The sequence below is a fragment of the Protopterus annectens genome, chromosome 9.part0, assembly GCF_019279795.1.
Source record: "Protopterus annectens isolate FY-2018-M chromosome 9.part0, PAN1.0, whole genome shotgun sequence".
Taxonomy (NCBI): Eukaryota; Metazoa; Chordata; order Ceratodontiformes; family Protopteridae; genus Protopterus; species Protopterus annectens.
This window is the reverse complement of record NC_056743.1, coordinates 664,154,329-664,226,417: the sequence shown is the minus strand read 5'-3', so window position 1 is coordinate 664,226,417 and position 72,089 is coordinate 664,154,329. Positions and strand designations below refer to the sequence as shown.

General features: G+C 39.2%; 1 protein-coding gene across 1 annotated transcript; it reads right to left on the bottom strand.

Moving 5' to 3' along the window:
- Nucleotides 1-43,689: 43,689 nt before the first annotated feature.
- Nucleotides 43,690-69,142, bottom strand: LOC122810895. Its single transcript, XM_044082436.1, has 4 exons — nucleotides 68,894-69,142; nucleotides 66,008-66,352; nucleotides 57,206-57,559; nucleotides 43,690-43,887 (listed from the first exon to the last, which is right to left on the bottom strand). The coding sequence occupies exons 1-4, from the start codon at nucleotides 68,952-68,954 to the stop codon at nucleotides 43,763-43,765; spliced, it is 885 nt and encodes a 294-aa protein (XP_043938371.1). The 5' UTR covers nucleotides 68,955-69,142; the 3' UTR covers nucleotides 43,690-43,762.
- Between the last annotated feature and the right edge of the window lie 2,947 nt (nucleotides 69,143-72,089).

Sequence of the window (72,089 nt, the reverse complement as noted above, 5' to 3'; positions counted from 1 at the left end):
ATAATTTTAAAACTGTATAGCTCATCAGATGAGGAACTCAAAGTTTTAACAACCTGTAGCTGTGCTTATTCAGATGATATTGGAATAATATCATTCAGCCTTGATAAATGTGCAAAAGCAACCTTTAAAAAAGGAAAACTGCAGCACCAGGAGAATATCAGTTTGGGACAAGAATGTGATATATAAGAGCTTGAGCAAGACGGAGTGTATAAATACTTGGGAACTGATGAAGGATCAGCAATAAAACATGAACAAATGTGAATAAAACTTAGTAAGGAATACTTTAGAAGACTTAAATTGATCCTGAAAAAGCCATAAATCAATTTGCTCTTCCTGTCCTAACTTATAGTTTTGGAGTGGCTGATTGGCCCCAAAAAGTGTTGGATAGATTGGATATTAAAACAAGAAGGATGCTTCATGCTCACTAAATGATTTATAAAAATCAGTGTATACCAAGATTATATATTCCCTGTTCTGAAGGAGGTGTGGGCCTCCTTGAAACTGATTATATGTATAGATCTGCAGTTGTGAGACTTCACACATATTTACTGACCTCACAAGATCCAAATGTAGTGAAAGTTTTGAAACATGAGGAGAGTAAATCTAAGATGACATCTCTGCTTAATTTAGCAGAAGCAGATTGACATCAATCCGGAATGGAAATCAAACCAGAAGCGGGTAAAAATCAGGCAGCAACTGAATGTGCTAAAAAACAAAAGAAAGAATATAAGGTGAAGGACCAGATAGAAGGCAAGAAATGTGGAAAAACATAAATATAGTTGCAAGTATAGAAAACTTCTGGAAGAGCCTCATGCTGATCAAGAATGAACGCAGGAATGGTTAAGGAGAAGTAAATTCACACCAAGAAATGAAAGGTTACTATTGGCAGCCCAAGACAGTGGGTGACGTACACACTGGTTTACAAAGTCCATTGAACATGTGGGAGAAACAGATATATGTAGGCTTTGCAAAACCAAATTGAAAACAGTCACACACCTTGTTGCTGGTTGGGACGCACTAAACTAATGGCAGAGGGACTGTATACTGAAAGGCATAATAATGTGGCAAGACTGTTACACTGGAGATTGTGCAAACATTATAGTATCAAAGTGGCTGAAAAACACTGGAAACATGAGCCACAAAGAATCATAGAAAATGATGAAGTTTATATCACATGGGATCACCCAATACCAACAGTTCAAAAGATAGATGCTAGAAAACCAGATATAGTGGTCCAAGAAATGAAGACAAAAGTAGCACTGATCATTGAAATCTCCACACCCAGTGACTACAGTGTCTTACGTACAGAGAGACACAAAGTCATAAAATATGTTGATCTGCAGGCAGAAATGAGAGCCATGTGGAAGAAAGATACCCAGACAGTTCCAGTAGTAGTAGGAGCAACTGGGCTTATAAAAAAGAATTTACAATTGTATTTAGATATGTTACCAATTCCTGTAACACCATACAAATTGCAGAAGGAGTCATTACTGGGCACATTGCTGGTGCTGCAAAGAACACTTTTGTCTAACATCAAAGAGTGAAACAATACTAATTTCATGAACTTTAATTGTACTTTGACTTAGGAATGGGGACCATTCCCGTCATGGTATTAGAAACCCAAAAGACTTGGAGAAATTAAAAACAAGTACAATGCCCCTTTTTGGATGTAACTCACCAGATACCTGCAGCAGCTGGAGAGACCTCAGAGGTTTCTCACCAAGAAAATTCAGGGCCTTCAACACATGACTTACATGGGCGGACTGATGGCCCTGTCACTGTACTCTGTATCTTATAGGCTGCTGAGAGGCGACTTGTGCCTACCCTACAGAGCAGTCTTGGTCCCTGCTCTAATGGAAATGCTGCACATCCACAAGTCAGATGGGACAAGATTCACTCACTCTAGGGATCTAAACCTAGCCTGCAACATTAACAGGACATGCTGGAGAGAAAGATAAGTCTCCCAGAGATTGCCAGTCCTCTGGAACAAACTCCTAATTTACGTAAAACAGAGCTCCTCAATGGCCCTACTTAAGCATAGCTTAGACAAATAGGTGACACCCTCAGGGTAAATTTATGGTTTCCCATCTATGTCCCTCTTGGATAAGGGCAGTCAGTGCTGATCAAAGACTCACGCTGTAAATATAGACCATACAACTTGGTCAATAAGGGAACAAGGGTATAACATAGCTAGGCTTATAAAAGCCCTAGGGCCAATAGCCTAGTAACCTCCTATGAACCTATAAGTGTCAAGCTATAGGCAAATAAGCATACCTCTTCAACTGTCCATACTTTTTTCTCATATCTTTGGTATTCTCCTCAACAAAGTTTGAGCCTGCAAATATGTAGGTGACTTTTAAACTGAGTCAGACAGTCAGAATCTTAAGGATGTCAATGGTTTAAATTTATATTTAAATAGAATCCATTTATGGACAACCAGAAAAGGTCTCAAGTCTAAAAATAAAAACGGCAAGGCTTTGCAGTATAGACACCACAAAGAATTCAGGTTAGATACTGGTGGTCAAAAACTTTAAGTGGTAACACAGATTAGGGATCTTGAGACAATCATTGGTAATAATCTATCATTCAAGTTACATACACAAAACATTAATCCAGTCTTTCCCATGGTTCTATCGTTAATATTTGGTACAATGCATTTGAGGAACCCAAAGGTCTTAAAGGCATTATTTATAACATAAATAAGATTGATTAATGAGTAGAACTTAATCTTCTGCAATTTATCTATGACAGATATGGTAACTATCAAACTGATACAAATAAGATGTACTAAAATAACTAAATATATGAATCATTTAAAGTATGAAGAAAGATTAAAACATCTCAATCTTTACAGCATAATTTAAAGGTTAGTAGGAGATAAATTTTACCTAACATTCAGGGTGTCTAGAGAAAAAGTATTAAGGGAAGATTTAGGTCTTTCATTAAAAGATCAACCCATAGGAATGAGAAAAAGGGGAGTTTTGAACCCAACAAAAATTAACAAAACTCAAAAAGGCATACCCTGGGATTCAATAAACTCCATGAAGGCTCCACGCGAAGCCTACACAGAGTTTATACTTTTGCATGGCAGTGTGCAGCGAGAGGAAGCATGCAATGCATATTAACATGGTGGGGCACTCCTAAACCAGTGTTGCTGGCCAAGAAACCATGTAAGCAAACATGGATATGAATTATGTTTCAAGTAGAGCACCTACAGTCCATGGATTTGCTTGAAATGCCACAGTGATCACCAGGGCTTCACAGACAGCTTTCAATCTGGTAATGCAACACATCTGCACAAAGGTAAACATTTAGCCAGAAATAGGAACATATTTGACATAGATGTCACATAGAAATGTGTTAGAATGAAACACAGACATACCACTAAACCTGTTAGCGAAAGAAATCTGGACAAAGTCATAAATAATGGGGGGACAAAGGCACAAAAATAGAGACAGATTTTTGATATTGCTCTTTCAAACCTAGAAAGTTGATGGAATAATAGGTTGTACAGTAGCCTACACATTCTGAAGAGCATGAAGTTTGAAACTCAAATGTCTGTTATCAGTTTCTGACTTTAGTCTGCAATAACATGCCAATAATTTGTCGGGAAACCAAAATTCTATAAGGAAAAGATCAAAAATATGAGACAAAAACTGGACATTTTGCACAAATCAGGACATTTAGGTTCATGGGATCATAGGTGTGTACTAGGCTAATGGCCCTGGAGCCTTTACAAGCCTAGCCCATAGGATTACCCTGGCATCGTGCCACCCAACCTTAGTTCCCAGTGCCTCTGTCGAGCAGAGCCACTAGAGTGATCCCCAGGATTAATTTTCTATTTCCCATCCACTCATCAAGATTTCTCTTGAAGAGGGCCAGAGATGTTCTCTGTTTGATATGTATGGGAAGTCTATTCCATAGCATGGGCAGTCTCTGGGTTATGCACCTGTCCCTCCAGCTTGTTCTGTCGATTGTGGTAATGAGGTTAAGGTCTCTGCAGCGTGTGTTATGAAGGGATTGGGATTTCTTTAGATGTAACATTTCTAACAGATCTGGGTCAGACATGGCTTTGTAAGTCAAGCAGAGATCGCCTCTAAGTAGGTGATATGAAACAGAGAATAGTTGGAGATTTTTGAGTCTGTCCATATAGGACAAGTGTTTAAGGCCTAGGATCCTCTTTTAAGGTACTTTTGCGGCCTCTCCAGTTGTTGCAGATGTCTAGTGAGGTACATGCCAAATGGGACATTGTACTCAATGATTGGCCTAATGAGGGAAGAGTAGAGGGGGACAATGACCTCTTTCTTCCTGGATGTAAAACCCTTAGTAATGAGATGTGCCACATAGAAGGACTTTCTGACCACAGTGGCAATGTGGTGATCAAAAGAGAGGCTGCTGTCAACCTGTGTTACTAGATCTCTTATAACGCCTTCTGTGTTCAGTGGACTACCATCAATGTGGTAATTCATGGGAATCAAGTTTTTCCCAAAGGGGATGAGGACACATTTTTTGGCATTGAGCTTAAGGCCATGGTTCAGATACCAGTCACTGGTCTCAGTGAGGCCTTTCTGTAGGATGTCAACATCACTTGTGGAGTTAATAATAGCTCCCAACTTGCTATCGTCTGTGAACTTTGTCAGACAGAGTCCCTTTGTGTTGGCCTGGACTTCAGAGAAGTAGATACCAAACAGGAGATGACCCTGGACTAAACCCTGTGGGACTCCACTCGTGATTAGTCAACAGTCTGACTTGGAGTCAGCTACTTTCACTCTGTGGATTCTATCTGTGAGCCAGTTTACAACCCACCTAGTAATATAGGGGTCGATGCTTAGCTTCGTGAGTTTTTCTATGATTCCTGAGTGGGAATGGTATCAAAGGCCTTGACACATCAAGGTAGGCTGTATGAACCACCTTGCCTTCATCCACAGCTCTGGTGACTGACTCAGAGAAGTCAACCAGGTTGAGCAAGCATGATCTACCCTTCACAAAATTAAATTGTGTGGGATCCAGTGTTTGGAGATTCCGTACATACTTGTTTATTAGGACCATGGTGATGCGTTCCATAGCTTTGCATATCAGACTTGTCAGGCTAATGGGGTGATAGTTTCCAGGATCTGTAGTCGCTATTATGCCTGTGGCAGCAGCGTTTGGTATGTGCTGCTACTGTCTGTATTATACTAATATCACAGTTGGAGTCAATGTTTACATACATTCTGTAGTTCTTCAGTTAGCTTTGTGGATAAGGCATGTGTATGGTATCTGTGACGTTCATCATGTAACTAATGGACAGAAAAGGTCCTAGCAGATGGACTTGATGTATGGACCTGATCACTGGACCTGAGATATAGATGATGTCATACATGTCAATATAGTGAGATGCCACGCATGTGATACAGTGGTCTACCCATTTGGTGATATAGCTGTTTATGGCCACATATGAGTGTTGAGAGAATACCTCAGTATGGATTTGTTTCAAATGCCTTGACCTGATCAAGTATCACAAGATGATACTGTTGTCATCATGCATGCTCTGAATGACCTCTTTGAGAACATCTATCAGATGTGACAGACATGATGTACCATTAATAACTCACACAAGTTGCACACAGCTAGAATATAACTAGTTTACATGTAGAAGAGGTCCCATGATCACATGTTGGTCTACCTCACAGGTGAGGTGAGTCAGGATATCGCTAAACATGCATGCATCAAGGGCATTCCCTTCTACTCATATGGATGCAGGTTGATGTACAGTTGTACACCCTTGTATGGGAATATAGCTTGGTGGAAGATGTGTTGAAGTGTGTATTCAACTGTATCAGGAAGGTGTATATGCTGAGTCATGCTGTAGATAATCTATGATGTTGTCACAGGCCATTGCTTCCATGTGATAGGCTTGGATGAAGGTAAGACAGTGCATGCTGCCTATCATAATCTGGCCTAGGGTTTTGACACAATCCTCCATGCAGGTATCATTGAGAAACCCTCCCAGATGGGGAGTAACCCTTACATCAGTAGATGGGTAACCAATTGGCTCACTGACAGAACACATACCGTGAAAATTGGTGAATCAACCTGTACCAGAAGAGCTGTCACAATTGTCAAAACCCAGGGGTCTGTTCTTGGCCCTTCACTGTTTGGACTCTATTTCTCTCTCAGGCTAATGTATATGGCCTTTGGCTTGCCAAGTTTTCTGATTCTTGCATATTGTGTGCAATCATCAAGTCCACCAATGGTAATAGCTTAGTACAGAGGAGCTAACACAGACAAATGAATGAGGCAAAGGCATACAATCTGCAACTAAATGCAGAAATGTGTCTTTTTTATGTTGTCTGAAAAGTGGAATTCCATGTTAATTACAGCATTGATAACAATCCTGCTATGCTGACACCCAGTGATGCCAGCACTAGGAGCATGTGTAGATAGCATTCTGAACTTCGATCTCCAAGTGTCCATACTGGTATTGAAAGCCTATATTGTGCACATCATACATCATGCCATCATATTCAGATCTTAGGATTGTATGACAGCACTGTAGTCAAACCTCATCAATTCAGTAATAGAGTATAATGTTCTCTTCTGCATGTACCTCACCAGACACATGCAGCAGCTGGAGAGACCACAAGGCTTTCTCAGCAAGATAGCACAGGACCTACAGACCATGCCATGATGTATGTGGATAGAGTTAAAGTCATATAATTGTAATCTGTCTGGTATAGCATGAGGTGATATCTACCTACCCTCCAGGCCAGTGTCTGTACCTGCCCTAGTGAGAGTACTGCATATCCAAAAATCTGATATAGCTGATGACATCAAAAATGTCTGTTGAGGAGAATAAGGTAATAACAACATCATACTTGTTGTAAAAGCCTCTCTGTAATGCCAAGCAAGAGCTCATATACACACATCACCCCCCCCGACACACACACACACACCATTTACTGCAGTGAGAATAGAACCCTTAGCTATCAAACTATATAGACTATAGACCTCTGTATTTAAGGCAAGCACCACATCTAAAGTCTGACTTGAAGTGTTTCACAAAACACTTTATAGCTGATGATATCAGCATTGTCTGTTGAGGAGAATATAGCAGTGTCCCACATACTGATGTAAAATGCACTCTGTAATGTCAAGCAAGACCTCACACACACACATACACACACACACACACACACACACACACACACACACACACACACACACACACACACACACACACACACACACACACACACACACACACACACACACACAGTTGACTGCAATGAGAACAAAACTCCTACCTAAGTACACAGACTGCAGAACAAAGTATTTTACAGAAGAGTCACAGCACAAGTCTGACTTTTACAACAGTGCATGTGAAGTTATAATAGATGACATCAGCACACCATGTGGAAGACAAGATATTGGGTAGGCTGTTTGAAATGGATGTGTAGGCATGTTCAAATATCAAAATATTGTAAATCCATGGCATTGAAGCAGTAACTATAGGATTCAGACTTCTGTCTTCTTAATAGACACACACACACACACACACACACACACACACACACACACACACACACACACACACACACCAAGTTGACTGCAGTGAGAACACCCCTACCCATCTAAGTACACAGACTACACAGACTAAGTACACAAGCGCAGCGCAAGCACCACAGCACATGTCTGACTTTTATAAGAGTGCAGGTGAACTTATAGTAGATGAGATCAGCAGGCCATGTTGGAGACAATATGTTGGGAGGCCTGCATAGCCTCATAGCTTCATATGCTTATAGGAGGCTAATAGCCCAATGACCCTAAGCTGTTCAGAAGCCTAGCTGTTTAAAAGCACAAGTACCCTTATTGAGCACAGTTGGATGGTCATTGTTAGCAGAGCAAATTTCTGAGCAGCACCAACTGGCCCTGTCCATGGGAACATATGTGCCACCCCAGAGGTGACATTACAATCATCCAACCAGTCAGTAGTCAAGGTTGAGCTTAAACGTGGTCACTGAGGAACACTGCTTCACACTCAGTGTGAACCTATTACAGAGGAATGTGAATTGTTGGGCGATATATCTGTCTCTCCAGCATATTCTGTTTATGTCACAGCCTAGGTTTAGAAACCTGGGGCAAGTTATTCTCGTCCCATTTGATTTTCAAATTTCCAGCACTTCCATTAGGGCAAGGTCTGAGACGGCACTGTAGAGCAGGCATAGGTAACCTCTCAGCAACCTGCATGATACTGAGTACAATGACAGGTCTTTCAGTCTTTCCATGTATGTCATGTTTGGAGGCCCTGGAGCATCCCAGGCACAAACCTGTGTTTTCTCCAATTGCTGCAGGTGTCTGGTGAGGTACAGACAGAAGGGAGCATTGTACTCAAGTAGTGGTCTAATAAGGGTAGAGTACAACAGAGGTATGACCACCCTAGTCTTTCATGTGATGTCCATATGTATGATGTGTGCAATGCAGAATGTGTGTGTCACTACTATGGACACATAGTGATGAAAGTGTAGATTGCTATTAACATGTGTTCCCAAGTTTCACAACAATGTGTGTGAGCTTATATAGGTGTAAGGTATATCATAATTAGTAGGGATACTTCATTGCCAAAGGGGGCAATGAGCCATTGTATGCTTTAAGGCTCAGTCCATCAGTTTGGCACCAATCATTTGTGTGGGCATCCCCTTCTGTAATATGTTACTATCATTGGGAGACTCTATATTAGTGTATCCAGTTACCAGTCATCTGCAACCTTGGTAAATCACAGACCATCTACTGTTGTTGCACTTCAGGGAAGTAGTTTGCAAACAGTTGAGGGCCCAGCACAGATCCTTGTGCTATTCTAATAGTAAGTGGCTAGTGATGGTGGTGCAGTCCCCAACTTTTACAATGTGTGTTCTGTTGGTGACTCAGTTGCCTATTACTATATGGCTTAATCCCACATGGGAGATCTTCACTATTAGACATAAATAGGAGATAGTGTCAAAGGCCTTGAATAACTCAACATAGGCAGTATGTCCTCTTATCCCTCATCCTGGCCTTTGAGGTCAGTATCCAAGAAGTCCACAAGGTTCAATAAGCAAGATCTACCCTTGACAAAAACGAAATGGGTTGGGTCAAGTATGTTGAAGGTCACTTATCTCCCTGTGGAAACGGTCCATGCTGACTCCTTCCCTAGCCTTGCACATTAGGCTTTTTAGGCATATTGGTCAATAGTTGTAGTTCTGCATTTTGCCAGATTGATGTACATTCCAAATGCACAACATTTGATATTACATTTAGTAGTATGGCTGATATATGTGTTGAAAAAGTACTGAGCCATCAGGGTTGCAGTGCTTCAGGGTGGCAACACATAGATGTATTGTAAATATGTGACATATTGTTAGATGGGGCCCTCAATTTGTACTGTTTCCACATGTAATTTCATGTTATACAGAGAAAATGGACAGTAAACAGGAGTAATACAGCATAATATGTACATTTCCATAGTGAGGCGAGCAGCAGGTTTTTGCGACGGTTAGCAAAGTGCATATGCATGTGAGATACACGTGTTTGCATGTAGCTAAGCAGTGTGCAAATGAAAGCCACATTGCTAAATTCTGATGGTTAGTATTGAGTCTACAAAATATGGTTGCTGCGTAACTGACTCTGTGGCAGCACATATTAATGGATTGATACATTCCTTTTTGTGGCCAGATAGTACTGGGTTCGAATACAGGTGTATATAATACTTTAAAATATTTTTTATTATATACTGATAATGCAATAACATGAATTGCTTATACGAGATGTGTTGCTGTATGTTGACATAGCACAGCGGTGTTAAGAGGCATTGCACAGGGGTAACCACATCTGACTGCTGCTGCTCACTTTTGCTACATGTTGGTGCACAACGCGCACCTTGAACAAACATGTAACCTGAAATTTGAAGGAATCCATTGCTTATCCAGGAACTTACGTGTGTTGTGTGTGATTCCATTTTTTGACTAATTTTGATTAAAGTGGTGAAATTGGGGTAGATAGGAAAGTGGTGAAATGGGGACCAAGCAGGGGAAGAACAATGGGAAAGTAGGACAGCAATGTGCAGGAGGTAGATAGGAAAGAACCAGAGCTATCCATTTCTGTAACAGTATAAATTGAACATATGTGCAAAATATTAGCTGAATTTGGACTGGCACCTCCAGAAAGAGGGGTGATCACAACATGATCATATTGTATAGCCAATTGGACTGAATCAAGTGTGTCAAGAAAACACTTGTGCAAAATTTATGTGTGGGCTGATTTTTTTCTTTTTTTTTTGTGAGACAGATACCCATTTTAATTTTTATTTCAGAGAGAGAGAGAGAGAGAGGAAAGTTGGGGAAGGGACGTAGGTATGTCTAGGTTAGATAAGTTTGGTAGGTGAGGAGGCAATTGCAGAATGACAAGACAAACAAGACAAGAGACAGGGATGGTGATGGACACAAAAAGTTGGGAAACAACATGATTGGGGTGGGAGTGGGAACATCCAGAGCCCATAGTCATCAAGTTGGGTGACAGCGAGAATTGAGACCTCATCTACTGGACTGTCATCACTGTCATCTCACTCAGCTGGTAGCTGGAGTACCTGACATCTCCTCTTCTTCCTAATACTTCATGAAATGAGGGGGAGCAGCTTCTCCAGCTAGCGTAGGCATTCACCAACAGAGCAGCGCACAACTCTACGCAGCATTCCTAGCAACTCAGTGCTGGTGATGAAATCACCACCTCTGCCACTGCTCCCAGAAGACACCAATAGGCCAACCTCTGGAGCAGGACTACCTGAGGGTGCAGGTAGTTCAGGGCAGTAGAGGCAGTGCTGCCAGGTTGGCTTCCAGATGTGCTGGGCATCGGTGCTATAGCCAGTGGAGGTAGGGGGAAGGTGGATCCAGTGTGGCTGGCCTACTCCCACTGTGCTGTTGATCATTTAGTGATGTGGGACACATGGATGACATGGACACATTTTGATGACACATAATAAAATTAAAAAAAATAAAATAAAATAAAACGTAATTTTATACAAAAAATAAAATAAAAATAAAATACAAAAATCATAAAATAAAATAAAAACTGACAAAGAATTGTTTATAAATAATATGAAATAAAATAAAAAATAAAATAAAAAGGAGAGAAGAGCTGGGGTGAAAGAAAGAAAAAGATAAAATTAATACCTTTATGTGCGACATACAATGCATTAATACAATTATTTGACAGTATTATCTTAACTTTTACATTTAAGACTACAATCGCCTAACAGATGCACACTATACTACAGATTGCAGCAAGTAATCCTTGAAATGTGCATATATTACACATATGCATGTTCCACTTATGCAGATTACAGTTTACAGCAGGATATTTGTGCCACTGGTATAGAGTTTTTAATTTAATATAAATATTATTGAAGAAATAACCGTATTTTATAGTTGTGAAGGTTGCTATTTGAACCCACAACCTCTGACAAAAGTCTAAGAATGTACTCTTGGTTTGTGCTACAGACCAATGCATGCTTACTTGCTTTTACAGTTGGGATATGCATGCTCAATTTAATACAACTGTATGAAATACCAGAAAAGCTATCTTTAACTTTAATGCTACAATAACACTACTCTTCTGCTGCATACATACCACACGCTTCTCTCATTCTCCCCAATCTAGCCCCGTGAGTTCAGACATTGCACTATGATCAGTGGCAGCTGTGGAAAAAAACAGAACAGAAGACCATTATGAATACCAGTCTTGCCTATATTCAGCTTTCTAAGTCTTACAAGGACTCTCTGTAGATCATACTTACACAGGTGTGGGATGTCCTCAGTCCTAAATTCCTTAACCCAGTGGTCAAGTGTATCCCCCTTCTTCCTCTGTTGGTCATTATAATGATGTCTGCATTGCTCTCCATTGCACGGGATAAAGGCGGCACTGGATGCAGCCTGGGCTAAACTATCCCAAACCTCAGACGTACTGGGAGCTTGAATAGTCTGCCTGCAGAAGCCTTTGGCTGTGGTTGTTAACTAGGAGCCCAGTGAATATCCTGGACTCCTGGATACCCCACCTCTGTGGCCTAAACCTGGCACATTTCCCACAAATGCCTGCCATGTCTGCCATGGATCTAGAGCAATGGAGACTAATGCTTTTCCACCAATTCCAGTTACCGCATTTACTGGAGCATGCAGACTGTTTGGCGCTGCTGTGCTCTGCTTACCATTGAGCAAGTGTGTTGCTTGGGAGTGTGCACTCCTGAGCAACCCATTTGCTCGATGGTAAGTGGACAGCAGCAGTGTCAAGCAATGAGGCATTACATAATTGCAACTACAATTACAAGGTTATTGGATATACAGGCAGTTGTGTATGTCTTAGGCAAATGTGAAGGCCAGTCCACATAGCAGAATTATACTTACAGGAATACAGAACACATTATACCCACAGTCATAAATCTGATACTAAATGTGGTAATACATAGATAAATACATAACTGACACAATACTAGTGTTTCATCCCTCATACATATAATTAATATCAGCTCCACTATCTCAAGTGCTATAAGTGAGAGTGACTATAATGGGAAGTGGAACAACAATAAAAGTATATGGAATATCCTGTGTTAGAACCCAGGACCATGTCTATGGCAGTCTTACACTTACACCTGTTGCCACAAGAAGGTCTATCTTTCAGTTCACTGCTATAAACTGCAAAGTCACAACAGTGAAAAATAAAAGTTGTACACCCTGTACTAGAACACAGGAGCATTTGTACTCAAGCCCTACACTTAACACTTGCTGCCACAGGACTAGTTGCATGACATTCTTTATTTTACTAATCATTCTCAAGGTCTTGCTGTTAACCGCCACACAATGCCACTTAGCAGGGTTTGTGCAATGCCCAGTAGCATTAATTGAATATATCTGGTTTCTATTTTTGGCTGTCTGGGTCCTGTTTGCTTCCTGGATGGTCCAGTTGAGTTTGCACACTGACATGCTTCCCGCAAACGAGATAAGTGCAGCCGAACCTACCATTCATTTCCTCCATTCCTGTGATTGCACTATGTGCTGTATTGCACAAATGCTGTCCCCCACCAAAGACAGAAAATGAAAACAAGAAAAAAAAAGAGGCAAGTAGTTGAAATGAGGAAAATACATACACACAAGAAAATTATGGCTCACATGACATATTTCTACACAGATCTTGATTTGAACTTTCACTCCAATGCCCATTAAAACACAGGGTGAGTACCGTATCCATCTTTGCCACACAACAGCTTTGCAGCTATGAATTGAACTCATTCTGCACACAACCAACTGCAACAGCATCTACAGTTCTATCCAACCATACCAACTGTTATTTGTGCACGTATTAGTTTTGGATGTAGTGCACTTAGGGATCACATAACTTCTTATGATTATTTCTCATAAATATAGTTCTGCCTTACCTTTCTGTGTTTTTTGGTCATTCTTCAGTCATTTGTCCATCACTCTGAGACATGTAGTGTGTAAGCCATTCTATATCATTGTCTTTAAAATGTGTGAGGATATTAAATGGAAATAATATCATATGCAATTGCCAACAAATGAAGGGCAGGTTGGATGTTAAGGAACACAACCTGTGAATTGTGTGCTACTTACTTACATATCCAATCTTACATCTAACACTTTGTAGCTCTAACCTGACACACCCAGTGGAAGTAAGGCAGCCTGCAGTGCTGTTGTGTTTTCCTTCTCTCAATAAGTAATCATTCACAGTTGCAATCCATTAACAACAAACACTGAAGGAGTGCCTGCACTATGTTTACATCTCCTACATGGATATAAATATTTGGGGTTCGGCAGTTCTAATGAGCTCACACCTCATTTGCATTTTCCCTTTGCTAACAGCTCTGAGTCTACACCATATAAGAAGGCAATCATGTAGCTAATCAAACTGATGGTGAGGACACTTGTTTATGTTGGAAAGACTGTACATAAGCCATTTCTTCTGCACATATCCATACAGAGGATTAGGTATGTCTGCATTTTTTCAGCTATATACTGCATATGCTGGAATGTATTTAAGAAAAATCTGAAGCAAACGCTTTTACACTTTTATCTGTATGTATTAGGTACAAGTGTACTGATGACACTGGCATGTTTGTTAAGTCATTTTGCAGGTATACATAATTGCCAATAACTGAAAATGGAATGTTCTGTTATAAATATGTACAAATGTTTTAAGGACAGTTCTTTTGACAGCACTTTTTGCATTTCAAACATGGTTTGTTAGCAAAATGTGTCATTTGCCTGTTCTTTTGAGAGGGAGCAAAGCTGAGTTACTATTTTGGCACAAATACAGATAGACTGTCATTGCACAAAGAAGGGTAGACTGTCCTTTTGGGAGGGCAAAGGTGAGTTACTGTTGTGGCACAAACAAGGATATGTTGCTATTGTTAATCTCCTTGCCTTGCATACTGCCTGTTGTTTGTACTTCACATCTCTAGAATGTTTTATGTTTCTCTCGTGGGTAATACTAAGTGGCGAACTTTTCTGTTTTATCTGGAAACAGTTATTTTGTAGTTATGTGATATTTATGTGTATTATCCTTCTGTTTTCTTTTAGGACACCTAGGAGTATGCCAGCCAGGTGTGTCAATATTCAGAGACACCCCCTTAACCAATGTTGAGAACCAGGTGATTGTGGATGGCTTTAGACAACATGGTGCTTTTCTGCTGGAAAGGGGACAGGGAGATATGGCATGTAGGATGCAAATTTGGCAACAGATGACTGATGATGTGAATGCCGTGGGTATCCACAGTTGGAGATACGAGCAGGTGCACCACAGGGCCACTGAAATTATCACATCTGCATGGAGGAAAGGGCTAGAAAACCTCCACTGACACCCAGTGAAGAGTTCCTAGCCAATATCAGAGATCTAGACAGCTCACAAGAAAGTGCAGTACAAATGTCCTGGATGTATAAACAACAGTTTCAGAGACAGCAAGCACATATCAGGAGGAGCTTCCAAGTAGGTTTTGATATCTTGATAGTTGAATACTGTTATACAGTAAAACAATCATATTCAATATAATACTTTCGTGTCACATTAATTTTTTTTGGGGGGGGGGTTGAAGATTGCTACAGTTATTAACTTCAGTTGGAGTTGTCAGTCAAGTTCTTGTTGAAAGTATAGTTAATGGACATATAAAGGGGTAAAAGCATTACCCCCTGTGTTACTGATAAATGTGACGATGTTGCCCTTACCGTTTGCTTAAGTTCTTCCAGGACCATCTGGCTTGCAGAGAGGAATATCACCTGCAGATAGTAAGCCAAATATTTTTATGTCAGTGCTGCTGCACAATTTAAAGATATATGTTATTGTGTGATGTAGGTGTCAGGCATCTTGTGTGTATTGTTACACTGTCTGTAATAGTGGCAGAACTGTATGTTTGTTAGCATATATTGGACTATAATAGTGTAGGTATTAATTTCTTTCTCATGTTTGTCGCTTTTCATCACAGGTGATCATGACAGTGGAAGTGTGGGCCATCTGCCACCTGATGTCAGTGCATCAGTAGACTCTGATGATGATGATGGCCAAACAGAGGCACAGTTGGAGGGTGCAAGGGTTGAATCTGATACCGAGGTTGACATACAGACATCCCCTGCAATTCCACTGGACGCAGCCAGTAAGCCTGCACCTACCCATTCCAGTGAGCCTTCAGATAATGAACAGGTGAAGGGCAAGGTCATTGATCAGGAAAGTGTGGTCACTGTGGCTTCAATGCCTGCTGACTCTGGCCATAGCCAAAGTGTGGGCAAGGTACCATGCAGGAGGGTTGACAGGGGTGCTAGGAGGGGGCCTGCTGTCCCTCCTACACCTGATGCAGGTGTCTCTTCCCGTGCCACTCAATGTATGTTTAGGGCCATCATGGAGACACAGGCATGTTCCCATAGGTGCCCCAGACAATTCCCCAGGGTTGTAGATGTCTCATAGGCTAAAATGCATGACTACCTCTACCTTGTTGTGATTCAATGGATCGGATGAATAACATGTTGGAATGAGGGGTGTATGTCATGTAATAAGCATTGTCTGTGATGGAACATCTGCTGGGTGGGAAATGGCATCCTCATGGGTGTAGGTCAGCCACATCATCTGCTATTAGCTAACATGGCCATGCCAAATCAGGCTCCCATAGTGGCAGTACTTCCACTACACCATCAGTGAATGTGCTGTCCACACTCAGACATGGCAGACCATGAGGTCATGGTCCTTGGCATCCCCATGAAGGGAGCTCGTCCAGCAGACATCAGTCACATTCAGGTCACAGCAGTGCATCTGGCCATGGGTGTGGACATGCCAGTGCAACCCCTGGTAGAGCCAATTCTCATGGTCAGGGAAACAACAATGAACTGCCACCTCTACCATGCATGGCTCACACCTGTCTGACATACCACAACAAAGAGCCAGCACAGAGCTCACCTGTGTTCATGCAGACACTCACACACCAATTCCACCTGGAAGACCCCTACAGACACACACAAACACAACAGTTAAATGGTTCAGCCATGCAGCTTAAAACTCATTTTGTCTCACTGGCCATTTGTTGGTTTATCCAGATGTCTGCCTGCTTCTCTTTCTTACTCGCACACACTCACTGACCCCATGTCAGCCTAGGCCTTCTGCCCTCCCCCACACAACACCCTGTGTAAGTGATGATAACTGTGTCATATCCTTGTTTTCTATCTTTTGGATGCAGGGATACATAAGCTTTGTGTTTGATGCTCAGGGTGCACAGCTGATTTAAAGTGCTTAGTGTAAATGCATCTGTGGTGTAAAACGGGTAATTTTACCTTTGACTTATATTGGCCTTGGAAAGTTCCACAACTGATAGCATTAAAATTTCCCAATTTTATAGTGAATGATCTTGTGGGGTTGTGAAGTCGGAAACTGCAATTTGTATCATTACTGTCCAGCTTCTCTCGTTAATGATTTTCCAGTACAAATGCATGGTTCTAAACTGAGGCCATGCAGTGACCATCACTATTTCTAGCTTCTCTCGTTAATGATTTTCCAGTATAAATGCATGGTTCTAAACTGAGGCCATGCAGTGACCATCACTATTTTTGAAGGGTATTGACTGTGTGGATCTTTGATGCCTGATACCTACTACTTAATAATGGACACATATAAGTCACACAAACCTCTGCTGTCACATGTTAAGATCATTTCTGTAACAATCTCCCACATTTTACTTGGTTACAGTAGCAATTAGTGAAATACAATGATATGCCATTCATTCATATTATTACACAGTATACTCCAGTTTTAAGACTTACCTTGTAAATGCAGCAGCTGACATAGTTGTAGTTCAGAACTTATTCTGTTTGATACAAGCAGTACACAGCCAATACATGGGGAGGTAAAGGTTGTGTGGGTTGCCTGGCATCGAGGGTTTTATGTGTGTGTGTGTGTGTGTGTGTGTGTGTGTGTGTGTGAGGAAGGTTTTAAGCTTCTAGGTGGTAAGTAAGTGTGCTATGCATTGTCTCTTAGCCAATTCAAGGGTATACTGAACATGTCTACATCTGTCTACACCCACAGCAGCTGGTGGTTCCCCCTCTGACTCCTCATCTGCCTGTGACTGTAGTGACCTTGGCATTGGTGGTGGATATGTGCCCCTTCCCATTGCTGATCCTGCTGAAGCTGTTTCCTCAGGATGATGCTGTGTGGCATTGCACATACTGTAAATATTTCTGTACATGTCCATGGATTGTACTGCAGGGCTCCCCCATATGTATATAGACACCAGAATCATGACTGCTGCAGCCCAAACACATGCTTTATGATATTTCTGGTTTGAGCATGTGCCTCATTATGGCGTTCTTGTGTGTGTGTGTGTGTGTGTGTGTGTGTGTGTGTGTGTTTGTGTGCATTTCTGATGGGTGTCATCAGCCATGGTTCCAGTGCATAGCCTGCATCCCCCAGTAGATGACCCTGTGGGATATTCCCTCTAGCAAACATCTGGCACATTTGGGAGGTGTGCCAGATATGTCAGTCATGGTAACTGCCAGGGTTGCCAGTACACACATTCAAGATGATTCCTTTGCATTACATATGACTTGGCAGTTGATAGAGTGGTAGACCTTTCTGTTTATGTAGAACCTACCCTGTTCCCTGGATGGTGCCTTAAATTCTATGTGTGCAATCTATGGCACCCAGTACTTCAGGGGAGTATGCTACAAGGTAGAACTCTTGCAAATTTCTGGCCCTCTCCTCAAAACTATGGAGAAAATATATGTGGTCACTGGTATGTGAGAGCACAGTATTGAGGAGTTGGTGGAGGATCCTGGATGTTGATGACTGTGACACCCCCCAGCATGTCCCCTGTTGGTCACTGAAAGGTACCTGTAGCTAAGATTCTAAGTGCTACACATACCTTTGTCTCCACTGGGATCGGTTCCCCTTGGTTGGCTCTGGATCTGAGTTGAGGATGGCAGAGGTGGCAGAGTTCCTGTAGTGTGGCCCTATCTACCGTATAGTGCTCTACAATTTCCATGTCATGTAAGTTGTAAAAAGTTAAACAGAGCCTGCAAACTCTTCTCCTTCTTGGCCTAGGCCTATTAGCAGCAGCAGCATTGGCTTCAGCCTGTAGCACATACAAATGAATTAAGGCAGCCGCAACCCCTAACATTCTGTGCATGTAGACTCCTTTCTCTGGCTGTATTCCAAAAGTTTGTGAATTTACAGGAAAAAACAGCATGCACAGTTGATTTAAGGCTTGTTGAATAGCTCCACCGTGTGATGTGCACACAGTGGAAAATGACTGTGTAGGGTTTATTGAATCCCCCCCCCCAAGGTTTTATTTCCCAAAGTAAATATTTGGAAAATGTTTTGAGAGATGCTTATTACTGCATTTAATTAGAGAAAATAAATATCACACAGAAACCTTGAAAAATTGTAAAAGTCAATTAGATAATTATATTGGAGAGTACAAGTGTGTGTGTGTGTGTGTGTGTGTGTGTGTGTATATATATATATATATATATATATATATATATAAAACACACAGAGGAATGTCAGATTAATTAAAGGTCTAGCTGACTGATGACGGCAAAGGATTTACTATGTAATTATGCTGTAAGCGACTGAGCAAGATGAGGTGTAATTCAGAGACACACTCTGCAAAAGTGGAGTAGGCTGATCAGATGACATAATGAGATAGTAATGAGCAATGCTCTAAAAGGAGGGGCTCTTGTATGCAAATTAGGGAAAACAAGATGGTAGAGAGCTTAAGAAACACGTGCAGTGTCGTGGACAAACAGTAGTGGTAATGGTATCAGTCAAATCCTCTTGTACACCCAGAGAAACTGTGCAAATATAATAAGGGTGCCCACAGCATTAGTGAATGCACATATGTATGTATTTTTGCAACAGACTATTATTGCCACTACTAGCCATAGTGGTACATGTCATCACCCTTGGAGGTGCTATGTCATCAAACATTTCATAGTCTTCACAACACTGACATTGTGGACTGTTATTTTGTAGGTAAGGACAGCATACAGGACATGATTCACTTGTGTTAGCCTCATTTGCTGGCCCATAGTAATCATGGGTTGCATATGCTGGAGGATATAAAGTTATGTGTAGCTTTACATAAACTACCTTTCAGCAACTAACAGAAGATGAAATGGATGGATTTCTAACATCTGCCTCATGAATACTCCATCAGTTCCTCAACACCATGCTGCAGCATGTGGGGGAGCATATCTGGCTTCCATGTACCAAAGAGGAGAGAGTGAACACCCTACGAAATTTCTATGATATAGCCCATTTTCATGTGTGCTGGGGTCTATAAATTGCAGCTGCATTAAAATAAAGGTCCCACAGAGTGACCTGGAAAGAAAGTATGTGACACATAAATTATATCACTCCATCAACTGTCAGTTGGTCTGTAATATATAAGTATCATCTCCACTGGGTATGCAGACCACCCAGGCAATTACCATTACACCAAAATATGGCACACAGGTGACCTTTATCGGTGATTCAATGGTTAATGATGCTTTTGCTGCTTGGATGAATGTGGTGGTGCCCTACAATAAGACCCTGGCACATATGCTGTAATATTTTCTGTGTATGCAATATTACACAATATAATACATAAGAATCAGTTACAGCAGGAAGGTCAACTGCAGGATGAACATCTCCCAGTACACAAGGCAGTGTAGGTTGTTCCAGATGAAAAGGCACTGGAGGACCAAGCAGCAGAGGATTAACATATTAAATGGAGGTGGATGATGTATGCTATGGCACTGGCAAAGAGGCAGCAGCTGGCACACAGCTTTGGACCATGGTTAAGCATGTATATTTGCAGTAAGAGTGATGCATATCAGACCAATGTCAGGCTGTACTTACCCATGCATAAGCTGGCTATACCCTGTATCACACATAGCCCAAGTAACAAAGTAAAAAGGGCAGGGCATAGTTATCACCACTTGCACAAGTGGAGAGGGAGTGCATCTGTGCAATGTCTTTATTAGGGAAAGGTGTGAGTGCTGCAGAAACTGAAAAAAAACAATATGACTGCATTGTGTGAGGGAGGTGGGATTGGAATGGATTACTCTGAAATGCTTTGTCATGGACCAGTGCCAGTGGCTGTCTGAATGTATGGGTCACTGGGGTGTGTGTGTGCGTGTGTGCGTGTGTGCATGTGTGTGTGTGTGTGTGTGTGTGTGTGTGTGTGTGTGTGTGTGTGTGAGGATACAGCCTCTGCAGTTATTGGAGCACTGTGGCTTGATTTAACAGACATGTCCAGGGCATGCATGGAAGATGAGCAGGTATCCCATGCATGACCCCTGCCCATGAGAGCTGCTTCTACCTGGAGTCTCAGGGGTAGTACCATAGTCCTGGATAGAAGCAAGGAAGTATGCTGTGTAACTGTGAATGACCTCACTTACCAGATGATTACTGTTATGACTGCCATGATCTCGGAGACACCCTCTCCTGCTCACAGGCACTTCTCCACACCAGATACTGCCATGGAAATGTCAGTGTTGCCTGACCATACTTGTTGCTATTCACATCCATGATGTCTACCAATCATGGTGGATGGACTGTGTGTATACACCTGCCATGTGGCATGTAAGCTTGAGAGGACCTGCCTTATGCCAGTATGTGATCAAGTCTGTCAAAAATGTCACACAAGTAGCCTATATGCTCTCAGAGTTCATTCAGCATACCTTGCAGTATCTGTATTATCTCTTCAAGGGCCGTGGTGATGCTAGCCTGTGCATTTTTAATGGCCCTGTACATATGTTGGGTCATACCTTTTGACATAGCAAGGATGGGGGGAGTGCAGTACCCATGCCTTCATAGAGTCACAGATTGTTACTAGGCTAATGATCCCGGGAATCCTTATAAGCCTAGCCAAGTTTGTCCACAAGAATAATGACATTGTGTATTCAAATAGGACATTTAGGGCCATTCATTTAAAAGCTACCTCTGTCCATAAGCAACATGGGTGTCAGAGATGGTGTAAATTTCCCATTCCCCATCCACTGTTCTAGGTTGCACTTAAACTTGGTCATAGACAAGCTCATCTTCACATGGATGAAGAGCCTGTTCCACAGGAGGGCAGTCTCCCGGACAGATATATGTCCCTCCAGCATATTCTTTTTAAGTCACAGACAAAATTCAGGTCCCTACACTTTGTATTTCTGGTACTGTTTGACTTATGAATATGCAGGAGATCCATAAATGTGGGGTTTGTGGATGCCTTGTAAACCAGGCATAGATCATCCATCAGCAATCTATAAGAGACTGCTTAGAAACAAACGGCTTTAAGGTGCTCTGCATAAGGCATGTTTGTTATACCTTGTATCCTTAAAGTAAGGAACATCTGAGGTCACACTAGATGCTGCATATGCCTGGTCAGGTACATACCAAAGGAGCATTGTACTCTAAGATTGGTAAGGGCAGAGTGCAGTGGGGTAATGACCTGTTCAGACCAAGATGTCATGCCCTTACTTATAAGTTATGCAACATAAAAGGATTTCCTCACCACTGTGGCCACGTGGTGGTTGAAGATAAGGCTACTGTCTATGTGCGTACCCAGATCCCTAACCACTTGTTCAGCTCTTAGGGGTGTATTATCAACATGGTAAATTGTCAGGATGGCTGACTTATCAAAGGGTACAATTATGCATTTCTTTGCATTGAGTTTAAGGCCACGGCATTGACAGCATTTGTAAGTCAGACATAGGCCTTCCTGAGGAATGCTTGTGTCTGCAAGAGAGTCGATGAAACCCCCAGCTTGCAATCATCTGCAAACTTAGTCAGCCATAAACCTTCTGCTTTTGATTTCACTTCAAAAAAATATATGTTAAAAAAGAGTTGGCCCAGTACCTAGACCTGGAGGACTTTGCTAGTAATGGCCTCTTGGTGGAGGTGGTCTCACCTATTTTGACCTCCTGGGTCCTATCACTGAGGCATTTAGCTATCAAGCAGGTGATAGAAAGGTTTACACATAATTTAGTGAGCTTGTCTATAGTACTTGACTGGGATTTCATATCAAAAGCCATGGCCAGGTCAAGGTAAGCTGTGGGTACATTCTTGCCCTTATCTATTGCTTTGGTGACCCTCTTAAAGAAGTCCACCAGATTTAAAAGGCATGACCTTCCTTTAACAATGCTGAACTGTGATGGATCCAGTGTTTGCAGGTTATCTATATCCTCATTTATCATGTCCATGATAATTCTTTCCGTGGCCTTGCATATGAAACTGGTCAGATGTATGGGCCTGCAGTTACTCGGATCAGTGTTTGAACCCTTTGTGTAGTAGGGGAATAACTGTAGCCATCTTTCATTCCTTGGACAAAAAAAAATGACAGTAAGCTCCAATTGAAAAATGGTTCAAGGGACCCAGAGAAGTCATATTGTATGCTATTTAATAAGCATCATGGGATGTGAATGGGTCCCATCAATGCAGTGTTTTTGGTCTTGGAAAGTGCATAAAAGGCCTTTTTCCTATGGTTGGAGGACTTGTGATATGTGGTATTTTCTTTGGACTATCAGGGGGAGTGGGAGGCAAAATTTGAGCTGAGCTTGTCAGCCAAAAGGTTGGCAATGGCCACTGATTCACTGTGAGTGATGTCATTTACAAAAGTTTTGCACATTGTTGTATATTTCCCTTGAGGTTACAGACATAGCTGTAGAAAGCTTTGTGGTTGTCGTTTTCTTGAGACGCTATTTTTCCCACATATTTAGCCTTTGAAGTATATAATGACCCTTTTTGCTGCCTGTTTAGATTGGTCAGGGCGTTTTTAGTATGTTGGGCATTGTTCCTCCTAAGCTTAGCCAAGAGTTTTTTCTTTTGTTGTATAACTGACTGATATTAAGATTCCACCAAGGTGGCTTGTCTTTTAAGTTTGTCTTATTCTTAGTATGAGTATGCAGAGATCACTCTTTACAGCTATCAATATGGCTATACAGGGATTTTGTAAATAGCTCAGCATATGCTATGGTGCTTACTGGGTTTGGGGGTGCTTGGAATTTAGCCAAGGTGTTGCTTTGTAGAGAGAGGTTAGCTTTGGAACAGTTCCTAAAGATTTTTGATTTCACTGGGTCCCTGGGTTTAATTTTTATTTCAAGCAATATGCCTTATGGTTAGATTTAATGAGCGAGGACATTACACTGGGTGAGGAACATCGCTCCCCCATGTTTGTATGGACAAGGATGTTTGTACCCCCCTGGTAGGAGAATGGACCAACTGTTCCAGGATGGTGATATTAATGAAGTTTAGAAATCACTGAGCTCATGCATTAGAAGTGGTATAGGATAGCCATTCTATAGTGGGGTAGTTGCGATCTCCCATGAAGATAACATTGGGTTAAATGGTGAGGGGACTCTAGTACATTCAATGGTCACCAGTACACATGTGCATGTGGTAACTTCTCTACTCGATGGGGTTTGTGGCAGACACTGATGTCTGAGCTACAGGTGATGAATACCTGCCTGCTGTGACTGGGAGCCTTTACACTGATCTGTCTCTGGGTGATGCATATTTATTGGGTGTCCACAGGCAAAGATGCTGTGATCAAGACATTGGTTGTGGATCCTGTCTGTATATTTCCTGTGTCTAACTGTGCACACAGAGACTGTATTCCCTGATCATGTCATCTGTTCATCATCATCATAATCATCAACAGAGTTAGACGTTTCTCCATTATTAGGCAAAGGAAAGTCCATGATGGTGGTGGTGCTGGATAAAAACTCATCTGTGAACACAGCAAAGAACAAAGCCCAATATAAGTATAACCCATCACCTCTACCTTACTCCTCAGTGCATATTTAATACTATAGTGTTTACAACAATACTAGATAATATACCAATCTCAGCTTGTGCAGGAACCCATGGAAGTTGCATTCACGATGTTTGTAAAGTACCCCAAGCACGCAATGTTAATGAAATGTGCAGTAATAAAAAGAGAAACCACAAATAATCATGGTGTAAGGTCTATATTATGTGATCAAAGAGTCTACTCTTTGGACAAATGATAATCGACAAATACACAGTGAACGCTGTAAATTGTAAATGACTACGTCAGTGAATTTTTTCCTCGGGGAAAATATTTACGTGGCCGTAAAAAAAACAAACAAAAAAAAAACATTAAAACACTAATCAAGTGAGGGGCTTAACCCCCCACAACCCCCCTAACTATATATACCAACTCCGAGATAGCTCTACATTGAAGAAAAGGACAATTCCCAATAACGGCCAACTGAAATTTTCCCCTAGGAAAAAATTTGCAGACGTGGCCATTTGCGGTTTTCAGCATTCGCTGTGTATTTGTTGATGATTTTGTGTTCAAAGACTAGATTCTTCGATCACATAATATAGACCCACGGTATAATACAGGTCAGTGGCCTTGTATATGAACTGTTCATAGTTGCATTGGCCACTGACTGCACTGATGCCAAGTACATTTATGACTGGGTCGATCAATCATCTCCTGTCTAACGAGCTGTCAGCCATGGAGAAGAAGGGTCTGCAAAAACACCTTGCCAGGCATATTGTTGCATAGATGAAGATAGACCATGTGAGTATGTCACTACAGACTGCTTATCCACTTACTCTATGTACAATACAGTGCCCATACTGTACACCCAGTGGGAGTGTTAAAGTAGACATATGGGCATAATTTATAATCTGCAAACACTAACAAGCACACAACCAACAGTTCAAACAATTTCACCCCCAACACACAGAGAATCATAAGACATGCAGATAACTGGTCTGACAGTGCCCTCCCCCATCACTTCACACTTCTTTCTTGTGTACAGACTGACATATACCCTTAGATAAGGTCATCACATGGTAATATCTGCCGTGGTCAACTTTAAGACACTCTGCCATCCACATAAGGTGCTACTGTAGTGGTATAATGTGAGTGTGGCACTACCATGTTAGCTGTACCTGTGAAATATTTGGGACACGCTAAGGCTACTACAGGTTCAATTGGCATTATATTCCAGAAAACCCAGTTTGTATTTAGTATTGAGAAAAAGCTCAGCATTTTGCTTTCCTGACAACTTCATCAACTGTAAAAGACAGCATTGCCCATTCCTTAATCACTTTATTCTATTTCTATTTATTCAAATATACAAATTAGTACAAAATGTAGGTGCTATCTTTTTAACAACAGTGGCAATTCTATTGACCCAATCTGTTTTCTCTTCCTGTTTTTTAATAATACAATGCTATTTCTTCAGTTTATTTATTTTAGCAATTGTTAACTGGGATAATGCAGTGGTCCTAAGGCACTTTCCAGGCACAAAGTGGCCTGGACCACATGGGCAAAATGTTAAAAACAAACAAAAATACAAGATAAAGCCACAACTGCCAGTGAAGGAACAATAAGATGTAAACACAAAACACCATACAATAATTTCTGCACTACTTTAGTTTTTTTTTTTTTTTGAGCTACTGACACTTTCCTGGGAACACTTATTACTAGCAAAGTGTAGGTTTGCATTTATACATAATGGTTTTCTTGTAATTCTGTGAATAAATTGCCAGTCTTTTGGAATGAAATTGCAAGGCTCTGCACACTATATTAAATGTTTCTGTGACAGTATAATTAATTATGAACAGATGAAATCCTTGCATTTTTACTATGAATCGACTTTGCTGTTCTTATCTTTCACAAACCTTATGATACACAAAATAAAATTAATGTATTTTTAAACTGCTTGAAATAAATAATTTCTTAGTTTTGTACTTGTGTCAGTAGTTTCTGCTCTAATGTTTCTGTACAGCTGCTAGAATAGGTAGCCAATGTGCACGCAGCTTTCTCTTGTAAATGTCTAACCTCAGATGTTTAAACACATTTTCTGACATGGTATTTAACTCTGTAATTGTGTCTAGTTTTCATTCCAACTTTTGTCCATTAATTCCAGTATTTCTTTCCAGTCATCTGCCCTGCGTCTTACTGTCTCCAGTGTATTTTCAGACTTTACAATATCAAGTCTTTTTACTTCAATAACAACTTAGAGATGTTTCTTGGTGTTTTTCATACCCGTGTTAAAAAACATGCAAATTCCTTATATCATAGTGGTTTTTATTATTTATATATTTAGAGAAATTACCTTTTTAGCAAAGATTTTCCAAGCTTGATTAAATGCAGCACAACTCTTCTTCTGAAACTTATAGCACACTTGAAGTTCAGTTGCATGAGTAGCTTTTTATACTGGACTCAATCTTTATTGCAATCATTGTCACGTGGCTTTCATTTTCATATCCATTAGTTCTGCATCACATCCTATCTTAATTTTTCATGTTTGGCTATTATTTGACTTATATTTTGTTTTAGAAATATTAATTTTCTTAGTTATTTTTTGTAATTGTGTACCAGAATTTTACTTGTACTTTTACTTGTACTTTGTCTCTTTATAAAGCAACATACCTCTCAGTCTCTTAGTGCAAAAAGTCTAGACAAAGACTGACAAAATGGGGGACAAAGGCCCAAAAATAGGAACAGATTTTAAATATCGCTGCTAGAAACTTAGAAAGTTGCTAGAGTAACAGGATTTGTGTTGATATACATTTTCTGAAGGATTTGAAGTCTGAAACTCAAATATACGTCATTATTTAGTGACTTCAGTCCTCAGATCATTATTGTGACTTGTCAGAAAATCACAAATTTTATGAGGAATAGATCTAAAATATGAGACAAAAATCTGGACATTCTGTGAAAATCTGGATAGTTGAGAGGTATGAGCCACAGCTGAACAGGTTAGTTTAATTTTTCCTAAAAAGCCTACCCTGTGATTCATTTTTTTTCTTAAATTGCAGATTGAATTTGGTGAGCACTGTAATTCAAGACAGAACAAAGTCTTTCTGTTCTTTAGCACAGTAAAATAAGCATTCATAGTCTTGTGCTCTTGTAAAAAAAAAATTACCCAATAAATTACGTTTTTTTCTTGGCCAAGAATAATTAATGATGTTTTTGCTAAGTGTTGCTATTTTGTTTTTAATTTCTCCAAGAAATCTAAAAGCGTTAAATACCATTATACCTTCTTCACAGTTACCATTTAAAATGCTGGGACTAGCATGAGGGAGTCCTGAAATAATCAGGTCTGTATATAACAAGTCAGAGATGGACATTTCTCAGGATATGCCCTTTTATGTAAGAGACTGCAATCTTGGAGTTTGTATATACAAGTTCAAGCTGTGGGGGCTCATCTCCACATCAGGGGTGGGGGGATTCCCACCCCTCAAAAAAGAAGTTTAAAGGAAAAGATTTGTTCAAAACTCCCTCTTCTCCTGAAGTGTCGGCCTTTTTTTTTTTTTTTTTACAGTCAGTCAGCACCCAGTGTTAGTAGTGCTGACATTTCAATAGGGAGCCTTTCTTCCCTGTTCAGGAGTACCACATACTGAAATTATTCATTTCCAGATTATCTCCTTACAATGGGAATAAATCAAGGTTCGGGACCAAAAGCTTCCAATTTACCAAAATTTCATTACAGCAAAGTAATTTCAGGGGGCTGTAGTTGAGCCATTTTCCTTTGACAATTATAGTTCTGTGTCTCAAACAGAAATTCTTGACATCAAGTATATTTATTCACTTTTTTTGCAGTTTTACTTCATTATTCCATATTTTTTCTACTCTGTGACACCATGTCATGTCAGGAGGCTTGATAATTAACACACAGACAAGGTTCACTGGTTTATATTCTAAATGATTTCTCTAAAAGCATGGGTGCATCACAAGACCATTTTAATGTAGTGCCATAATTAGCATTTTATTTATTTATTCATTTAGTTCGTTACTGACTTTTTTTTTTACAGGGAAAGTCCAATGTGATAATTTTATTCATTTTTATCAGTGGACCAGGAAGAAAAGTTCTACAAATAAAAGAAAAGAAAATACTTATACAGAGGTGAAACTGACATAATGATACAATATATTGTAAATCCATAGATTAATACTCTCCTCTTACCTGCCAACACTCAGTCTTGCAAGAGATGCACTTAGATAATATAGCCAGATTGGAAGGCATGCACTCTCCAGCCAAGACCAAAATAGCTGGTCAAGAGGAGAATGTCAACACTTGCACCACACCACATGGAACACATAGCCCTCCATAACACGCACCATCAGTGCCTTCACATAAAAACACAAACCACACACTCACCTTCGCAGAGGCTCTCAATACAAATATACCCAAACAGCAGAGACTTCCAAGGTAGAAACGCACTCGACCACCACAACACAACACTAACTATAAGATACACAGCTCTCCTAAACAGTGTGGCACTCAGCCAAAGCCCCTAAGACAAAACGGCAAGCCCAACACACTAGTCATAGGCGACTTGATAGTAAGGCACACCGATGTCCCACTCACTAGGTTGAATAAGGAGAAAGTAACAGTCAGCTGCCTGTCAGGTGCCAGGATCCACCACATAATGCATGCACTCAAGTCCCTCAACAACAGGTACAAATATGACTCTGTCATTGTACATGTGGGTGCGAATGACCTGAGATGTACCTCCCTGGACTACATGAAAAGAGATATGGAGGAGCTCTCGGATTATGTAGCCCAAGTCAGTATGACCCTAGCCCTGAGAAGCATCCTACTATCACCCAGAATGATACCACAGTACAAGCAGAAAATGATTGATTTCAACAACTGGCTAAGTTTGTGGTGTCATTCTAAGGGTATCCAGTATTTGTCTGCCTGGGATGACATGATTGACAGACCTTGATGCTTTGCCAGGGATGGCCTGTATCTGTCACCCCTGGGATTTCGGATACTGGCCAAGGCTCTTGCCACCCATATAGTGCCTTTTTAGGTGGTGTTCCAAAGACCAAATTACCACTGTAACAGTTATAAACAAATGCAATCTAAGGGTCATGCTGCTCAATGCTAGAAGTCTAAATCTAAAAATGCACTTGCTTGAAGCACTCCTTAAAATGAAGAACATTGACATTTGTGCTGTGGTGTTTCCATATTCATAAAGGATGCTCACACTTCCAGACTGGTAGCCCAACATAACGCATGAGAGATACTTCAGGGACAGCTAACATTGGGTAAGTTGGCGATTCAGGTCGTAGCCTGCTATAGTTCCCCAACCATGTCCCAGGACTCGCAACCCATGTTCCTAGGCACCCTGGAGAATATTAGGGTCCAACATAACACTCTCATACTGGGCAACTTCAACTACCCCTCCCTTAACTGGGAAAACTACTCATGTACCAATACACTTGCCCAACGTTTCCTGGAATTCATTAATTCCAATGCTCTGGACCAGCTCGTTTCTACCCCCACTAGAGGTAGCAATATCCTTGACCTGGTCATTACTAACATGGGTGACCATTGCTCTACACCAATAGTCAACTCCTCCCTGGTTAGATCGGACCACAAACTAATCACCTTGGAAATCCCCCCCCCCCCCCCCCAAAAGTAACCACCATGAGAAACTTCTCCAAAGCTAGCTTTAGGCTCTTAAAAATAAGAGGTGGCTAACTTCACTGCACCCATGCAAATGGAGAATAGTTGCATGACCGCCAAATCATACACTAATGCACTGTACGAACACGTACACAAATACATGGATTTCGCCATATCCAATAGAACCAAGATGCTCTCCTCCAAAAAAAGGAAGCCAATCAAGTGATCCCGTGCCATAAACAAACTCTACAACAGAAGGAGGAAACTGAAGCAAAATAAGGTGAAGTCCAAACACTGGAAAAACTCCCTTATCAGCCTCAACAAAAAGTTGAGATCCCTCATCAAATCCTCTAAAGCTAGGTATGAAAACAGAATTGCAGCAGATAGTAAAGACAACCACAAGGTCTTCCATAGTTATGTAAAGAATCTCCACAGCAATACCCAGATTTGCTCTGAGCTACGGCACAATGGTACCTCCTATACTGAGCCAACAGATACTGCCAATATACTGGCTGACAGATTCAGTGCCAACTTTACCCCTTTCTCTCCCTCACCAAAGGACCAATCACAATACCAGTAGATTGCCAGGCATGCAGTATTACTGCTGTGCAGGTTAAAACAGTACTGTCCAAGGCCAAGAATACAGCTTCTATGGGACCTGACAATATCCCTGGTCATGTTATACATGAACTAGAGAGTGAACTGGCACCTCACCTGTGTGCCCTGTTCAATCACAGCCTCACCTTAGGCGTTGTCCCTACTGAATGGTGCAATTCTACAGTCATGCCTCTCCACAAAGGAAGAGCAACTACAGACCCTGGGAACTATCACCCCATTAGCCTGACAAGTCTGATATGCAAAGCTATGGAATGCATCATCATGGGCCTAATAAACAAGGATATAGGGAATCTCCAAACTCTGGATCTCACACAGTTTGGTTTTGTGAAGGTTAGATCATGCCTGCTCAACCTGGTCAACTTCTTTGAGGCAGTCACCAGAGCAGTGGATGAAGGCAAGGTGGTTTATACAGCCTGCCTTGATTTGGCCAAAGCCTTTGATACCATTCCCCACTCAGGAATCATAGAAAAACTCACGAAGCTATGCATCGACCCCTATATCACTAGGTAGGTTGCAAACTGGCTCACAGACAGAACCTACATTGTGAAAGTAGCTGACTCCAAGTCAGACTGCTGACCAGTCACAAGTGGAGTCCCACAGGGTTTGGTCCTGGGTCTCTCCTGTTTGCTATCTACTTCTCTGAAGTCCAGGCCAACACAAAGGGATTCTGGCTGACAAAGTTCACAGAAGATTTCAAGTTGGGAGCTATTATTAACTCCCCAAGTGATGTTGACATCCTACAGAAAGGCCCCACTGAGACCAACAACTGGTGTCAGAACCATAGCCTTAAGCTCAATGCCAAAAAATGTGTCATCGTCCCCTTTCGGAAAAACCCAGTTCCCATAAATTACCACATCAATGGTAGTCCACTGAACACAGAAGGTGTTATAAGAGATCTGAGAACACAGGTTGACAGCAACCTCTCTTTTAACCATCACATTGCCACTGTGGTCAGAAAGTCCTTCTATGTGGCACATCTCATTACTAAGAGTTTTGCGTCCAGGAAGAAAGAGGTCATTGTCTCCCTCTACTCTTCCCTCATTAGGCCAATCATTGAGTACAATGCCCCATTTGTCTTGTACCTCACTGGACACCTGCAACAACTGGAGAGGCCACAAAAGTACCTCACAAAGGGGATCCCAGGCCTTAAAAACTTGTCCTATATGGACAGACTCACAAAACTCCATATATTCTGTCTTATATCACCTTCTTAGAGGCAATCTCTGCTTGACTTGCAAAGCCATGAATGACCCAGCTCTGTTAGAAATACTACATCTAAAGAAATCCCAATCCCTCCGCACCACATGCTCCAGAGACCTTAACCTCATTACCACAATCAACAAAACAAGCTGGAGGGACAGGTTCATAACTCACAGACTGGTCATGCTATGGAATAGACTTCCCATACATGTCAAGCAGAGTACCTCACTGGCCCTCTTCAAGAAAAAGCTTGATGAGTGGATGGGAAATAGAAAATTCACCCCGGGATCACTCCAGTGGCTCTACTCGACAGAGGCACTGGGAACTAAGGTTGGGTGGCACGATTCCAGGGTAATCCTATGGGCTAGGCTTGTAAAGGCTCCAGGGCCATTTGCCTAGTACACACCTATGAACCTAATACAAATATTAATACTCACATAACATGTAGAATAATACACATATACCATCATCTAAACAAGATAAATACAATATCTTATAGCACTGAAATGTGTTGACATGTTATAAGTGCAAGAGTTTATTGCTCACTCATAAACCAAATCTGAGAGTGGAACTTTCAAACAATGGATAAGGTGGAAGAGAGGAAGGGAGGGGAGAGTGAGAGATAAGCATTTGTTAAGGTAATAAGTTGAATAGAGATGGGAGAAATAAAGAGTAAAAGCAGCAATAAAAGTAAGGGAAATTAAAGTAAGAGTAAGACAAATAAAAACACGGAAAAGGATAGATACTGTGTATATAGTTATATAAATGAATGTAATTTGTTACCATGACTTGTGCAGGGATCACGTTCCAGACTTTTGTTACACAGCATGAGTACAGACTTTGAGCACAAGTAGATTTTTTTCAGAAGATCAAAGCTGAAGATTTGGAAGATAGTGGTAAAGAATACCTAAAATAGCATCTTTAGACAAGGACAGTCATCAGGCATTCTTTAACTAAATCCAAAATCTAAAAGGGAGTGCCCAGCTATGTGCCTAATTGGTAGTAGATGGTACCACTCACACTATACCAGAGGAAACTGAAAACCTGCTAGTTGACAGATTTGGCCCAAACTTCACCCCACTATCCCCAACAGCTATACCCCAAAGCTTACCTGGCACCAATTCTCTACCTACTATCTCTAGAGATGAAGTCATATCTGCTCTCTTCAAGGCCAAAAGCATGGCCTTCATGGGACCAGATAACATCCCAGGTTGCTTACTAAGCATTCTAAAACAGGACATAGCTGACCCACTAGCCATTCTCTTTAACCATAGCCTGAGAACTGGTTTTGTACCAGCAGAATGGAGAACAGCAACAATAGTCCTCTTGCACAAAAGGGGAACATCAACTGACCCTGGGAACTACAGACCCATAAGTCTAACCAACCTCATCTGAAAGGCCATGGAAAGGAACATCATGGAATTTATCAACAAGGACATAGTTGACCTTTAAACTCTGGCTTTGTTAAGGGTAGATCATGCTTACTGAACCTGGTAGACTTCTTCGAGAAAGTCACCAAACCCTGGATGATGGTAAGACAGTGCATACTGCCTATCTAGACCTAGCCAAAGCCTTTGGCACAATCCCTCACTCAGTTATCACTGAAAAACTCTCACAGCTAGGTGTAAATCCTTACATCACTAGATGGGTAGCTCATTGCCACACCAACAGAACATATACTTTCAAAGTTGGTGACTTCACCTCTACCAGTAGACCCATCACCAGTGGCATACCGCAAGGATCTATACTGGGCCATTTACTATTTCAAATCTATTTCTCAAAAGTCCCGACTAAAGTAGACAACCTTTGGCTTACCAAGTTTGCTGATGATTGTAAGCTAGGCAAAATCACAGAGTCCCCCAATGATGTTAGCATATTACAGTAGGGGCTAACACAAACAAATGACTGGTGCCAAAGTCACAGTCTAAAACTACAGGCAAAATAGTGCACTATTATCCTGTTTGGCAAAGTGGAATTGCCCAATAATTACAATATTGACAGCACTACTCTAAGTTCAAACCCAGTGGTGTGAGATCTGGGAACACAGTTCGACAGCAATCTGAACTTTGAGCACCAGTTTTCGGTGGTGAAGAAAGCCTTCTGCATTGAGCATCTCATAAGTAAAGGCATTGCATCCAGGTCTAAGGATGTTATAACCCCACTTTACTCAACCCTAATCAGACCATTAATAGAGTACAATGCTCCCTTTTGGATGTATCTCACCAGACACCTGCAGCAACTGGCGACATCAGAGGTTTCTCACTAAGATGATACAGGGCCTCTAAATCATGACCTAGATAGACTGACTGAAAGCCCTGTCACTGTATTCTGTATCATATAGGGTAGTGAAAGGCAACTTGTGCCTGGCCTACAAGGCAGTCTCCGACCACAACCTGAAGGAAATGCTGCACATCCGCAAATCAAATGGCACTAGAATCACTCACTCTAGGGATCTCAACCTTGCCAGTGACATTAACAGAACATGCCGTAGAGACAGGTATGTCTACCAAAGATTGACGCTGCTCTGGAATAAACTATCAATTCATGGAAAGCAGAGCTTCTCAATGATGCTATTAAAGTGTAACCTGGACAAATGGATGGGTGACTGCAAATTCACTCCTGAGTTGGCACCCATGTCCCTCATGGACAAGGGTAGTCGGTGCAGATCTGTAAAGTATGTCCATCTAACCAAAGACAACTGGGACAATCAAGGATTACCATAGCTAGTCAGATAAAGGCCCTAGAGCTGCTAGCCTAGTAACCACCAATGAACCTATGAATTTTATTTAGGAAGTGGGATTAAATATAATTTTGTATGTTAAGAGTAGTTGGGTGTGATTTTTGTTGGTGGGATAATTCTAGCTAATTTAGAGGCTTTAGTGCAGAACATCGATGTACTCTGTGACTTGTATTAGCTGCAAATGTAGCTACCTTGTTGTAGCACTGCTCTAGTTTAGATTTTGGAGTGGCCTGAATGTTAGTCAAGATGGGCAAACCATATAATAGAGGGGGGAGTAGGTCTGTAGCGGCAAGAGTTACTTTGGCAGGTGCAGTAAGGAATTTTTGGGAGTTTTTTTTTATATTGCTCTGTATGTAGAGGTCATATTTGAGGTTGTCGTGTGTTGTATGGAGCACCACTTCGATTAGTATAATCTTTTATGATGCGATGTTTGTTAAAGTTGTATTTCTCATGGGTAAGTGATTTGGGGAAAAATAAAATGAGTTTGGGCTCCCTTGGATTAAAAAGCTATTGGTGGTTACAAAGGCAGTTTTTAACAAAGTTAAAGGCCTGGTGCGTAATCTTTTCTAAATGTTCCAGATTGTCTGAGAGATAGAGAAGGGTGGAAACATCTATACTCTATATAAGGGATGACTGCTGTATAGAAGTAAGACGTTTGTTTATAAAGGTATTAAACAGAAGATGACCAAGGACAGAGCCTTGTGGGACACCTGTAATTAAGGGTAGATGAGGAGAAAGGACAGAATTCCATTTGACTGCCTGGTAGTGCTTTGTGAAGTAATTATTAAACCACTGAACACTATGTTGTGAGATACCCATTCTGGGCAGTTGTAGTAGCAGGAGTTTTTTTTTTAAGAGAGACAGTGTCAAAAGTTGTTGGCAAATCTGGGAATAATGAAGACATGAGTTTGCGTCTGTCCCTGGCTTTATTTATGTTGTATGTAAAAGGTAGGAGGGCAGCTGTGTTATGGGCAGGTCTAATTGGCTAGTAACTATATTTTTAAGAAATGCTGGAGTAGTTGTTTATGGACAAATGTTTCCAATATTTTTGGGAGGGAGATAAGATGTCAATAGGTCTGAAATTTGATATCTCTGTGGAAGTGCCACGTTTATAGGGAGGTATTATGTAGCATTTTTTTCCAGATAGTATGAATATAGGATTCCTGTACTGACCTGTATAGTAGGATGAAAACTGAATATGAAACTGCATTGCAGCAATTTTGAGGCTATCCGCAGGAAGGTTATCTGCAGAAGGTGAGCAAGATTTAGGTTTAGATAACAATTTTGTTGTGAAGGAGGTAACAACTGATTTTAGTGTGAGGTTGGTGGTATTAGTGGATGAATGTAGACTTGAGCCAGTGGTCAGGAAAGGAATCATTGCTGAGGACAACAACCGATTTTTGTGTGATGGTGTACGTATTAGTGGATAGGGGCAGACATGACTCAGGAAGGAATACATTGGTCAGGGCAGCTATGCTGCCAATGAAGGACAAGTTAAAATTGGTGGCTATTTCAAAGGGGGAATTATTAGGAGAAGGGTCAAGAGGGTCAAGGACATTGCTAGTTCTTGGGTATTAAATTTGTTTACTGGATGACCAGAATCATTTTGGATTATATCTCTGGTTATTTTGCAAATCAGGATAGTATTGACTATTCACTACCATGTATATTATATATATATATATATATATATATATATATATATATATATATATATATATATATATATATATATATATACATATATATATATATATATATATATATATATATATATATATACATATATATATAATTGGTTCCTGTCTTTCAGTTGAACAGCCATTTGGTTGACAAGTGCAAGAGGTGGTGCTTAATATGGAAGGTACGGATAGCCACATGGTCAAAATGTCAAGCGAATGTTTTGTCAATAAATTTGAGTGGGCTTGGAGGGGGGTGAGAGCATTTGAGTGTGTGTGTGTGTGTGTGTGTGTGTGTGTGTGTGTGTGTGTGTGTGTGTGTGTGTGTGTGTGTGTGTGTGTGTGTGTGTGTGTGTGTGTGTGTGTGTGTGTGTGTGTGTGTGTGTGTGTGTGTGTGTGTGTGTGTGTATGTGTGTGTGTATTTTAGGGTTGGGTTAGGTTAGGGGTCAGATATAGTTTTGTTAGAGTGTGTCTGTGTTCATCTTGTGTAATAGCACTGTTACATAAATGTTTTTATTAAGGTAAGGTGTTTGGTTATGGTCAGAGAAGGGGCAGCATTAGGGTTAGCACCCATTACTAAGATGGTGCAGGGGTGCTAACATTAACATTGCCCATTCCCCCAACCTTAACCCTACACCTTATCTTAATAAAAACTTTCCCGTAATACTACCACTATTCAGACAAATTTGAGGGTAGTGTTATTGGTGAGGGGGCAGTGTGAAAACCAGGACAGGAAATACTTTTACTCTTTTGATTTTTTGCAATCTTGATATTTAGAGTGTTCAGTATTATGTGTGTTTGAACTTCTTAATGCTGTTTTTTATCATGACATTAAGAATGTTCAATCGTTTAGTGGAAAACCATAGATTGTTGATGGACATCCAATCAAATGGACACAATACTGACATCTGTTTGGTCAACACCATTTTGTTGATGCAGACAGATGGCTAACAGGTGTGCGAGACTGTCAGTTCTTAGTAGAGGAATAATCCCTTTCCCCGCGGATTGTGCATTCTCAGAGTAAGTATATATAATTGGTAGGGGGTTGAGGCAGTGTGGTAGGGCTTTTCTAACCTGCAGAAACACTAATTGTTGGTTTAGTCCACTTTGGGGTAATACCCAGAGCATGCACAGAATGCATTGATATTTGCTTATTCAACATTTTGATGTTGATCTCCTGGGTGTCAGAATTGTGACTGTTCATTTGGGTGCCTGTCACCAATATTTATGTATAACATTAAAGTTATATACTCCACATATGATAGTTTAGCCAATTAAAAATGAAGGGATGACATTTTCTTATCAGCTTTTGACCAATGATGGCATGAGCCACAATGATGAAATTTCAGGAAAAAAATCAAAGTAGACCATGTCTACCTAAAAACCAGCATCATCTACCTCCATTACAGAGATGTAGTACAATCAGCCATAACGAGATAGAGATTGTTGTTTTTATAGGTGTGTCTTCTAACACTTTCACCACTAGTTTTGATATGCACTTTTTCAGAGCTTAGAAGGCTTATTAATCTGTAATTCTTAATAACATGTCAGCTACCTGTGAAGGGTCTATATTATATAGACGAAACTTCAAAATTTCGAACAGTTATATGAGTGGAAATGCAAAATCGCAATTGTGGGGGCTGCACCCCCACATTCACCGCTAAATATATATTCCAACTCAGAGATCGCACTATAGTGAGGAAAGGGCAAATTTTCCGATCTTCACTGTACCGTGATCTCACAATAGCGATTACGAAGAATGGCATTTTCGACTTCTAAGCCGTTCGAGATTTTGATTTTTCGTCAATCAAATAGGGACCCCCTGTGAACATATAAACAGGGCAGCTTCTGTCCTTTTCATTCCAGTAAACAGATTTTCTGTTTAACATAAATAAAAGTGCATCATCCTGCTTGTTATCTTGCCATCCTGCAACTTACTTTTACAGTAAATAACTTTGATTGTTTCATGTAGGCCCGCCTTTGAAAAAAACGATGGTGTGTTAGTATGTAGACAAGTCTTCAAGGTTCATGTCCTCTTACCTGGATGCAATTTCATTAAATAGGACAAATGATCAAAACTGCTCACTCCAAATCAGTACAACCCAGGGTTTATAGAGGGGGAATGCACTTCTACTGTTCTCTGCTGTTGTGACTATACAAACTCCATGATTACAGAACACTGAAGAAACTAAATTACACCCAGCAAATTGTCTGCTCCCATCTTTGACCTTATGTTAGAGTTAGCTACCTTAAGAGTTTTTATATATTGGTCAGAACTAACCTGGATAATACTAATGGTGTGTTGTATTAGAATAAGACTTGTATGCCTTTATATTATTCTGGCATTTCCTGTTTTGTTGAGTCACTTGTAAAATGATTATAACCTTTGCTTTTATTTATAAATTATACCTCCTTCCCAACCTTTTTTTTTAACTTTTCCTTTCTAACTGTATAATTTAAAATTAAAACTGTAAAATTTATGTATATACATACATGATTTGGTTTTCATTTGGAATGGCACTGCCAAGAACTTTTTAGAATTTGTTTCCCAAATCAATAACACAGTTTCTTGGTTAAAGTTTACTCTCAGTGATATGGGGAAAATAATATATTTCTTGGATGTAACTACTGAATTGGACATAAACACGAGACTTTTCATCAGCTCAGTGTACAGATAAAAACACCTTTACAAATAATTTTCTCCATTTTCAGAGCAGCCATCCAAAATTTATGAAATTAAACATTTTTAGGGGACAAATCATCTGAGTTAGCCATTTGACTAGTGATGATAGTGATTTCTTAAAAGAAGCTAAATTATTAGATAGTTATTTTTACAGCGTATCCTTTAGCTGATCTAAATAAAATAATAGACTTTATTCTTTCACAGAGGCATATTGTTTCCACCTATTATTCTTAAAGGATTTGAAGTCAAACAGAAGGTAGCATATGACAACTGATTGTTACAAGATTAAAAACATTATTATCAATAACTGGAAAATTATACAGGGACATTCTGATTTAGTAAAAGCTGTATGAGATTTTCCTAATTTTATACATAAAAAATCATTTAATCTTAAAAAATTATTTGAATTCAATCTTTACAGAAATTTGACTACATTGTGTTCCAGAGTAGGTACATGTCATTGTAATTCCTGCAAACAATGTAGGTTTATTAAAAACGTTAACAATGTGCACTTCGAACACTTGAAATATACTATGTTAGCAACTGGAAGATTTAACTGTCTTAGTAATAACATTGTATATTTGGCTACATGTTGTTCTTGTACTCAGTATTACCTAGGAAAGAGCAACAGGAAGTTATGCGTAAGGATTCGAGAACATGTAAAGGCTATAAAGGACAAGGATTTTAATAATGCACTGGCAAAACACAGCACTGGTTGTTCTAACTTCAGAAAGTTTCATTTTTTTGTTTTAGAGCAAATTGACTCTACTAGATTTTCTTGTGTCCCTCCCCCACAGGGAGAAGACCTGAAAAAATTATCAGTTTAAAGTGTCGCTCTGTTTTGTATATACAAAAGCGGAGGACAGCCTTTATTGCTACTATACAGTGGATTTTTGGAGTGTATAGTCAAATAAGGCCCTGACCACAGCCCTGATAATCTGAGCAGATGTAATGGCTGAGGGGCCGGAGATGACAGAAAGAGGAAGGAGGAGAATTTATCTGACTGCCTTTCTGTAGCTGGAGGGATTGAGCAAGGTATGCTGGATGGTAGGCAACTTTCCAGTTTTGTAGTGAACAATCTAGAGAATCAGAAATGAATCCACGTAGATAGGGAAATTATGGTGGCAAATATATGGTTGCATCATTGCAGAGGTGGGGCACCAACACTCAAACTTCATATGATGCAAGAATGCTGGGGTTAGGACTCACCTTCACAAGACCTACTACTTAAACAACAACCATATTATGATGATCCCACCATGCCTACTTCTCCCCTGAGGTCATAGTGAATTCATAGTTTGTAGTGCCAGCAGGCATCTCTGACAGAAGAGATAAGGTCAAACAGAGAAGTTACACTTTCAGTGTGTGTCCTAGAATGGGGTATTGCCAGAGAAGGATAGTGCAATTGGGCATGAGAGAAAGGGGTTTAAAACTGAATATAACTGATTCCACAAGCACCAATTCCCTGAGATTGGTGAAAATGCCCTTCCCTGAGATTGTGCAATCATGGAGTAGGAATATATAATTAGCAGGGGGTGTGGGAGCATGGCAATGTCCACGTGGGGTTGCAGATGGGCTTGACCCCTGCAGAAAAAAACATGTTTTTCACTTTCGATGCTCTGAGGTAAATTCTCAAACCATATGCAGTAATGTGATATATTTTGCTGTCAATGTTAGTACATCAGCATTTGAAATGTCAGTAGTTTGGCCATTCGATGTCAGATGCTCCATCCATGCGTATTTAATTAATTCATGATGTCTGGTTCTCTGCTTCATGTCTGGATATAAATCTATGCTGCATTTTGGAAATAATACTTAAGATTATTAGATAAGTACGTAATTAGAAGTTGATTTTCCCTTTCCCTGCTGTTGTGTTATCTCAGAATTTCATATACATATCTATCTAGCTATTTATATGGTAAGGGATGTAAAGGGGCATAGCCTCCTAGATTAAGGATACAGGGGGGGCTTGCCACCAGCTAAAAGTAAAAAAATTATATATATATATATATATATATATATATATATATATATATATATATATATATATCTTATAATTCAACCTTATATTTTCATTGATTCACACAGTGTCTCATTTAAGGATTTATAACAAACGCATGTATATACGACAGCAGTGTATCTCACTGAATTTCATTTCATTGAATCATAAATGACTGACAAAAGCTCAATGAAACTTATTTGACCAACACCACATTTCATGGAAACACAGTTCATATATAATTTTAGAAGTCTATCGACAATCACGGTTAGCTTGTTTGTGTCTATGCACCAACAGTGATTCACTGTATGTGTTGTTTTCCCTTTTTTCTCTGTTGTGTGACTTTAGAGTTGGGGGTTTGTGTGGAGCAAAGCCATCAGGGGCCTTGTCCCCCTGCAGAAAACATGTTTTTAAGGTACATTTGCCATAATTAAGTTCTTCTTATGAAATGTGATTCTAGAAAAATAATTTACAATGAAATAAGTTTTCATTTATTTGTGATTCAATGATGAGATTTACAGTAAAAGGAAATATATTCATGAGACATAAAATATATTTTTGATCACTTGTTTAAATTCTCATTCAACTGAATCAAAAATTAAACTCAATTGACTGAATCACAGTTGATAGAAAACGTTCTACACAATTACACAGTAAAAAGCAGCACCACCTTGTGTGAGGGTTTGCCCCTTGTACACCCTTACTTATACATACTAACTCCACAGTTGCATAACCAAGGAGAAAAGAAAAAAAGCAACACAATGAATCAGTGCTGGTACACAAACACAAACATCTACAGGTCTGTGACTGTGACATGACTGTGACCACTGCCAATCCACTCATACTGTTCTAGCTCACTTTCCTAATAATTCCTATGATCAGAAATTGCACATGCTGTCTATATGCGTCTACATTTCTTTATCAATTATGATTCAATCAAATGAGTTTTCATTCAGTTGTGTTCAACCATTTGTGATTCAGTCAAATGAACATTAAATCAAATGACATATAAGTGATAAAGGTCCTAGCTATATACGTTATGTAAATAGATAATGGATATATAGAGATATCATATATATAAAATACATACTGCTTTAAACAATGGCACAATATGGCTAACAGATGCTTCTCATTTTCAGCCATCATTATCTTTCTCTCTGCTTCTTGTCCAAAACTTCAATTAAAAAAAAGTATTTTAACATAGTCAAAAAGTAAGAGTCACTCTATACATACAAATAATTCACTTGTGTCAGAATAAAGACATTTGGCTCATTGTATTAGTTTTACATGATCAGCCACACTGCAAAATCCATACATTAACTTTCTTTTCGGGCTGCTTCCATCTTCATATGTTGTTTTACCATCATAACAGATTCTGATTTACTTTCTTATTTTGGCTTTTACCTCTTAGAAAGGCAAAACTTTTCTGCTGCTCATGAAGGAACTGATTACAATGTCAAAAGCAAGGTTCGTGAAGATTATTATGCAGATGATTCAAGGAAACAGCAACAAATCTTATTCGTAACCATTGTGAGTAATAAAGTATGAGAAAATGAAACTTCATTTGTGTATATATTTTTAAATTGTTATATCTGAATATTAAAATGTTGTTTAATATTATATAGATAATGAAATATACCTTATGCACAAAAAGCATGGCATAAAACACACACACACAGAGACACACACGCACAAATGTTTAAGGTAGAAGATGAATATTTCTGTGTGACCTGGCCTAGTACTAAGCACCTGCTCCCTGCTACTACTTCCGCACTTTTGCCTGCTTCCCCCATTTTCAAGTTAATCCATGGTATTTTAAAAAAGATGGAGATTTTACTCTGTACTACACAGCCTGGGAACAAATTCTACTTGTACAACCCTCTCGGTGTTAGGTTCAAAATTAAACAACTCTACAGATTGAAATTACTTCTGGCATTTGAAGCAGAGGGTTCAGGCTGTGATGTGGATTTGCTGACAGAAATAGAAAAAGTATATTTAATGTGCCCCAAAATTAAGCTAATATTAGGTGAATGGGGATCTGTCAGTATGTGAACCACTGAATCTGAGGAATCAATCTCAGTGAATGAGTGGCTGAGAAAAGTGCATTGCAGTGTAAATAAATATTCTTTGCAAGGATGAAAACTTCCTCTTCTCCAACGCTGTGAGTTGCTATATGCAAACTAAGAAATGTGTTGGGTACAAAAGAGGATGACCTCTTATAACAAACAGTACCTTACGATATATTACTACATATTTCAGTGAAATGCTGACTTGATGAATTTGATTCAGCAGTTTATTCACTCATGTTTCATACTGGAGTCCTAATATCAAGCAGATACATACTCCTTCTGATTTCTCTCTTTCTCTCTCTCTGTTACCATTTATTTCAAGTGACTTTAAATACTTCTACTGAGTTATAACAAACATATTTCAGTGAAAACAAAAAAAAATCAAATTAAAATGTCCCCTCTATGTCTGCTATGGCATTGTCTAGTACTTCTGTATTAAATTTTAGCTTCTATCTCCTCACAATTTCAGTATAGAATTTTATGTGTACAGATCATATCTGCCCTCTATGTCTCTGCTGCTTCTTTTTCAGTCCTTTAATCATTTAACTTTAATAATTTAGCACACACGTGCATGTGTAAACCCACTGTTGTTTTATGTAACAACTTATTGGATACTAACTTTTATTAACTTTCTCAGATATTCATTATGAAAGTAGCATTCATAGTAGCACACACAGACACACACACACACACACACACACACACACACACACACACACACACACACACACACACACACACACACACATGCATGCATAAGTGCCTGTTATCTGTGTGTGTGCATGTGTGTGTGATTGTGTTTCTAGGACCATGATTCTTAGGTTTTCATTATAAATGTAGTCTTTTAGGAAAGGATGAACCAAGAGACAGGAATGGAAGCAAGGCTGAGACTTATCCACAGTACTGTCCATATTAATACAAGTCCTGTTATTGGGGTAGAGTTACAATTTCCTGCACTGCCGTCAAGTCCTGTATAAATTAAAAAAAGAAAAAGTTATGTTTGTGAATTTCAAATTTATAGACATTATGCAGTTCTTATAAATATTAAGTACAATCACCACCTTTATTTTTACATAAGTTTATTCATTTTCTTACTAAATAACATATTTAGCAAGAACTTCAGTATGACAGATATTTATATTTGAAATGATAACATCATTAATGCAGTACTGAAACCTGGCAGTTGCTAAAATTTACGAGATGGGAAGAGAATGAGGCTAACAGCACAACATAAAATGAAATAACTTGAGTGAGTAGGACTTTTCACACATGTATGGTACCGGTCTAACACTTACTCAGACTAAATGATTTTCTAGTAGTCTTCAAAGATGGAGTACTACAAATATGTGGCATTGGTCCAAGCACTCAAACTAAATTAATTTTCTAGTTATCTACAAAGATGCAGTAGCACAAACAAAGTAAGCAGCTACTTTGCTTGCAGAACAGTCCTGCTTTTGATATCCTGCCATTTAGTCTGGGCTTGTTTACATTGGTAAAGGCCGAGGTCAAGCCTTCACAGCTGCATGCACTTTCTTATTGCTGCATGACTTACTGGGAACAGGATGACAGCTGAGATAATTAGAAATATTTTAATTAGATTATTTAATTCAAACATGATACGAAATGATATATAAAAGTACTTTATGAACTAAGGCTCATAGTTATGTTAATAATATCCTGAAACAATAACCGCCAGAAACTATAGCTTTCCTGCATGCTATACAGTGGATATAAAAAGTGTACATATGCCTGTTAAAATGCCATGTTTTTGTGATATAAAAAAATGAGATCACAATAAATAATTTCAAAACTTTTCCCACCTTTAATGTGACCTATAACTTGTACAATTCAATTGAAAAACAAATAAACCTGTTGGGGAAAAAATATAAAAACTAAAAAATGTACAATAAGCTGGTTGCAAGTGTGCACACCCTTCAACTAATACTTTGTTGAAGCACCTTTTGATTTAATTACAGCATTCAGTCTTCTTGGGTACACACCTGTCATCAATTAAAGAGACTCTGATTAACCTCAAATAAAGTTCAACTGTCCTAGTAGGATTTTCCTGACATTTACTCAGTTGCCTGCTACAGCAAAAGCCATGGTTCGCAGAGAGCTTACAAATCATCAAATGGATCTCATTGTTGAAAGGTATCAATCAGGAGAAGGGTACAAAACAATTTCCACAGCACTGGATATACCATGAACACAGTGAAGACAGTCAGCAAAAAGTGGAGAAAATATGGGACAACAGTGACGTTGCAAAGAACTGGACGTCCATCCAAAATTGATAAAAAGAAAAGACAAAAACTGGTCATGGAGGCTGCAGAGAGACCTACAGCAACACTGACAGAGCTGCAGGAATTTCTGGCAAGTACTGGTTGTGTACTACATGTGACAACAATCGGCTGTATTCTCCATATGTCTGGCCTATGGGGTAGGGTTTCAAGATGGAAGCCTTTTCTTAAACAAAAAAATATCCAAGCCTGGCAAAAATTTGCAAAACATTACATCAAGTCTCCCAATAGCATGTGGGAAAATGTGTTATGGTTTAATGAGACCAAGGTTGAACTTTTTGGACAATTCCAAAAGGGATGTTTGGCTTAAAAACAACACTTCGCATCACCAAAAGAATACCATCCCCACGGTGAAGCATGGTGGTGGCAGTATCGTGCTTTGGGTTGCTTTTTTTCAGCTGGAACTGGGGCTGTAGACATGGTGGAGAGAATTATGAACAGTTCTAAATACCAGTCACTTTTGGCCCAAAACCTTCAGGCATCTGCTAGAAAGCTGAAGATGAAGAGGAATTTCACCTTTCAACACAACAATGACCCCAAGCATATATCCAAATCAACAAAAGAATGGCTTCACCAGAAGAAAATTAAAGTTTTGGAATGGCCCAGCCAGAGCCCAGATCTAAATCCAATAGAAAATCTGTAGGGTGAACTGAAGAGGGCTGTGCACAAGAGATGCCCTTAGAATTTGACAGATTTGGAATGCTTTTGCAAGGTAGAGTGGGCAAATATTGTCAAGACAAGATGTGCCATGCTGATAGACTCTTACCCAAGAAGACTGTATGTTGTAATTAAATCAAAAGGTGCTCAACAAAGTATTAGTTTAAGGGGGTGCACACGTATGCAACCAGCTTATTGTACGTTTTTTATTTTTTATATTTTCCCCTAATACATCTGTTTGTTTTTCAATTGAATTGTACAGGTTATAGGTCACATTAAAGATGGGAAAAGTTTTGAAATTATTTATTGTGGTCTTTTATATCACAAAAACCTGGCATTTTAATGGGGGTGTGTACACTTTTTATATCAGCTGCAAGTCATAGCAGCTTACTTTAGTTAAATTATAGTTCCATTCTAAAGGAGAAAAAAAGTGAAGTTAGTGGAGGTTTATGGTGCTACCTATTAACATTTAAAAGCTCTGTATGAAAATGTTCCAATCAGGAATCTGTGAGACCCTAAACTGTCATAAATCACCATCAGCAGCTTATTGCCCTGCCTTCCTCGTGTACAAATTAACATATTTGGCTTCTGAGATATTGAAGAGGTTAATGGTAGAGTCCAGAACTACAGACATGAGCTTGTGACTGCTAGCAGGGTAGGAACACAGTACATGACTTCATAATTTTGTTGGCATATTATCCAGTAAAAGGGTAAAATAAAATAAATGTCCTTTGTATTTCATGAAAGAAATTAAGTGCACTGATGAAATTACAGTATTTGACCATGAAATGGAGCATACACTATAAAGTCTTTCTAGAGCAATATGACAAATATTACAAAAAGTAATAAATTAACACTTATGTACGTGTAGCAATAAAGCTCAGAATAAAAAGCAGATCTCTGTATCAATAACAATGTAACTGTAAGAGGGTGGTTAAAAAGGGAAAGTAAAACTTCTCAAAGACTGGTACCAGTTTACTTGTACTTTGTTAGATTGTAGCATTATTGAGACATGATGTATCAAATTAACACTGGCTCCCACAGGGTCCAAAATTCCCATTGCTGTATATAGTGCAGTGCAGAAATAATAAAACTGGCATGATGCCAAGTATAAGCAACGAAACAGTATGTTCATATATTTATAACCTATGAAACTCAGTATGGCTGTAACAAAAAGTATAAGTCTATGGAATATATGCCTTTGTCGTGGTACAAATCAAACTGCAATGAGCTTTTAAAGTCAAACTAGTATGAGAAAGCATGTCTTTAGATTTGCAATAGATTTTAGAAATATATGACATCATGAAACACCGGAATGTAAAGTGACAATTTCTTAAATGTCTATAAGCAAAACAAATGGAAAAATTCTAAAATATTAGCACTTCTGTCAGAATGCAATCTGAATTTGTTAATAAAAGTTTTCACATATACAAACTGTTGCAGCATACATAACTGTGAAAGCATTCAGTTTTATATAGGTTGCTAGACTCATGGTCAGATGGTAGCCAGCAAAGAGCAGTATAAAAAAAACACTGTAACACTGTGGTTTCACACCTTATATGGTTAGTTGCTATGCTTTGCTCTCAGTCTGACCCTTTTTCAAAGAAAGTGGCAGTTAATATTTTATTACCTTAGGTGAAGTACAGATCTTGTCAGAAATGTCTGTCTGCTGCTCAAGAGATGGCCAGTTTAAATTATGTCAAACAAACTGGAGTAACAAAGGCAGTAAAGAAAATTAGGGAGAAACTCAAAAATGCTAACCCTGCCCAATAAAAATAGATTTATGCTTTCAGATGTGCAAGATAAAAAAAAAATAAAGAACATAATATTGTGTTCCTGAAGATGTCTTTCTGACTACTTAATGCCTATGCATATTTATAATGATTGTAAGTGAAACAAAGCCTGAAAATTTGAAATAAAGTTCTTAAAGAAAGCAGTAACATTTCAGAGCAGCAAACAAAGTGAGACAGAGCTGACTTCATATCACATATTAAAAGTTAGGCATAACTGCAGGACTCTCAAATATCCAGCTATAATCAGTCAGCTTATAGTAAAATCACTAAAATGTACATCAAACTATCTCTGATAAATCAGTGAATACAGAGTTTATACAGTGATGGTATAACGTAGAAAAACCTATGATGCAAAACTTCATATATTACTAGAGTCTCTGTATGGAAGATAGTTTTGTAGGATAGTTATGAGTTAGCTATATGACATAGCAGTAGCTACTTTTTTTGTGTGTGTGTGTAAAAAAAAACAGGTAACAAAAATGGGTGCATGTAGAACAGAAGTTAAAGCTATGAGCTTCTAAAAAGCTGTTTACTGTAGTCTAAGGTTTGATTCCATCAGCCACCATTTGCCTTCTATGTGACTCCTGAACAAGTTTACTTAAGAAGATAGTATTTCCAAGTTGAGTCTGAAATAAAGTTCATGTGGATTAGTGCTGTATAATAAATAAATAAATAGGCATGCAAAATGTAGTGTGCTGTTCAGCCCCACTGTATCCAGCAATGAAATGAAAGGTTTGAAAGGGTAGGGTGGGAGTTGAATAAGCCTGTAAGAATAAATCATAGAATCATAGAACTTACAAGGCAACTGAGCCATGTGGCCAGTTACACCTTGCCAGTACCCACCCTTAGACATTACCTCCTTTTTCAAGGAGCAATAGGCCAGGCATACCAGGCGTAAATTTATGAACAGTGATATAATCGTCTAAGTCCTTCTTAAAGGAAAATGGTGTTTCACATTGCTTGTTCTGGAGATCACATTTGTTCCAGAGAAGGGTCGGTCATTGCATGATAAAGCTGTCTTCCCATCGTGATTTCTTCATCGCTGAAGCAGGTTCAGATCTTTGATTCTTGTGTTCACTGGACTGTTTGATTTGTGAGAAATATGATGTCTTTGTCTGCTGGACCAAAATGGCCTGAAAGGCAAGGCACAGATCACCCCTAAGGAGTGTATATAACACTGAATACAGGAACAAGAACTCCAACCTTTCTGGGTAGCTCAGGTCCTTTACACCCATGATCTTTATTCTCAGGACCATTTGGGGTCTTTCCATCTGTTTGGGTAAGGACTTCTTTGGAGCAAGAGGAAATACCCTCTGCTACCAACCATGTCAAACAGAAGGATTTCTTGACCACTGTTGCAACATGATGATCAAAAGAAAGGGAGTTAGATATCCATCTTCAATGGTCTCTCACAACATCTTTGTTTTGTAGGGGTTGTTTTCCATACTATAAGCTGGGTGGACAGTTTGTTTGCCATATGCAATAATGTTGCATTTTTTAACATTTAGTTTTAGCTAATTTTCAGAGCACTGACTAAAATATGTGTAAGATTACATTGCAGCTTCTACATATCAGAAGGGGATTTGAGCATAACACCTAGTCTATAATCAAATGCAAATGTGATTAACCAATGTTTCCCCTTTCTGATTCCAAGATCAGAGAAATATATGCTGAATAGCAGATGTCCTAATATGTATCCCTAGGTTACCCCACTGGTTATCTAAATGCTCTCTGAAGGATGCATCTGCCACCCTTACAGTGTGAGTTCTATCCCTCAGCCAATTAGCTTTCTAACTAACCACATAGGGATTGGTTTGGAGCAGATATAGCATGTTGATAATGTTGGCATGTGGTATGCCAGGCATGAAATACCTTAGCAAGGTATACTATATGATGTAGAAAGGACCAGCACTAAAGTAAACCTTCACTGAGACAACCAAGAGTCAAAACTGAAGCAAACTTCCAGTGAAAGGAAACACCTGACACACAGAAATAAAATCCAAACAGACTTTAATAAATCCAAATCACAAGGTCACAAAGTTTTCTGACTTGCGTCCTTCTTCAGTGTGTAAAGAAAGAGATTTTTCAGCCTCATTTAAATACAATCAGTGTAAAATCACATGACATATCTCATTAACTAGAAATTTCTTCTTAAAGGTATAGCCTTACAAATCTAGAGTACTGATATATAACATAAAGAATACATAATATAACATAAAAATACAAAATACATATACAGATAAAAAAATCTAAAAATTCATTCTAGCTATTTTCTTATAACCATTTGTTTCTTTTTCAATTGTGGTTTAAGACTTGAATTAGCATTAACTCCAGGTTTAATATTTCCCAGAAGTAGTGTTATCCATTCATACTCTCTCATCTCTAGAGCATTATTAATATCACAAAGATGGAGCCACAACAGACCCCAGGAACTATCACCCTATAAGCCTGACTAGCTTGGTCTGCAAGGCTATGGAGCACATCATCATGGAACTCATTAACAGAGACATTGAGAACCTCCAAACACTGGACCCTACCCAGTTTGGCTTTGTTAAGGGCAGATCATGCCTCCTAAACCTTGTGGACTTCTTTGAGACAGTTACCAAGGCTATAGATGAGGGAAAGGTGGTACACACAGCCTACCTAGACCTCACAAAGACCTTTGACACCATTTCCCATTCTGGTATTATAGACAAGCTCACCAGCCTGAACATAAACCCCTACGTCACAAGATGGGTTGCCAAATGGCTCATGGACAGAACCCACATGGTGAGAGTTGCGGGAGCTAGGTCCGACTCTAAACCGGTTACAAGTGGCATTCCCCAGGGCTCAGTCCTGGGACCCCTCCTGTTCAGCATATACTTCTCAGAGGTACAGGCAAGAACAGGAAGACTATGGCTGACCAGGTTCACAGATGACTGAAAACTAGGGGCTATAATTGACTCTTCGGCTGACACAGACATTCTCCAAAAGGGTCTCACTGAGACAGATACCTGGTGTCAAAATCATGGCCTCAAGCTAAATGCCAAAAAGTGCACAGTCATCCCCTTTGGAAAAACAAAGTACCCGCAAACTACCAGATAGGTGGTAGTCCCCTAAATACGGAAGACGTAATAAGGGATCTGGGGACCCAAGTAGATAGTAATCTCACCTTTGATAATCGCATTGCCAAAGTGGTTAGAAAATCCTTCTACGTGGCCCACCTAATCACAAAAGGGTTCACATCCAGATCAAAAGAGGTCATTGTGCCCCTCTACTCATTACTCATCAGACCCATCATAGAGTACAACGCCCCATTTGGGATGTACCTTACAAGACACCTGCAACAGCTGGAAAGACCACAGACGTACCTCACCAAGAGGATCACTTGCCTCAAACAGATGCCCTATGCAGCTCGACTGAAGAAACTCCAGCTGTACTCAGATGCATACCACCTACTCAGAGGTGATCTCTGCCTGACATACAAGGCTATGTCCGACCCAGAATTGATGGACATGCTCCACCTAAAGAAAACCTTATCCCCTCGAGCCACACACTCTAGGGATCTAAACCTCACCACAACAATAAATAGGATGTGCTGGAGGGATAGATTCCTATCCCAGAGACTTCCCATGCTTTGGAACAAGATTCCAATCTACAGTAGGAAGAGCTCCTCGCTAACACTATTCAAAAGAAACCTTGATGAGTGGATGGGAAACAGAAAGTTTACCCCGGGGATCACTTCAGTGGCAATGCTGGACAGAGGCACAGGGAACTAATCTAAGGGGGCAGCAAAAGCCAACACATTCTGGCTAGGCTTATAAATGCCTTCAGGCAGATAGCCTAGTACCTACCTATGAACCTATGAACTACCTCTAATCTTAGGATATATAGCATTTATAGCACGGAATGTAAATCTATGCTTAGAGCTAGCATCTTCAAATGCTTTGCTACTATATTTGTGTTCACCTTCCTCCTGATGTCTGATTTATGCTCAATAATGCTATCTTGCTATCTTTCAACCTACGTGTGGACTTACCTACATAAAATGAAGTACATTCTACACAGGTAGCAAGGTAGTGATTTGGTTTTATTAAAGCATGTATGGATTTTACTTCTACATGTAAGGTATACTTTATGGACAGCATGACCTCTTTCCATGGGTTTCATTACCTTCTCAAGAAACTCATTGGATTTATTTGACAGGATCTACCCTTGACAAAGCCAAACTGCTGGAGGTCAAGTCTTATAAAGTGTTTTATATCATAACTTATCAAGTCTGTTATGACCCATTCCATGGCCTTACAAACAAGGCTTATCTGGTTGATGTGTCTGTAATTCCTGGGGTCCATGTTGGGACTGCCCTTATAAATTGGAATCACTACTGCTGTGTGTGAAATCTCATGGACAAAGCTGGTGGATAACTTCAGGCCGAACAGCTGTAGGAGCTGGTCTACCACCACGTGTGTAGTGCTGTTCAGTGGGCAGCCTGGTATATTATCAGGTCCCATACAGGGTGCATTTTTCATTTTATTAAGTACTTTTACCAAGTGTTCTTTTGTGATAATAGGGAGTTTAAGGACCTTTTTTACATATGGGCGTTTTACAGCTGTTTCTGGAATGATATTTGCACTGAATTTATTTGCAGTCTCCACTTGATCAAAGTAGGCAGCGCTATTATCTATCAATCACAGTTTACTATCATACTTTCAAAAATAAAAAAAAAAAAGTGTACTTATTAGCGAAGTGTTTCACTGAAAGTACACAATTCCGAATGTTCCTAATATCGGAAAACAGCTGTTAATGTCGAAAATGTTGCTTATGACATTTTCGACACTTAACAGCAATCCCACCCTTCCCTTAACTCCATAACTAGCTAGCCTAAAATCACGTTTATGCAGGGGGGCAAGCCCCCCCTGCCCCCCCCCCACACCCCCCAACTTAATATTCCAACTCCGAGATCTTACTAAAGTGAGGAAAGGGATGTATTTCCCCAAGCGCACTGTACCGCGATCCCTTTACATGAGTGAACATTATAATTGCGAATGCACAGTCCATTCGCAATTATACCGTTTGCTCACATAACCTGACAAAATATGAAGTATTTGAACATCTGTTGTTCGAATACTTCATAGCCATGCAATTGTACGTCGGAATATTAATGGTAAGCCATCAATTACAGCACTCTTGGGTGTTATTTCATAACTTCCTGACATAAGTAAAGAAAGCTCTGTAATTATCCTTAGCTTTTAATGCCAGTCTAAGTTCATGGGATGCTTTTGATTCCCAGACAGTAGTTTTCAATGCATTCTATACCCTTTAGACGTTGATCTTGATTTGTGGTTCTTTAGTTTTGCTCTATATTCGAATGTTTTTTTTCTTTCTTTGTATTATTTATTTATGCAAGTAGCCCATCAGGCTTGCTCTTACCCTTCCCATTTGTTTACATATTGTAGGGACTAATTGGCTTATACAGTTTTCTGGGGGTATAGAATATATCTGCATACTAACTAGCTGTGCCAACATTTTGAAGGGTACAGTTATATTTGAACTTCATCATAAAATTGTTGGGTGTTTGTATGTTTGAACTCTCTGAAATCTGTGATCTTTATTTCTGCTCGTTCAGGGATTTTGAATGAGTAGGTTACCAACTTGAATGGGAAGACTACAAAAGTGGGTTAGTGCATATAAACACAAAATTTGTAATGAGCAGGTGAAGAACATTTTGCCCTACAGTGAGCTCATTCACAATTTGATCCAGGAAACTTTTATTTATGAAATCAAGAATTTTGGTGGTATAGCTTACATTTGAGGCATAGGTCTTGAAGTTTATCAATGGATAGTTAAAGTCCCCAGGGATGATGGAGTTTTTATGTATTCAAAGTTCATCTAATGCATTTAAGAGACTGACATGACTTTCAGGGGTCATCAAGGGGGTCCTGTATCATGCTATGATCTGACAGTTGGTTTATTTAGAGTGAGCTGAATCTCAAGTTTTGTCTGTTGGTCTCTGGGAATCTGCCTTGAGGTAAGGTGGTCTTTAACAAATATGGGCACTCTAGCACAGTTTCCACTGGGTCTAAAAACATGTGAGGCCCAAAACCTTGGTATAAAGGGGTGCTTTCTGCACTTTTAAACTAGGTTTCAGTAATTATACACACAAGAATGTGATTGCTTCAAATGCAGGAGTATTTCAAGGTAAGGTAATTTGTTATTTAGACTCCTAGGACTGATTTGCATCATATTGGAATAGTCCAAAGCTTTATTTGTGTTGTTTTGCTTCATTTTTAAGCTGGAAGACACATTAGCTGGGCTCTGCAAAAAACGGCACTATGATTGAGCCAAGGCTTTAATTAATGTGTGGAATCCCTAGAATGAGAGGTGCAGACCATCTTTGGCAATCAAGTTGAGCCATGCAACATTTCATCTCATGCTAGTACATACTGGGTGTCCTTCAAATGACACCAATTATTCAATGAATTGCTGATTTCAATCGTCTTTCTCTTGTACTGCTGCATCATTCATGATGAAAGTAGTATTTTGCTCAATACCAGAGTCTTGCCTTTGTGAAATGCAAGGGCAGTGTGAAATTTCTCTCTGCATACACCCTAGGGTTTTGCATGTCAGGTCATTTACAACCTCATAGACCACCACCATATCATAGTTATACTTGCTCATCTTGGAGATCTTTAGGGCCCTTAAGATGTCAAACATCTTGGCATCTGAGGATGACACACCATCATCCTTTTCTTTTTTTCTTGTGAGAGTATTGTCCATGTGTCTTACTATGGAGTTGCCAATCCCCAGTATATTTTTATGAGCAGAGAATTTAAGCATACTTGGTTTGGGGCACATGTTTTTCCCATTAACTATTGGTTTTGGATGTCTTAGTATGTACTGTGTTTTTTAATTTTCACTGAGATCTAGTTTTGTTAAGCCTTGGAGGCTTAGGCAATGACTTTTTTATAGCCTCAAGATAAGATAATTTTCAATGTATTTATATGGAATGTTGTGGAAGTGTGTGTTGCTCACAAACTGTTTTTATTTTTTTTCAGAATGTGATACTGCCACCTTACTTAAATATATTCATCTCTCACAGGTACTTTGGGATAAGTAGCAGTTCACTGTACCTGAGCACCAGGTAGCTGCTACACTACCTGAGTATACCAAGTACTAATGGGCTGGTAACCAAGGAAAACAAGCTGGCTGACCTTTCATTTAGTTCCATAGTGTAGAAAATTAGGGACAGAAGACCATCAGCCTTGGAGTAATGTGGTCTTTAACAAATATGGGCACTCAAGCACAGTTTCCACTGGGCCTAAAGATATGTTAGCCCTTACCAGGTATTTAGTTTCTTCCTTTTTTGTTAAATTCGTATGAGTACAGGATATTATAACTATTGGAGGTACTGTACTAAGGGAGAAACAGCTTGCAGTAACTTAACTTGGCCCTAAATAAGAGGCAGCCCCTTTAGCACAGCCTGCTAATGGGTATGGCTCTGACTAGGCATGCCAGGGGGTAAGACTTCGATCAATGTGTCTACATCTGTTGGGTGCAGGTTTGCACAGTGCTGCATAATGTGCAGCTTAGTGCAATACAGCTGTAGAATTGACCTGATTAAATTATGAACAGAAAAGGTAAAAACTGGATAAACCTTGTTATGCAACATCTTACTTCACTGTCTTATGAGAGTCTTCTATCAATCAAGAAAAGTAACACCCTTGAATCAGCAAGGCCAATACCAATACCGGGACAGAAAATTATAATTTATTTTGCACAGTTTAGTTATCCTGTCACCAACTTGGCAAAATGCATTCCAAAGGAGATGCTGTGTGCACATTGAAAGCAAAGATGATAAGTTGCTGTTCCAAAATAATGGACTGATAAAATGGTTCAAAAATGGCACAGTGGTTAGCACTGTCACCTCACAACCTGAAGTTTGCTGTTTCTATTCTCAGGTGAGGTGCCTTCTGTATGGAGTCTGCATGCCATCCCTCCATTCATGTGGGTTTCCTCCAGGTGCTCCAGTTTCCTCCCACATTCCAAAGACATGCATCTGGAGCATTTATCCCAGGGCATCTGCTGAAAATGGGCTCTGTTTGATTCGGACTTTCCCGATAAACAAATGTAAAATATAAATAAATAAAATGCATATGTCAGCATTTCGGATCTTGGAAGTTCTTGAGAGTATTTTACTTCAGAAGATATATATCAAGATATTGCACGAGTTTTTTTTTTTAATAGTGGTGGCAAAAGAAAGTTTAGATGAGCTTTAGATATAATGACATGGCAGTATATACACACTGTTTTTTTTTTTCTAAATATAACTTTATTTAGTACCTTTTCCACAGAATGTTGTACCCTTCCTTTTTAAGATAATGGTCTTTGCATGTGTTTGTTGTATGATTTCATTAATAGCACTAATTAACAAAATATTTATGCTGGACCTAAAATCAATAATTCCATGCTGAAGGGAAGAATCCGGAATGAGTGGAAAATGAGGAAGTTTAGGGCTGCTGTTGTAAAGTTTAGAACAACATGTTGCAAAGAAACATAAGCTCTAGTAATAATTACTTTAGTCTCCTGTCGCTTACTGCCAGTGTTTGTCAGTGATTGCATGACTTAGTGGAGAGAACCGATGCTACGTGGGAAATGACCACATGAGACTCTAGACTACACAGAACGTGGGACTGAATGCTAATGAATGTGACACAGCACAATGGAAAGGCAAAGTGCTGCATATCTTTCAAATAATGGCACTCTCTGTCCTAGGTTTTCATTGTCCTGTTATAGAGAGGAGGTTGAATATCACTGCACTGTTAGTTACACTGTTATATGATGATCTTTAAAATTAATAAATAATGTTGCCCTGATAACCATATATGTCCCAAAACTCCATTTCAGCTTTTTCTTTATTTATATGGCCCCACTGGTACATGATATAGAGTTGCTATGCTACTTACAACCTGCTAAATGCACTGTGAGTGTGACGTGCTACTTACCCACAAGCACCCAGGCTACCTATGACCTCACAGTGATGTCAATATTGACTTATATATTTGATACCAGTAAGCATATGTATACCCCCAATGGAAGACATAAGGTGGTACTGATAATGACTAGAGGAAATACAGCCAAGATATCAGAGAAACTCCACAGCTGTTTATCAGGACTTGCTGTGGAATGTTTAACACCCACCTAAACTACCAGTAATTCTGGCAGATGAGAACACAGATTCACAGCTCTAGTGAAGAGAAATGTGAAATAAGTGCAACACCTCCATCATGTTTCTCAGCTGTATCAGTACTGGGATATGAATCCAAACATATGGTCTGGGGATACACACTGCAGCCTGTTGATCTTCCCATTATTAACAGTGACTGTTCATCTTGTTGAACTGCAAACACTGGTAAGAAGACAGCAAAACCTCAGAACATCTTGTCAATTAATGCAAAGATGCAACCCATAATGGACACTACATTTGTCCTCTCTCTCTGGACAATCCAATCAAAACTTTTTCATAAAATAAAAGATGATTTAGTAGTCAACAATGTTATTTACCTGTTGTGCTTACCACCTGCAGTACAGTACTGTTCTGACTCCTGACAACCTCTCCGCTAATGTAGCCTTCACAAATGTACTCTCCGGTATCTGAAAGGCTGAGGTTTTTGATCTGTACTGATGTTTCTGTGATGTTGTTGGCATCTCTGTGGGATACGATGGCCTGGGTCCTTCCCTTGTAAACTAGAATGTTTTCAGACACTTCCAGGCTATTAGGCATTTTCAGAAGAGAGATTCTGGTATAAGAGCACTGCGGCGAAGGATAGCAGTAGCAGGAAATACTGGCTGTGTCTCTTTCAATGGCTGTGATGTACAAAGGATGCTGGTAGATTACAGCATCTTTAGATGAAGCCTCTGTATTAAGATATAAACACGCACACGATATTGCATAATTTGCTTTATTTTTAATATGCATTTTTTTTCGGAACATTTTCATGACTTTAAAACAATTCAGTGTGTAACAAAGTGGCAATAACAGAATGGGGATTTGTATTAAGTTATTACCATAAGATCATAGGAAGTTACTAGGCTAATGGCCCTAGGGCCCTTACAAGGCTAGCCAAGTTCTACCCTTATTTCCATGATCAGCCTCTATTGCCACTGTTTATACTCTTCATTTACACTTATTTAAACTATGCAAATCCAAAAACACCAACAAACTTGTTGTGTCTTTCGGCTTTTCCCAGTTAGGGGTCGCCACAGCGGAACTCTGGTCCGCTAATGATTGGCAGTTGATTTTACATGCTGAGTTACCAGCCCTAACGCACAACCTTCAACGAAGGTACGCCCATGCACGCATGTCTCCATGCAGAACACGCTCTAGCTGAGAGTCGAACCATTCAGCGTCTTACTGTGAGGCAACAACTCTACCGCAGCACCACTACCGCGGATCAAAAACACCAACAAACTAAAAAAACAAAAAACAACAAAGGCAAGGGTATACTCCAAAACAACTTTATAAATCAATAAAGGTAAGCTCTTTCGAACACTTCCAATACGTGAACTTCTTCAGGTCTGAAGAAGTTCACTTATTTAAACTAACAATGACACAATCAAAAGCAAAAAAATGAGAGAGATAATGACAAATTTCATTTTTTCATATTTTATTTGCATATTTTTATAAAACATTTGCTCATGTATAAATCTAAGTCAGAGTTAAATATATATATATATATTTATGAAAGAAGGCAGAAAATAATTACTATCATAAATTGTCTTTAGGCACAACATTTTCTAGTTAAGCATATGCTAGATAGTTTAGTTGTAAGTTAGGAAAGCATTTTAAGAAATAAACATTATGAGAAGCACAATCATTTCCATAAAGCTACTGAAAGCAAAATGTCAAGATTTTTTCTTATTACACCATCAAAATCTCGAGATATTATTTACCGTTTGCAATCCAGACATACATTTTATTTTAGGTGGTGAAACACTTTTTATTAGGTTGAGTAACACCAGTAAATCAAATATGCACATACACAACTAGATTTGAAAAAATGTAACCTTTATGTCATGAAAAAATACAATATCACCAAAGAAAACCAGCTTCGCAGGTGCAGATAGAAGCTATGCTTTAGGTACTTTGCATCCATGTTTGCTTATTTATTCTGGATAGCCTCCATAGACATGATACACAATCTGTAGGTCTAGCACAAAGAAAAATAACGGAAAAGTCCATAAATGATTGGACTTTGGGGTAGCACAGCAGTAGAAAACATATATTGAAGTACAACAGGGCAGTTGGTGATACACAGAATAGATGCAAATGAACAACACTGCAGGTGCATTTAACTGCCTGGGATTATATGTGATATTCCTGACTGGTTGTGGTGAGGTTACAGTTCTTCTCATGTGGTAGCTGTAAGTAAAAAAGTACTACTGTAATAATACAAGAGCTACATGTACAAGCCATTCCTGAAGCACACACACATGAACATACATAAATACAAACACACTCACACACATACACACACACACACACACATGCACACTCACATGAACATACGTACAATTACACAAACACGCAGATGAACATACATACATCCACATGCATATGCATACACACACACACACACACACACACACACACACACACACACACACACACACACACACACATGAATATAGATACACCCACACAAATATATATATATATATATATATATATATATATATATATATATATATGCACACACACATGTATGAATGTATGCATGTATAGTAAAACATTGGTAAAACATTTGCACACCACTTAGTTCCTCAGTTCAGCTCTCAGCTGAAGTGCCTTATGTGTGGAATCTCCATGTTTTCTGTGGGACTGCATTTTTGCCAGGTGCACTGGCTTCATTCCATATGCAAAAGACATACACCATAGATGAATTGTTTTCCTCCAAATTGCCATAGGTACATATGCATTGTAGAAGTGAGTGAGTATGTACATCCTGTGATGGCTTGGTACCCCTTTCAAGACTAGTTAATTTGCTTTGTCTTTGGTGAATGTCAGGATAGGCTTTCACTTTCCTTCAAACCTGAAAGGATTGAGTGGGAAGTGGAGAAGGAATTAATGAAGATAGACAGACAGAGATAGGAAGATAAATAGACAGACAGAGATAGGAAGATAAATAGATATATGCATATGGGGGAAAGGGGGCAGAGAGGCACACATGGCTGCAAACACATGTGAACATACAAAATGTAGCAGCACTCCTGAATGAACCAAAGCCCTCCTCTCTATAAATTGTAGGTACTGGATAAATAGTTGCTCCACTAGCATGCAAGAGTGGGTTTTAGCTCCCACTCTGTTACCCAATATGAATATGTAATATAGGAGGACAGTGATTCACTGAGTACAAAGTACTAATGTGATTCAAATACTGGGGGGTAGATTACACAAGAAAGAATAATGAACCTAAAACAGTTTCTAGATATTCTAAATAATTACATTGCCCCACCCTCCATGTCATTTGCAACACAGAATGCACACAGTCACATAGACATGCAGACACTTGCCCACACAATTATATTAAATGTTCTTCATTTTCTGTCACGCTTGAGAAACATGTCTTATTAATCTGTGTTAGTAGGTCCAAAATAAAATGGCATATTGTAACTGCCACTTCAGTTAATTTTGCTTCCTGAGTTATTTTTATTCCATTTCATTTACTTTTTATGCCCACTAAACAGCCATGTTTAGCAAATGTAAACCATATTTCATTTTTTTTTCGTCAGTCCATGTTTCACAGCTTCATTTATTAAAAGATGTAGTCGGGACTTTTTTAAACTAAAGTTGGCTTTTACAGTGGGGAGCAAACTGAAACACTTATGGAAATTATTGCACTTAATTCAAGGTGGAGGTGCATATGGTGCCAGTGTGCCTGCTCCTGAAATTCAGTACTTTGTTTTCAATGTTCTCTCTTTTTTTTTTTTGTCAACATTCTCAACTCCACTCTAGCTTCACAAGTAATAGGAAACAGGCAGTGTATGGTATCACTTTGAAGCAAGGATAGACTATAAGACAAAAGTACAGCAATAAATTAGACCAAGGAATGTCTCTCAAATTAGACTGAAGAATGCCTCTCTGTCAGTATTCTGGCATAGTATCTTTATGTATTACTATACCTTCACTTCCCTAAAACATTTGAAAGTATTAGAATACATATTTATGCTCTAACGACTGTGGTGGTGGTGCTGCAGTAGCGTTGTCACCTCACACTAAAACGTCCTTTTCGATTCTCGACTAGAGCGTCTTCTGTGTGGAGACATGCATGAATGGACGTACCTTCAGTTGTGCATCAGGGCTGGCAACTCGGCACGTAAAAATCTACTGCCAGTCATTAGCAGACCGGAGTTCCGCTGTGGCGACCCCTAACCGGGAAAAAGCCGAAAGACACAACAACAAGAATACATATTTATGCTCTCAAGAATATCAAGCCTTGCAAACTCTAAGTAAGCTGTTCTACAGCAAATGGCAGTCATGAGCAACTTGGCCTACATTGTATTTATTTGTTGCTGATTTTTATTTACTGTGTTTTTTCCTGACTTGCAGAATATATTTGCTTCTATAGTATATGCTCTGAGCTATCTATCCATCTACATTTAAATAAAGGCAGCAGCATTACCAATCGATCCACAACCCCTTTTTCCTTTTTAGGCACATGAAGTTGAGGTGTTACTTCAACAGTGACAATCATCTAAAGCCAAGGTTTATACCACAGGGTGGCTGGTCCTGTAGGGTTGCCACCTGTCCCACTTTGTGAAGGACAATCTCTCTTTGGCCAGTTGTGTCCTGCAAAACAATTGTAAAAATGGCAAATGTCCTCAGATTTTAGGACAAAGTTATTTCCTATATTTATGTAATATTTGCATAAAACAGTTATTCTGTATCTGAAACACCTAAATGTTATAAGAAACAGAATATGCAACTAAAATGCTACAAGAATAAGCTTTCATTTAGGCAAATAAGTGAAGTATTGTCCTTTGTACTGGCCGTGGGTATGTTTTGGCCTGCAAAATCTGACTTTTGTTCCAAAAATGTCCCAGTTTGGGCATTTGAAAAGGCACAACCTTTTGGTCCTGCCGTGGCCATGTTTGTTTAAATATTCAGAACTAGGATGTTATTCCCTTGACAATTATGTTACATTCTGCAGATGGAAAGTTGGAAACGAGATCATTTTTAGGTGAACATTTGGCTGTTTCTGGATTATACCAACGTAAATTTACTAATTCCATTTTCTCCCTGGGGGAAAAGCTGTTGTTGTTGCGTCTTTCGGCTTTTACCGGTTAGGGGTCGCCACAGCGGAACTCCGATCCGCTAATGATTGGCAGTAGAGTTTTACGTGCCGAGTTGCCGGCCCTGACGCACAACCTTCAATGAAGGCACGCCCATTCACGCATATCTCCACATAGAAGACATTCTAGCAGAGAATCGAACAGGACAACGTCTTACTGTGAGGCGACAACGCTACCGCAGCACCACCAAAAGCTACAGAAGTGAAATCATGCCATTTCCACTGAATCCTCGCATAGGAACTGACCACCCTTCACTTTATCAGTTTTAATGCGGCTGTTAACACAGTAGCTATTCAACAGAGGTTGTTCTATAAGATTTTAGGTTAGAATGATAAAAATCGACACGAGACTCTGTATTCTATATCTTAATATCACATTTATAAATCCGAAATTGGATGCCACTTAAATTAATACACGGAACGTGTTTTTTTCACCATTATTTGTCTCCAGAAGTAAACTAAATGTAGAAAAATCCAACTTTATGGCCAGTGGAGAATAAACGTAACTCAAGGGGCAATAATTTATAAATAATTCCGAGCAGTTAATTGCCAGGGGAGCTTCTCATTTTTTACTTCGTATCTAATGTCTTACAAACAAATGTCTGGAAGCTGCATACACTTCCACCCACAAAACATTTAAAAATAACCTAACTGGATAACAGAGAAGATAAAAAAAGATCTAAACAGATGGCCAGAGCTATCCAGCCACATCCCCTTTTCCCATTTTTGCACATGGGGTCGATGTGTCACTTCAAAAGTGACAGTCATCTTGAGCCAAGGTTTGCAGCGTCTGGTGGCCAGACCTGTAGGTGGAGTTGCTCCACACCACACACTCGCATGCACACTAACACCTTTGTCCAGTTTAGAGTCCAGTCCACCTACGGGATGTATTTGGAATGTGGGAAGAAACCGGGACACCCAGAAGAAACCCACGCGAAGACGAAGAGGACGTGCAGACTCCACACAGAAGGCACACCGGTGAAGAATCCAACTGGGGAACCTTTTGCTGTGAGGAGACAACGCTACCCGCCGTGGCACTGTGCTGCCTGTCCGATAAAAATGAATACATTTTTATCTTTATTATAAATAATGACATCTCGAAAATTCCACAATATAGACTTACCGGGCTCTACTTGCCAATGATCTGCTGTGATCAGTGTAACCCCGTTAAAGAATATATATGACACACACATTATCTATCAGAATACACCACACAGATGTAGTCTAGAAAACTGAAATGTCTGAATTTTGAAGGAAGTATAAAACTGCTACACCAAACCTATATTATAAAGAGTGCAAATTCGGGAAACTGCTCAAGGTGTCAGAGTACAGAGAAAAGTTTGGTGCCGGTAGTCCGACACTGGTAAACTCGTTGCTATCTCGTATCAAAGCTCACAATTGTCAACCCCAAAACAACCCCAGTCTTACTTGGAAATTGATGCAAAGGAACAGAAATGTCCATATCGTTGACACTCGTTACTGATGACACGGGGCAACTAATGAGACTGCTACATACAGAAAAGCGGGGTTTGAATAACTCTCGACTGTACAGATTTCCGCAGGATGTCCAGATTGTTGGCTCATATTTTGGCCTGTTCCTCTTTTTTTCCTGGCTAATCACTGGGATGATCTCAGGATTGTAATCACTAAATCATGACATACATTTGAGTTTCAAGCTTCATATCCTTCAGAAAATGTATATTAAAACAAATCGTGTTACTCTAGCAACTTTCTATGTTTATAAGAGCAATATTTAAAATATGTTCCTACTTGTACCCCCATTTTGTCAAGCTTTGTCCAGATTTTTTGCATTAAGAGGTTGAGAGGTATCGGTCTGCCCCTATGTAGTAATTCTAAAACAACGTATAACGTTTAATAATACCATGCTTAGATTAGGATGGTTTGCCAAGATCAAAGACAGAACTATGCACGAATTCAAAGTAAAGAGAAAATAAGAGACATGTCAGAACTAACTGAAAAGTTGGGACCCAAGAGAATTAGATTCATCATTGATTGGTCAGAATGAAATAGCTACTTCTGAATTCCTAAAGGAGACCCCCAAACAAAAAGGAAATGTGAAAATTATGATCGAATGGTGCAAGCCTGCCAGCTGAAAAAAAGATAAATTAATTATGTTGTTACATATTTTAGATGTCATCTGGTAATTTCCCGGACAAATGCACAAATTAGAAGTTAAACTTATTTTAAGGGGATAGAGAACAAAACTTTAAATATATACATTATACAACATTTCAGTACACATACTTTATGATTAGCCAGAACTGTTACTAATCACCAGGGAAACTAGTTTCATTCTTTTATACCGGTCTCATCATATAGGGCTACATAGTACCTCAGTGATTGCTAGCATACCGCCTAGGACTGCACCAAGTTCAGGGTAATATAGGAATAACGCTTAATGAAACTCACTAATTTGGATAAAGCTATCCACTCTCAGACTCACGGCTGAATTCGTCTCCTGAATATTAAACCAGAGAAGAGCGCATCACCAAACTCCGTTACACTTACACGGCTCTCGCCTGCTTCATCTTGCTTTAACTTACAAAGAATGGAAGCGCTTTTAACACTCATACTGAAGTCTCTTAAGGCATCCATTACATTTCCAAAATACTTTAAAAAGCATACGAATGTTTAGAGCAAATTTGGGAAAGCATTTTCCTTAGATTGCATTATACATCTGCAATATGTTTCAGTATTTTACCACAGCTTGTCTACTTAAAGGTGCTTGAAGCTAAATGTATTGCTTAGCACGTTAGTACCTGTTGAGATTGTAATACAAGTGAGCTACTAAGTGCTTGTCTTTCGGCTTTTTCCCGGTAAGGGGTCGCCACAGCGGAACTACAACTTCAATACAGTTGATTTATTTAAAAAAAATAACTTTGCCCAAGCATTAACCCCATCCAAGAAAATTTGTCTGATGCCCACCTGCATACTTCTCAATCATAACACAAGAAATTTGGACAAAGCCTAAAATAATGGGAGGCAAAGACCCTAAGCTAGGAACAGATCTTCAAGCTCTTATAAACTTAAGAGCGTGTTAAAATAGCTGGATTTTTGCTTGCGTGCATTTTTCTGAATGATATGACGTCTAAAACTCAAATGTATGTCATTGTTTAATGATTTCAGTCCTCAGTGATCTGCCAGAAAAACACACATTTTATGAGAAACTGACCAAAGCCATGAGACAAAAAATCTGGACATTCTGTGAAATCTGGACAGTTGACAGGTATGGCTGCATTTAGTACAATTTACCTGTGGGCCGTCTTAGCTAAATACAAGAATAAGCTCTCTTATTTTAATGCCTGAACGCAAAACATCGTCATTCAGAATTATACGAAGCAATCAGGAGTCTGTATCTTACAAAGGGGGAAACTGACAGAGTTGTTAAAAATGCAGATTGTATTTATTTTTTCAAATGAAACACTCTACTAATGAATTCATACAGGAAGCAACCCTTACTTGTACGCATCTCTAACAAGTGCCAAACCCTCAATAAAGGTTATATGCAATTGTAGCACAACAACAGAGCTGCCATGAAGTCATCGCTTGGTTAATATATGCTGATTTTCTCTTTAGTTTCTGATAGCACAAGAGCTGATCTATAAACGGAGAGTGATGAGATTACTGTTATGCCTACTGCGTGTGGATCCTCTTTTCCCCGATAAACTAGTCAAAAAGCTACTACCATGTCAGCAAAATGCCAGCCTGAAAGGCTATTCTGCTGAGTTACTGTTTCAAGTGACCCACATGGTACAAACTACCGGTCAGTGTGTGCGTGCGTGCGTGCGCGAATCTGTGTATATATGTGGGAGCCCTTTACATATGTGCCTGTCACTACCGTCCTATCATGAACAAAATCGAGTTATTTCACAAAAAACAGTGTCCTGAATGCAGAACTGCATATGACAGAATAAAGAACAAGAGTTAATGCAGACATATGCTAAAATTCATCTGTGCACAAAACATGAGAGTAATTATTTATTCTGTTCCCTACCTATAATTTCCAAGATGGTTCCGTTGCCAAAGCGTTTCTCAGAGTTATGGATTTCCACTTCGCAGTAGTAATGCCCAGCATCAGATTTCCTCACTTGACGGATTTGAAGGGAAGCGTTTTTCTGGTAGATAAAGGACGTGGAGTCGGTCAGCACAAGGCGTCCTTCGTACTCAGGATATTGTGCAGATATGTGTTGTCCAGATGGCGATCCTTTCCTCCAAGAAGCCTGCCCAACTTTGGGAACATGGTAAGTGTGGAAAAGGCAGTTCAGGATTACATCGGTTCCCTCAGCCGCCAGGATCCGTCCAGGGTACTGAAACACCGTAAGATTCCCTGCAGAGGAAGCTATGGGGGACACACACACACACAGGGGATAGTTGAAAAGAACCAAAAGTCTGAATACATTGCTGCAACCACTACTTAGTGCTGCTACCAATGAAATATGAAAAACATACCAAACTTCAGAGAACAGGAGTAGAACAACTCAACAGAAGGCAGCATACACGGATAATACTAGTCAACTAAGCAGTATCAATTCTGAAATGTCTGAGTCTGTTAAATATTTGGTAATTTAGCTATCAAAGTGTAAAGGAACCTTTTTTTTTCAAGAAAATCATTTGAAAGATCATATACATTCAGCTAAGGTTTACTAAGCTCATCAGGATTACATTTGTTCACTTACACAATCCGTCTGTATATCCTTCTTTTTTCCCCACTTGATGCTATGATTTATTATACATTCAAATGTTGATTAGGCTGCTTCACTTATACAATCAAATAATTAAAACTCATTTATCATATAGGATCTAAAATTCGTCGATTTCATCCTTTATCTGAATGGCTATATTCGAGCCTGTGTCCGTCGTGTGACAATTATTACATTTCTCTCTTTTGCCTCTCATTTCCAAAAAGTACCCTCCATTAAGAGTGCAGGCTAGAGGGGAACCAGTTTTGCTAAGATATTTGAACAGGTAATAGACACACGATGGAAGGACAGTTACTGTCACGCGTTTCTTATCTTGATCTCTATAGGGAATGCAACACTCTTTGACTTAAGACAAAAGCTACCCAACTGAAGATATGAACTGCCAATCTTTGAACAGTGCAGTTGATAAAGCACTAATTAATCAACGGGGCACAAGTTAGGGTGAGGAGTTCCCAGCGGGGCACAACAACTTAGGGTGAGGAGTTCCCAGCCTGTTCTCTTGGCAGTTCCCGATGGACTCTATACTAAAGCTGCTTCCTTTTAAAAGTATTTGTATCAGACTTAAAATTGTGAAATGTGCTGTGAATAACCAAATATACCTAAGAATCCAAACTGAATAATATAATTATTTCAATAAAATACGATGCAGTTTTCTATATGGTCTACAAAAACTACATAAGTACTTGTAATGCCGTCAGCTTTAGTATCACTAAATGACCATACATACATACAAGTATTTCAGGCCGGGCTAATGATGCTCTTTTAGTCTGTTTTTATGAGAATGTGCATTTTGGTATATTAAGTGTGTACATTGTTCTTAAAATATTTAAACTAGTGCTTGTCTTAACGTAATTTGGTAGTCTCTTCCATGCATCAGCTAATGTCTCAGAAAGCCAATGAGCACATTTCTCATTCTTTTATTATCTTCTACATAGGTTATCTGGTTATTCTATTACCTTTTTAATAACTACAAACATTCCCAGAGGTGGTTGTCTCTAAATGCCCCATACACCCGAATAGGGTCTCTTCTTAAATATCTATATGAGACACGGTAGACGTTCAGATATTTTAGTCTTTAATAGCTTAAATTTTCACATCCATGGATGTCCTTGATGCATTTCTGCTGAACTCTTGCCAGTTTACTCATGCTTGTTTTCTTCTAAGGTTTTCCATATTGTTATACCATACTGTAGTTTGGGTCTAATGTAACTTAAAAAATATAATTTCATATTTTCTGATTTCCTAGCCTTTATAAAATGTTTTCTAATCATATCAATCAATTCGTTAATAATAGCTATAAAACCATATGCTGTATAAAAGCTTAAAGCTGGATCTACCCATATAACTAGGTCCATGTTCAGTCTATGTTGTCTCACACGTCTCATATGCTTAGTTTTTGGTCTATTTATTACCACACTAGTATACTGTAGGATACTTGTCAGGCAGCAGTTAAAACATGCTTTATGCCTGCAAAATAAATTGTGAAGTCATTGCAGAAAACACAATCATAAAACATCTAAGAGCAAAAGGAGGAAATAGTAAAGACACGCAGATTCTCTAGCCCTCCTAATTCTAAAGTAAAGGCATGTGCAATAACTCCAGATCATTATAATACTTAATACACCAGTGCTCCCATCCATTATTAAATGCAACAGTGCTTTCCTTAGGCATCTAACAAACAATCCATTGCTAGAAACATCACAGAACTGCAAACACTAAGTATTTGGAAAGGCTTCCAGAATTATTATTTCTTAATATTTTTTAAGGGTGACTTTCTGGTCTAACGGGCGATGTCGTGTCTAGCTCTTTTTGAGAGTTAATGCAAGGAGCTTACTGCAGAGATAGGAGCACTAGGTCAGCCGGGGAGCCTATTACTAACACACACACACACACACACACACACACACACACACACACACACACACACACACACCTATTTAAATTCTCCATTTAAATGCTACTGGGATTTCGAACAATAGTGGGATAATGGAACAAACTTCCTTAACCAACAGCAAAGCAGCACATTACGTAATTTAGTTACTTATTATTAAGCTTGACAATTGCACCTATAAACCTCGTCACATTAATGCAGTTTATGCATACATAGCATGACCAAATGCTTGCTCTTGCATTAACATTTTTAAGTGCTAAATTTTGTAGGTCACAAACAAAAAACTTACCAACATACACTTCTAGGATTAAAAGGCCGAAAACAGATAGGAGAAAACCTGTCTGTCTCATTGTTTGCAATAGAGTATCTTTCAAAAGACTTCACTTTAGGGGATTATGTTGCTCTGTCCCTGCTGGCCATTTGAGGTTCATTAGAGTGAGATAACCCCCACCCCACAGCTGTATGTACTAACAGAGGTGAGAAGGACTGAATGACATCCTGGTTTGTCTAATCTCAGATGACACGCAGACTTGCCCAATTTAACGGTCACAGAGACTGACAGGTTTTATTTCACATCTTTAAATGTCTCGTGAGTCTAAGATTCTGATTGCTTAGGTATTTCTGGTAAGACATAATTTGTAACGATGCATCTGCAAGGGCTTTACACATGAAAATCCGCTTGTGCTACCAGCACCTTATGCTTGTGTTTCCTGTTAGATGACAGATTAAGTTCAAGGACAAGGACTTTTTGTATCAGCCATCTAGCCTCGCTTAAATTCTGATTTGTCTGTATTTGGGTATTAATAGAAGTGATAACTGATCTCTCTCTGCTCACTGATGGGCTGTGTTTACCATTTTATCATTTCAGAAAATTGTGCAGATTATCTACGCTTTCTAAATATGCACAGGGTTACCATACCTCTCAACTGTCCACGTTCGCCTCATATTTTTGGCCTGATCCCTCATAAAAAATGTAGTTTTCCTTCCAAATCACAGAGTACTGAAGTCATTAAATAATGACAGACGCTTGAGTTTCAGAAAACGCATGCTAAAACGAAACTTGTTATTCTAGCAACTTTTAAATCAATAAGAATACTATTTAAAATATTTCTCTGATTGTTCTTTGTCCTCCCCTTATTCTGGATTTGTCCACATTTCTTGTCTCAAAAGCTTGAGAATTCTGAGGGTTACTACATGCCCTACTTTTTACAGGGCAGTGTTGATTGTGCATTTATGTCTGCATGGTAAAGCATGAAAAATGACAAATGTCACATTTTATCAGAAAACAATATTTTCTAGCATCGTTGTAAAGGTCGCAGAAAATGATAATTTTATACGTGAAATGCGTTAATATGATATAAAAACAACAGAGAAACAAAATGTCTTCAACAATAAACCTTTGCTTCGGTCATGAAGCTGAAATAAGACTTTTGCATTGGCTGGGGTATGGCTTACCCTGCAGAATTTCAATTCAGCGCCAAATATCACACTTTTGGCACCTAAAAAGGTGGCAAAATGAAGAAACCGAGAGTGTTCTACTGTATTAGGTTAAGGTACTGCAAGCAGTAACAACATAACTGCATCTCCAGACTGAAAATCTTTATTATTCTTTACTCTCCCATTCAAGTCTGCCTTGTAGCAACTTTTTTGTGTCCTTCCAGTTCACCCTCATTGCTCTTTATTTCATCCAGAACTTTTTTGGGCCTGGCTTCATTTATTAAGTGACTTACCAGCTAATAATGGGCAATATTAGAAAGTGCAAGGATTTATTAACACACTGACACTAAGGCTACTAATTCACGATGCCCCGCAGTAGAGAAATTAATCACTGTTCATCACTTATTATTCATATTTTCATAAATGAAACCTCTACATGTTATTGAGGGGTGTGGTGTGATATGCCATGGTGGGAAACAGGAAATTTCATCTTCAATGCCCATTTATATAATATTATACCTGATATACTGTTAGTTATTAGTAATTATACAATGACTGGCCGCTAACATCGTAAAACGAGCACGCTGATTAAACAGCCCAACCAACGGGCCTCCAGTCGCTTGGACTTTTTTCCGTTGATATATTCTTTAATTTTAAAGGTTTAAAAAAAAAAAAAAGTGTAGCAACGGAGATCTTCTTTTCTTCATTGCTTACTTTCCCGAACACTGATATACTAGGTATGCATGGGAACGCAAGTTCCAAATGCATGTGCAGTACATCAGCAATGGCAAAGTGGAGCTGTCCAGCGTTGAAGAGCATCACAGCGTCGTTATACAACGACATTATTTAAGAAAAGTAAGTATTTTTTTTTTTCTTAAATGTCATTGTATAATAGCAATAACCCACTTTTGGGTGTGGGTAATGCTGGATTTACCCATGGTTGTCGTCGTTTGGTCACTCGGGCTTCGCCCTTGTGACCAAACCACACCAACCGTAGGTAAATCCAGCATTACCCACACCCAGGCGTGGGTTATTGCCTAATTATTTACATAAACAATATTTCCATATGTACTTAATATTCAAAAAAAAACAGGTAACTTTCAAACTGTTGTGTGAGAGCAGATGAAACCTGAGATATTGAATAATGCTGAATAAAGCTATCTTTTAAAATTGCCTTGCAAATTGCACATCCTGAGAAATAGTCAGTGTTATTTATATTGCTAATTATATTATTAAGCATATGTTTTCATATTTCTGTAAATATCTCTATAAGCATACACTCCAGTCTCCTAGAGGCATTTCTTGTTGTCATGTGCAAGCTTATGCCTAGTTAACAAAATTGTTCTAACAAGATATATCTAGGTTATACAGTTCCCAAGATATGACAAATTGTTTTTGAAAATTTAGCAAGAAATATAATTTGGGGTTTGTGTGCATTATAATATATTATAGAATTTATGGAAAAGCTATGAATATGCTGGCTATTAACACTACAAATAATAGTTATTGCTGATAACATTTCAGTTTGATCAGTTTAAAAATATTTTATTGTTCACAAAATATTTACTTTTATTTATATTATCCTTCTTAAGTTTATTTTTCAGAAAATGCTCTGGAATACACATGTGCTTAGGTTACTAGAGGTGTGACATTCCACACCACTCTGTGTTAATGAGCCATGTTCCTGGAATTAATGTTTAAGATCCCCCCAGTATTTATAGGGAAGGTGTGCCATGTCTTATGCTGTTATACAAATGGCAAAAAGACAAATTAATATGTTTAACTACATTACATTTTGGAATGCTTTCTGCGCAATCATCATGCCTCTTTTATCCTTACCCTGAAGTCAGATGTATTAGTCTGAGACTGTTCACTATTTTAACAGTAATTAGCACATATTTAAAGCTCTGTTTTCTCTTACTAGTGTCTGTGCATTACAGTTGCTTATGTTGGTAGGTTAATAAAAACCTCATTTGCTGATCTTATTTTCCTGAGTATGCTGCTAGGCAGCTAATGAATTAAACTCATTACTGATTCATCAAAAATAA

Coding starts and splice junctions, on each gene's coding strand:
- LOC122810895 (XM_044082436.1), bottom strand. CDS start 68,954: ATGAGACAGACAGGTTTTCTCCTATCTGTTTTCGGCCTTTTAATCCTA. Junction 66,353..68,893: donor AATCCTAGAAGTGTATGTTG/GTAAGTTTTTTG, acceptor TGTCCCCCATAG/CTTCCTCTGCAGGGAATCTT. Junction 57,560..66,007: donor AACCATCTTGGAAATTATAG/GTAGGGAACAGA, acceptor ATCTTAATACAG/AGGCTTCATCTAAAGATGCT.